This window comes from Aricia agestis, chromosome 2, assembly GCF_905147365.1.
Source record: "Aricia agestis chromosome 2, ilAriAges1.1, whole genome shotgun sequence".
NCBI classification, from domain to species: Eukaryota; Metazoa; Arthropoda; class Insecta; order Lepidoptera; family Lycaenidae; genus Aricia; species Aricia agestis.
In genome coordinates, this window is record NC_056407.1 from 5,456,703 (window position 1) to 5,517,622 (window position 60,920).

The 60,920-nt window shown below is 34.3% G+C and overlaps 1 protein-coding gene and 1 long non-coding RNA gene across 3 annotated transcripts; both read left to right on the plus strand.

Annotated features, from left to right (window-relative positions):
• Positions 1 to 4,985: 4,985 nt before the first annotated feature.
• On the plus strand, positions 4,986 to 22,778 carry LOC121739577. Of its 2 annotated transcripts, none has more exons than XR_006037472.1 (3): positions 4,986 to 5,058; positions 6,874 to 6,876; positions 22,768 to 22,778. It is a non-coding gene; the product is annotated as an uncharacterized LOC121739577 (long non-coding RNA). The 2 variants fall into 2 exon arrangements; XR_006037471.1 differs by lacking the exons at positions 6,874 to 6,876; positions 22,768 to 22,778 and adding exons at positions 15,930 to 15,933; positions 16,528 to 16,540.
• Positions 22,779 to 35,676: 12,898 nt separating this feature from the next.
• On the plus strand, positions 35,677 to 46,918 carry LOC121739875 (segmentation polarity homeobox protein engrailed-like). The gene is made up of 3 exons (XM_042132468.1): positions 35,677 to 36,611; positions 45,820 to 45,911; positions 46,410 to 46,918. The coding sequence occupies exons 1-3, from the start codon at positions 35,876 to 35,878 to the stop codon at positions 46,638 to 46,640; spliced, it is 1,059 nt and encodes a 352-aa protein (XP_041988402.1). The 5' UTR covers positions 35,677 to 35,875; the 3' UTR covers positions 46,641 to 46,918.
• The last annotated feature ends 14,002 nt before the right edge of the window (positions 46,919 to 60,920 follow it).

The following is a 60,920-nucleotide window of genomic DNA, read 5'->3' on the forward strand; positions in this document are numbered from 1 at the left end:
GTTGGCATAGACCATGCGTCTAGTCTGCTAGTCTTAAGTGACAAAATATTCATTTAATTGACTAACAGTAGATAAGATTGTCATAGATAATAATATGTTGTGAGGTTTTAAGCAAGAAATTAATATCTAGATAGTATATAATCATTACACCTGCACTCTGTAGGTAAATCTGTATTTCAAAATGTCGTCGCTTATAAATATTAATGTAACCCCATTTAAATAATAGCTCTAATCATCGTGGTATAAAGTGGCAAATCAAAATGGATGCCTGCTGCATAATAAATACATCAATAATTATACAACATCTTTAAGATTTACTGGCTGTCACGTTTATGAGCTAATCAATGTGTTAAGTGAAATAAAAATCTGCTGTATTATAATTTAATAAAAAGTATCTATATATTAGGCCTACATTTGTTTTGTATTATATACTGTCTTGTTTATTTAATATTAAGCAATATATCCTTATAATACATAGATCTTGTAAGTTTTAACATTGCGTGTACAAGAATAAAATTACGAGATGCGTTGTTTTCTATTTTACAACAACTCAAAACGAGGGATATATTTATATTTTAAGGTCATATTTTTTTTACACGGTTTAGTTAATTCGATTAACGTTATAATAATTATTAAGTCAATTTAACAAATTAAATGAGCTAATCTAAAAAGCATTGTCTTAAAACCATAATTTACCCGATTTCAGTTACGCCATTGTTTTTTTTATATTTTAAAAGCAATAAATCAAAACGTCTCCGCACTTTAACAGTCTCTTTGTCTGATTGTTTACAAATAATTGTATTGTGTTGAAGCCAATCTAAATATAAACAACGTGGCACGCGTAAAACAGTAGTGGGCACTTGAAGCCTTTATTGTACAGAACAATACCACAAACTTGCTATTGAAAAAAAGGACGAGTCAATTTTCAACGGTGTAAACACTGGCATTGTCTATGCCGGATGACGTGTGGGACAATTCTTTTTTTTCTGGGATCTGTCACTGTTAATGTCAATATTTTGGCGTATTAGTGACGCTGTTGGCGGGAGTTAACAGGATAAAGGTGCATTAGCAATGCCTAGAACCTGGAGGGTTCTGTATATTGTTTTTTCCATATTAAAAATTAATCTTATCTAGTAAATCCTTTATGGAGTGTCTGCTTCGGTAAAAACACTTCGAAATGTTTTACACTTTATACTAAGTAAATATTAAATTTAATATAGAAGTCATATTTTTCTCAGTTCTGCTTGAAAGGTGAAACAATTCTTTACAATATTATGTTTTGACCCTTCCCAAAAAACACATATTTATTAACTTTTCCTATTAAACAAAGACCTAACGTAGGCTGACACGAAAAAATGCGTAAGTATATTTTTCGAAGAGTTAACGAGTAAAAAAAGCTTTTTTACTGGTTAACCCTTCGAAGGAATTTTCTGACTTTAAAAACATTTAAATATTCCATTCGAAATTTAAATTGAGCACGGAACTCCGATATTCACCGCGTGGAATACTCAAATACCAATTACGTTACGGTCGCGTCTAATGTATTCCAACAAAATCGTCTTAGATTTTCTTACAAATTTTACAAAATTGTCCGTGCAGATAATGATGTACCAATTCCACCTGTATTTAAGGTTGAAAATCGTAAAGCAACTTGTTAAAAGTATTTATTTTGTAGACTTCGCGGTAAATTGATTATTGCAATGTGGACAACATTGTCACAGGTATGAAATTATATTGTTCCTCATTTTCATTATTCTATGACAATACCTTTTTTGTGTAGTACAAGAATCGTATTTTTGGTCAGAATTACTTTGGACTGAAAGACATATCATTTCGTATTGGGTTTAACGTCGCGAATCATACCACCTTATTAATACCAACAAAAATATTAATATGTAGATATTGATAATTTTCATGTCATAGCCCATACTCATCGATTTTTTTAAGTTCACCATGTAACTAGAAAATGAACGGAAAAGTTTGAGGAAAATGCAATAAACAAAGATGTAGTCAGGACAGTATAGAGTTATAAAACATTGATACAGACAACATAAAAAAAAATTTAAACATGAAGAAAATCTTTAGAGTTGAGAATAAATTTAGCACTTTATGGAACCCATTAACCAATACGTTCAATCCTGAGCCGCTAAACCCGTATTGATTAACAAAAAACAATTATAGAATAAACAAACAACAACCAACATAACCTGATCCTCCTCACCTCTTTCTCACCTAACACTTTAGATTAACAAGGGAAACCTGCGGGCAACTAAAAGCTTTCATGAAACTGGTTGTGCGAGTGAGACCGAGCTTTACCCGTGTTATGGTTCAACGTGCGTGTCAGAAAGAGAACACTATAGTTCTGCCGTAGCGTGTGCTACGGCAAGGTAATGTCATTGGTCGATATCCGCTACGCAGAGGGCGTCACCGTCGGCTTCCCGCCATAAATTGAGTTGTTGGCACATTAATAAGTTGTTTTTTTTTACTTGCAACACCGCGAAATTATAAGCCGTGTGTAATTATTGTTATGCCGGTTTAATGAGCTACGTGTGTGGTCTTACCTTTAATTGGTCGGTCCGGCGAATAGGTATTTATATATTGTTTATATAGACGAAATTTTATTAGCAGCTATATCGTAAAGATTAGAACGTGTTTCTGTTTGTTATTCCTATGTTTTGTATGTTCGATTTATTTTCGTTTATTATACGATTCTAAGAAACATCGAATGCAGGGTAAATAAAAAAAAAACTAAAGATGCATAAGGATAGTAATAATTTTGTACGTATGTATAAAACTTTTGTCTACTATTTGCATATTAAAGTTTTTTGTATAATATTTCTAACCATAGTTATAATATTTTTTTATGAATATTAAAAAAATCTCCAAAATAAGAATGGGACCTATACTTATGCGTAACTCCAATAAAAACTCTGTACTTATTAAAAATGTTGAAGGCAGTCACTTTTGGGTAGGTACTAGCCAATTCTCCTGATCCTGTATTATGGAAAATTTTGGCATTTCATAATATTATTGTATTATAATATTGTATTAGGTAGAGACTAGAGACAGCTGGCAGAGTTCTCTATATTGTATAATACTATTTTGTTTGTATAACTAGACTCAACTTTAGGGTTTCTTATAGTAGAATTCTACGTAATAGAGCCATGCTTCGGCACGAATAGGCCGGCTCGACCGGGGAAATACTACGGGCTCACAGAAAACCGGCGTGAAACAGCGCTTGCGCTGTGTTTCGCCGAGTGAGTGAGTTTACCGGAGGCCCAATTCCCTACCCTTCCCTTCCCTATTCCCTTCCTTATCTCCCCTACCCTGTAATCCTATCTCCTCTCTTAAAAGGCTGGCAACCACCTGCAGCTCTTCTGATGTTGATTGTGTCCATGGGCGACGGAAGTTGCTTTCCATCAGGTGACCCGTTTGCTCGTTTGCCCCCTTATTTCATAAAAAAAGTAGTTTTTTTTGTAACTAGCAACGGTGCTCTTTGTAAGGAACATAGGTTTTAAAATTCCACCTGCATTTTATGGTCATAAACAGAATCCCCGCATGTTATATTCATTGTATATTGGGTATAATAAATGTGACTTGTCTTATATTTTATTGCGGCGTAAAAAATTGATGATGAATAAATAAGAATAAATAAATGTGTTAAAGTATATTGAGAAATTATGACAACTGTAAAATAGCCACGGATAGGTGTCGCGCGTTTTTTGTTTTGCAACATTAACATCTTTAAAGTTCTGCCGTCACCATGAATGTTAAATTGTGATGAATATGTACTTGAAAATGTCTGTAACTGGTGATAAATTACAGGTACCACCTGTATTGAGAAAATGAAAACAGATGAAAAATTTAAACAGTTGAAGTCCATGTCACCCTATAATATATTTGCAGTGACAATAACAGTTTTTTATGCCCGGTGTCTAAGGTTTTTGAAGAGTTTATCTATTCTGCAGCATTCTTTTATTATTTATTTAAGTCATATCAAAGCACTAATGAATTGATAAACTCCTCCAAATACATTAGAAACTGAACATTAAAGTTACCTTCTAAAGTTCCGTACCCAAAGGATAAAAACGAGACCCTGTTACTAAGACTTCGCTGTCCGTCCGTTTTTTTGTCGGCTCCAGGCAGTATCTCAAGACCCACTATAGCTAGATTTCTGAATTTTTTTACAAATTGTGTATTCCTGCTGTCGCTATAATATTAAATACTAAAATACAATTAATATTGAAGAGGGACTCCCAGACAACATACGTGATTTTTTGGCCTTTTTGCTTAATATTGAAATCATGTCATCTGGTACTACACTAGAAATATTCATAATATCCTTAATTATTTATTTATTAAGGAATATATTTAAGGTATATACAGTGTGTAACAAAAATAAGTGATAATACTTTAGGGTGTGTACGTGTTCCTTGTAGAGAGTTCGCTGTGAAAGTAGCAGCTCTGAAAGACGAAATTTTTTTTTCACTTTTGTATGGGCAAGGGCCCGAGCGTCACGAGTTTCCCCATACAAAAGTGAAAAAAAATTTTAGTCTTTCAGCGCTGCTACTTTCACAGTGAACTCTCTACAAGGAACACTTACACACCCTAAAGTATTACCACTTATTTTTGTTACACCCTGTATATTTAAGGTATATTATATCATACAAAAAAATAAGGACCTTTCATGCGCGAGTCCGAATCTGATTTTTAAATTAAAATAAAAACTTAGAAAAACATACATGAAATATTAAATTGGTCAAATAAAGGGTAAAAAATATATTGTGAAAAACCACACAATTTGTTAATTTTAGTGCAAAAACTCCGAACAAATCTATTATTATAATACCGACTTAACTTTCTACCTACTGTATATACGTTATTTCGGTTGTGAGAAATAGATGTTACCTGTTTCTTAGACGTACCTAACAAGTACACAAAATTTCCACACAATCGTTCCAGCCGTTTCGGAGGAATAACCCATCAATCCCCAAGCGACAGCCGGCTGCCGCATAACAATTGAAAATCTATTGTATCTGCGATACCCATGATGGAGTTGTTAAATCAACAAATTCCGCGACACGGGAATTATTTATATTAAGAATAATACCTGTTTTTACAGTGGTAGGCTGTGGTAGGCCTACCTGCTATCCGAGGCTGATATAAAAATCTCAATTACTGTTACCATAATAATTAATATGCGTGTCTGGTACGATGATAGAGATCTATACTAACACTCGTGGAAAATGCACTAAGTACTTACCTTTATAAATAAAGTTATTATCGCATTAGATATGTATCTTCTTAGATCTAGATAGCAGACGCTTTACTTAGTACTTTTTCATAAACCTTGCATTCTCTGATCGGACAGGCATTTGAAAATCAAGACAGGCTATAACAACAATATTTAACGGAACATTGTATTATTTATTCGCAATTCTGTAATATTATGTATTATAGAAATATTGACGGAGAATTTTAAGTCGATCTACGCCAGTTTTAACCTCAACTGTAAAATTGGCCTATTAAAACAATATAGGTCTTTTACGTGTCATGCTTTTGCCCCGTTATGCCCGGCATATAAAGGACTGGCACCGGATGAATGCTAAGGCCTCACAAAAATCCGGCCTTACTTATATCGTGACTTAGTTAGCTAGGTTAACAAAGTATTGAGGCACTTGTACCTCGCTCGGCAGGAATATTACTTATCTGGGGACAGATAAGCAATAAGCGTTCGACAGCAAATATAGCAGAATATCTGTTATCTTCTAGAAACTTGGAATCCGAAATTTTTGACGTAGGTACCACAGACATTGTGCAATATTTGCTGTGTAATGCTAATTGCTTACGTAATTATCCTGCAGGGTTAATGGTGTCCAACTGCTCGCTTCTTAATTCCTGCTCAATCTCATAAAAACCTGGAATCCTGTAGACGAACGAAGAATTTAACTTTTCAATGGAGGTAATGAAAAAACCGTCATATAAATAACCATTGATTGGGGCACGTCGTAAAGCTGGCCCCATGAAGTATCAATTCGTTGAAACTTAAACAGGATAAGGTAAAATTTATAATTAAAGAAAAAGAATAACGAAGAGGCATTCAATTAATACGGCTGTGTCAGTTACGCGGAGACGATGTCATTACTGTTAGGGCGGACGCAGACGTGGCTACAAAATTTAACTTTATTTATTTATATTTATTATACCAACAACACATTGCGGCAACATTCATAATTGAAATCTACTACAGTTATGATAAGATCTAACGCAATAGTCTATTACAGTCATATACAGCTACTTTACTATTATCTATTCTGTGATACAGCTGAAACTTTGAATACTTTGCTGTAAAACAAAAAAAATATTTGTGTGGTTGGCCTGACTTCCTGCATAGACATCGCCGATTTAGAAAGAAAGAAAGGAAGTTATTTGGTAAAATAAATGTACATTAAAACAAGAAATAAAACATTGTAAAACCAACATAAAATATTTTTTTAAATCTTACACGTTTGGGTGGGCTATGCTTTATATTGGGTAATTAAAATATATCTTATCTTGACATAGACAGCAAGCTTGCCATTCATAATAATAATAATAATATCTATGGACGCTTCACACCACGTCAGTTTGGCCACGTACTAAGTACCTGAAGGACTTGTGTTACGGGTACCAGACAACGGAAATATATTTAAATTGTATGATTTAATACTTTTATACTAGATACATATATTTAAGATTATTTTATTATTTGATACACATATTTAATACACATCCATGACTCAGGAACTTTGAAAACTTTTTGTTCCGTCGGCGGGATTCGAACCCGCGACCCCCGGCTTGAGCTACCAACAGCCGACCAACTCAGCCACAGAGGTCGTCAAATTCATAATATTATAATTTATAACACAAATATACTCGTAAAATTACAAAACAATTTTTAAAATGGAGCTCTACGGCGCGGCGCCGCCGCGCCGCTACGAATCGTAGGCCGCAGTCGTAGCCATCTGTAGCGTACTGCGTAAATATTGGCGTTAGAGAAAAGAGTTCAGGGGGGTGAGCCAAAATCTTTTCGTTTTCGCTTCGTTATAGAATCGCCGATGAAAATGTATGGAATTGACATAAGCGCTCGTTAATATGACGTTGACGTTCAACTCGTCTTATGTCAATTCCATACATTTTGATGGGCGATTCTATAACGAAGCGAAAACGAAAAAGTTTCGGCTAAATGGCCAGTTACTTCAATCAAAGTAAATGAACCATTGTAATTTGTAAATAAAGTTTTGTACTTTAAGTAGTATAAGTTACAAGTGTTATATTATAAAGTTACTGTACACATTGATGGCCCTAAACCTAAGGGGATTTTAATTTTAAGTTTTAACTCTCGACCTGCTATAGTTTCTTCTGAGTGTGCTATAGAGATGATGATAATACATATTAATATCTAGCTGTTGGCGATACAAACGTTTTTATGAGTAAAGTTCTTTTCGATTTTAAGAACGCGCATTTAAATAGAACATCAAACTAAAATCGAATTCCGTAGACAATTCCTTACAAGAAAAATTAAAATAGTCGGCCGGGAATGTGCGCTCCGCCTAAACGGTTTTTCGGAATCAATTAAAAAAACAGTTTTAAATCACTCCCCAAAATCCAGTCGGCCCCGTCTAAACCTGTAATTATCACGCCAACAAAAAAAATAACATTCGGTCGGCCATCTTGCCTGGAACGGCTCGGAGGTTTAAAAACTTAATTTTATACGTCGTTTGTTCGAATCATTTTTGTGGGGATATAGTAATCAGGCGCGACTGGTTTCGCCCCCGACTCCGTCCGTAATGGCCGCCCTATTTTGGTAACCTTTTGCCGTCAGAATTCAATTTCAAATTCGAGTTATAATATCAGAGTTCTCAATATACTTACAAAAGATAGAGATGAAGGCATTGTTAGCAAATTGGAATTATTTATACTCATTTGGTAAAAAATAAATATTTTGAAGTAATAAAAGAATAACCTACTGAAATATTTCAGGAATGACTTCCAAAAATATATATAGTATTGTGTTAAGTTAAATAATAAATTAAGTTTTTAATCCTTTTAAATACTTAGTACTTAGTAGCAGTCATCACAACGACGACGCCTCGAAAATTATAAAAATATCTCCCTCTTTGAAAAAGAGTTCTTGGTTTGCTATTTTACGTTATAAACTGGTTTGATTCTCATTATTAAGTAAGTAATTAGTAAAATTAAAAAAAAAATTAAAATGTGTGAAAAATTTTAGTAGGTACCAACCAATTTAAGAAACGAAATAATTATCTCATGAATAAATTAAACAACATTATAAAGGCAAACGTTTGCGAGTCTGTATGTTTGTTACCTCATCATCATCATCAGCTACCGAAAAGAGTTTTATATGGTATGGTAGTCGTTTATAGGCTCTAGAATATAGAATCTAGATTAACATACAGGCATTGAGGTATAAGTACTACGTAGTACTTATACCTCAATGCCTGTATGTTAATCTAGATTCTATATAATAAAGCAAAGTGCTCCCGTAGGATATTGTTAAACTAGATTTACGGAAGAGCCGCGAGGAAAAGCTAGTCATAAATTATAATAATTAGTGTTCCGAATTTTTTTACTTCCATACCCATTTTATTACACGTTATTAGCGCAATTAAATAATATTTTTCCCTAACAATCATTATCTTTATATCGTGTTATATTTTTAATTATTAATTAATTTAATGACAGTGTTTTGTAGAACATAATGAAGTTTTTAATTGTATTTTATTTAAATGTTTTGTAATGTTTTAATGATTATATAATATTAGTAACCATTAAAATAATTAGACGTAGATTAATTTAAATAGAAATCGAACGCCTTTTTCTAGATTAGTTAATTATGATAATGTTATTAATAAATGAAGAACAAAGAACTGCGTGAGTAAAAGTCTTTTAGAAAATTAATAATTAAGAAAATTACACTTGAGGCCAATTTATTTATATAATGAGCTTAGGTATTTCAGTCTAGCACTAGGTAAAAACTGTTAGAAAAATCTGTAGAATTCTTAACGCCAATCAAGCAGCATGCACCATTATATAAATAGGAAAGTTGATGTTTTAGTTCATAGGTTCCCAAACTTATTTTGTCTACCGCCCACTGTAAGAACAAATTATGTTTAAGCGCCCCCATTGTTTCAATTAAACATGAATCCAGATAAAATAAATCATCTCCCAAGCCTCTACACTACGCCCCAATTTTTTTTCTGGGTCCCACACCCCCTTTAGACCATGAGCGCCCACAAGCGGGCGTTATCGCTCACTTTGGGAAAGACTGTTAAACTTTCCAAGCAGAATAATTAATCATCAATGATTTGCTTACAATTATAATATAACTAACTGAATTCTGTTTAATAGTGTTTTTATATTTGAAAAATTATTAAGTATTAAAGTTGTTAGCACTATAAGGGATGAAATTTTACAAACAAAAGCTGTACAAGGTAAAGCTTTGTAGCTCCTATTAAACAGTTTGCTAGCTCATCATACAATTTACTAGCATGTAAATAAGATTAGTTTTATCGTAAAATAATTATATGAATAACTGATGATACTTATCTATCAATTACAGGAATTTCAAAATCTTTGACTTGAATTATGAATATTATGTAGCTTCTCCGGTATCTACTAATCCATATAAAACATTACAGACATTTCAAAATATACTTATTTTGAAATGCCTTGGACCATACTTTCGTGAGATGGTTGTTCGATAGTAAATAGCTAAGATTTTATCATTATTAGTACTTACATAAAAACTTAAAAAGATGTCATCGGGTCCATAGTCATATTTATTTATGTGTTTAAAAAAGAGATTACGACCTCTACGTAGAACGTACAAAAAATAAACGTAAAGCTGACGTCCCTAAAATATAATTTACCTCAACATAATATATTCGACCAGAATTACGACCCGATTAATACATTTATAATGCCTACGTCTCTTTCTATCGCACGAGATTATTTGTCCATCTCTTTCTAATGTCATTTTGAAAATGGAACACTGCGTGAGCGCATGAAATTAGTCCCGCTTTTTCATCTCCAGCCGCGCTCGATTTGAATTTGGAAGCTTTTTATTTTTTTATCGGTGCCGAAGGACGTTGAAAGCGGCCATGTTGGTTGTTTTTTTAATTATCAATGTTTCAAAGGAACATGCTTTAAGCTGCCAGTATTTTTTGGGTAAAATTTATATTTTTCGGTAGAATGTCGTTTGTGTAAATTGCATCTGTTCGGTCAACGATAAGGTACGGAGTGTGCTTTTTAGAAACTAATATTTTTTTTAACCTATTTCAATCTCACTAATGTTGGTAAAGCTGGTTATAGTACATAAACGATAGATTATAAAGCATCTTTCGTATAAATGAAGTTTAAGTAAAAGAACGGTTATAAGTTATAACTTATAAGATAAGCTTAATTTAAAACGACCCAAATGCGAGTTAGATTCGCGCTCAAACAGTTTCGTGAAACAGTTAAAATCTTAAAATACGTTTATTTATAATATAAGTAACGAGCTTTTGCCCGCGGCCTCGCTCGCGTTAAGAAGTATTATTAAGTATATACAAACTTTCATCCCCTATTTTAATCCCTTGGGGTTGGACTTTATCAAAATCCTTTCTTAGCGGATGCCTACGTCATAACATCTACCTGCATGCCAAATTTCAGCCCGATCTGTCCAGTGGTTTGGGCTGTGCGTTGATAGATCACTATGTCAATCAGTCAGTCACCTTTGAGTTTTATATATATAGATTGCCATGTTATAGCGGCAACACAAATAATGGTTATTCTTTAAAAAAAAAATTCTATCACTGTTCACTAGATAATATGTTCATTACAGTACTGCAGTTATGAACTTACATAATATTAAATATTGTGTAAATGTTCAAAAAGACAACAATAAGAGGACTAGCCCCTTGCGTAATTGTCCTTATATTGTAACAGAATATTAGTCATCAACTTCATCCACTTACGTCTTCAATTACGCACTTAAATCTACCATTATCACCAAAAGAACTAATCGCACTCGGTAAAAAGGATATACCTTAATATAATATACTTAAGCCTAAATTTAATACACACGATGTTGCAACAGCCTGTATACCGACCGAGATATATTAAGTCGACCTTTTTCCTAATTTCGTTTAGATTATTACGTTTTGTCTCCACCGCGTCGGCGCAGGTGACTTTTTATGCGACTTTTATTACCTCCCGTTCGAGTTTCTATGAGATTCTCGAACCCCTAAATACGATAGTAATTTGTAAAGTTTTCTTATGTCTTCCGTTGTGACCCCTAATGGAAAAAACAATTTGAACAAGCTCAATTTGTACATCAAAATAATATTCGAGCAAGCTGGTCAATTTGTTCATCAAAATTGTTTATACTTTGTTTCAATTAGTGATGTAAATGTTGACATAGAACAGACTGAACAGTATGATTGGCTATTATGACATATGCTATAACACGCACAAATTAACTAGGTACCTTGTTTTAAAAAAGGTCTACGAAAGCAGGTAGTGAGTTAATTTATGATTATTAAAATAATCATATTTTGTTAATTTAACATAATATGTAAGTAACATATTGTATTAATATTTACATAAAAATAACACATATAAAACATAAAACATCCAGAACAAAATAATAAACATTATCAAGTAGATACAGAATATATTGAATCTAATACATAAGTTCTTCTACAACACAACATAGTATACTTAATATTTAGGTATGTAAGTATCGAATTTCGCCCGTCGGCCGTCGCACAATCTTTCGTATAACGTATTCATAATATTCCAGATTTAAATCAAATGTAGGTACATTAGGTATATTAAACCCAGTTACCCAGTATAATAAAAGGAATCAAACACTGAAAACAACTTGAGGTAACAAAAGAGGCGTTGTCTGAAAACGCCATGTGCTGTCAAGATGCGATTAATCCCCGTTCCCCCTAGATCTGATCTATGGATCTATAGATCTGTAAAGCAATTACTAAATAAACACGGTTTCAGGGCGCGCCGGGGCGGTGCATTAGCGGCCTTTGTGAACACACCTGGCCTATCCCATGCCCTGTGCCCATGGTTTAGAAAAAAATGAGACAATTTTATTAAGTAACTTCCTAAAAAGAAAGTTTTATGTTCGGACGTGGATATTTTTTAGGAAGTATACCTACTTTAGAGATACGGGAAACGCTATATTGTATAATATATTTTCTATCAGCCAACAGGTAATACTTACTTTGGGCACACTACCATATATATTTTTGGAAAAACTCTTTTTATCTAGGCTTCCGTCTGTTAAAAATATTGCGGTCAATTCAGACCGCAACGTGACGAGGCGAGGCGCGACGCGACGCGATCTAAATTTGTATGGATTTGACAGATGTCGTCACCTTGAGACGTCTTGCGAATCTGTCAAATCCATACTAATTTAGAAATGCATCTACGCGTCACGTTGCAGTCTGAATTGACCCTTATTCGCCCGCGCCGCGCGCCGTTTCTTTTCGGGGGCGCGCGGTTCTTAAAGCGTTATTTTTTTTTAAATTCAGAAAAATAAACCATTTCATTTCATTATAATATTAACTGATATTTTTATTGAAACAGGTTTCTTTATATCGCAAAAAATACGATTCATGCGATATAAACCAATTGCTTTATAAAACAGTTTACAATACCACGACAATCATGGTCACCCGAGCCCCATCCCTTAGCGGTGAAATCATATTTTGTGATCCCCAAAACATTTTTCTTTATAAATGCCGTGGGTGTATTTACTTCCCGCGGTTACTTTTGTTCATTCCGAAGGTTGTATTTAATTGACTGTTGAAACAGAAAACCTATTGAGGTAAAAGTCTTTGTTTAAAAATTTGTTTGAAGTTTTTTTTAAATTAATACATAATCATACATTTATATAACTTTTTTAAAGTTAGATATTAGATAAGCGTTTAACGTTTTATCCCACCGTTTGTCGTAGAGCTGTTGTAATAATACATTTATTTTTTAAATAAGCTGTACCGTACCTTTTTGCCGTATTGCTTGGTTAATTGTTTTGCAATTGACAATTTGCAATATTAGTTTCATTGTTACAAGGTAGTAATTAATTAAATAAATAAATAAAAGTAGGCAATAGAACTTGTAGAGTTTTACATAAAATCTTATAATTATAAAATTGGATTGAGACGTTAATTTAACTAATATTTAAATATGACTACTAATTATTTTAAATCACAGCATGTGCGTTAATTAAAGCTAGCCAATGTATATTTTATACATTGGCTAGCTTTAATTATTATCTATTACCTTCCGCCGCGTAGAACGGGAGTGTGGAGAAGTCGCTATGCGAACCTCCTAAGTCTCGTCTAACGGGGCTCCGGGAGAGGATGAGAACCTCCTCGGCTTAGACAGTCCCGGCGCCGAGGGGAACGCTTCAGTTTGCTGAAGCGGTCCCTAACTTTGGTGGAAGTCCCGTCCGGACCGGCTGGTCGTGGAGGGAGTCCTGTGTTTGTTAGATCCGGGACATCCCTCCTTTATACGGCTGAAGGCGAACCGCAGGTGGTTTTAGTGAGTAAGAGTCTCACATACCGCCGGGGTGCTTCAGCTAACTGATGCACATCCCCAACCTCAATTAAGATTTTTAAAACTATATATGTTATAACTATATATATGTATATATGTACCTAATCTAGATTCTCAACGTGAAGGTAAACAACATAGGATAGGTTATTTGAACTTATAATCTTATTAAATTATTTTGTTTTAATCCGAAAATATATTCCCTCGTTTATGGAGCCTTTAGTTAAAGGGTATATATTATATTTCAACATAACTATGTTGTCATTGCTTATTACCTCGAAGTATTATAAAAAATATATACATATTTGATTTGACATAATGGAAGCTGTTAAGCATTTGTGTACTAACCACTGATCTCCATTATACAAGTACGCTGGATCTATGATACTTTTTTTTTTGTGCCATTTGAAGCGGAATCAGCGCCCCTATTATTAGGACCGAGAACTAAATTTGACGTAACCATTGGTAACCATGTATTTATTTTAATTCTCTATGGCTTAATCGTTCGAATTGTTTTCGTGTTTTTAAAGTGTTTTAAAAGGTTTTACGCGATTAAGTAATATATAAATAAGTGGTGGTAGTTCATAGTTAAACTATGAAAGGGTGTATGTTATGTAAAACACGGTACAAAAAGGGATGTGGGGTTACATTTCACAAGTAAGTGATTTTAACAGCTCATTTCTACGATATTAAACCTTTATTGATAATATAGGCACTTAAAAATGTGGCACTAATCTTATTATACCGTATTCACCACATATTTACCTTTGTTTTACCGATTTTTGATAAACAATAAAATTCATTAGTGCCGGAGTTTTCTGTCGATAAAACTTATCGATATCTATAATAATTGTATTGAAATCTCCGATAACCGATTTTTATTATCAAATACATATTATGCTCTTAAAATAATTGACAGGTTTCCGTCTGACGAAGGAAGACTGGAATTATGGTTGAAAAAAATTAAAAAGCCTGGTTGGCGTCCGAAAATTGCTACTACCGCTTGCCGTTACTATTTGAAGTGTACAAACGTTCTCTGTGAAAATACAAGGAGCAAAACTACCATTTGATCGTGATTATGTTTGGAAAATTTATTTCAGCGTCTACTCTTTCTTGACAGACTGTAACTGTGTAACGGTAACTAATAAAATATAATGTTTAAGTATCGCACATATATTTTTATTATTTATAAATACCTTACCTACTCCACCCCAATAAAAAAATGTATTCTAACGTTCAATATTTATTTATGGATCGCATTATCCAATTAGTTAATTTCCCTCGCACTTCTGCAATCAGCGCCAAAATGGCGAAAATCAAATGAGTTAAAGTAAATCGATAAAAATTGGCTTGCTAGATCCATAAATAAATAAGGAACTTTTATATTATTATTAGACTTTCCGCGCGGCTTCTCTCACATAAATATCTAATTTCACAGACAAATTGGTCCACAAAAAATAGCCTATATAATCCTTCACGTTATACATTCCCCCGCTTTTTCCACATTTTCCTCTATTTCTTAGCTCCTATTAGTCTCAGCGTGATAAAATTTATAAAATGGGCTGTCTAACACTGAAATAATTGTTCAAATTGGACCAGCAGTTCCTGAGATTAGAGCGTTCAAACAAACAAACTCTTCCGCTTTATAATATAATGAAATTATTTTATAAAGCGGAAGAGTTTGTTTATAATATAATGAATTCCGCTTTATAATATAGTTAGGGTCTAATCACACAGAACACTTATTCAGCTTTGTTCAGCTTTAATTCGATACACTGTAGCACTACTTTGATAATATTAGAAATGAAATTAGAAAATACAATACAACAAAGTTTTCATTAGAAGCTTATCTTCAGTTTTGTTTTTAGTTTTTCGTAGTGCTAACTGCTAAAAATAAATGGATTATACATAGGTACTGCTACTTCACGTTATCCACGTATGAAATCGTTGTTAATTTATTACGCCTATCTAAATTACGAAGAGGAAGTCATCTTCATCTTTAATACAAATATGTAGCGTCTGTATTATTCAATTTAATATTTTGTCCTAATGGTCGACATTAATCATCTGAATCTGGAAACATTTCATCGATAGTAGAAAAGACAGTTGTACATCACTAGTATTAGTTCCAAATACTCCCACTACTGCTATCAGCGCCAATATGGCGACATGATGGCGACTTTCAAACGTCATTTTTACGTCAAATTTAGTTCCTATCCCTAATAATGGGGAGCTGATTCCGCTTCAAATAGGCACAAAAATAGCTGTCATTTCAAAGGGTATCATCAGTCCAGCGTACTTGTATAATGGAGGTCAGTGTATACCCACAAAAAATACGTATTGAGTTATGCAGAATTCAGTTATGTTCTTCAGATGATTTAGAACAAGACTGCATTCAAAATTAAACATAAAAAAAATGTGGGTTATGCACTATAATGTTTAACAGCGACCAAATAATCTCTTGCTCTCTTGCTATGAAACTAATATTGTTTCCTAACTTAATCGGTGATGGCAGCTTGGCTAAAAATCGCAAGGCTACGAAAGGTTTTGGGGAATAAATGTATATGTATTGTACAAAAGCCCATCGAATTATATATGTAAACGACCGACAACAAAGAAAAGCATTAGGGGCCATTAACGATTTCTATGCGAGCCCGATTATGCCACGAATCTTTTGTGTAGGGTGACTACGTTGACCCTATACTTTGAAACAAAATCAGAACCCTCATAATATTAATTAACTCACTACCGCACTCAGAGATTTTAACTTGAATTTAATTAAGAGTTTGACAGACAATTTGTATTGGGATTTGGAGGATACCAAATCCCAATATAACATTTTGACATTCCTAAATTGTCAAAATCTTCATTTAATTGTAGTAAGTAATTACTAATTAATATTCGTGTCAGACTTAGATAAATAAAAACTTATTATATAAAAATTAAAAATACATTTTCAATTGTGGTAGTAATGCTAAAACTCGAAAACGGCTGAACGGATTGGGCTAATTTTAGTCTTAAAATATTCGTAGAAGTCCAGGGAAAGTTTTAAAGTGACACGAAGTTCACCGGCACAGCTAGTTATAAATAAAAAACGAATCAAACATTTTTTGGAGATTTGGACTTACCTTGACTTTAGTACCGTTACCGCTTTATAAAAGTTGCCCTTGGCAAATCATTATTTTTCTACGGAAATGAAAGATGTTTTGTCTGTACAAGTTGTAAATAGTTTACATTGCTAAAATTTTACAAAATTATTGCTCTTATTTATATATTATCACTGTGTAAATATCACAACATGATTTATTTTGAATTATTGTTCTTGCGGCTTCTGCGGGTTACGAGTGCGACTTGTGTTTCCTCATCAGGGGAAAAAATACTTGCAGTAAAACTAAGCAGTTTTATTATTTTAAGGATTGTTAGAGATTCCTGGGCACCCTACCTAATGTTCACATGACATAGTCCGCCATCATTACTCAATTTTGTAATGGAAGTTCCGATTCCGTAATTCTGAACTTTATAATTACGATAATAGTGATCAATTTTAAATAATCGGAAAATATCTACGTCTAAAATTATACCCACGGAATTATATAGAAATTATGTTTTTAAACATTCAAATATAAATTGCCGGGATAGTACCAATATTTACCTGCAATTAATTCAATTAGATAATAGTTTAATTTTTAGGACCTCACAGTTAACGTTAAAGTTCTTCGGAGACAGTAAGGTTGGGTTGCACCAACTAACTTTAACTATAACTTTAACTATAACTTTAACTACAATGCAAAATGTCAAATCTTTGGTTAAAGTTAAAAATGGACGCCATCAAGATGCCATATTTAACCATAACCATAGAGCTCGACAAGGTTTTAAATGCACGTGGCGAAAAAGGAACTAACGCTGTTAATCATACAAAAACGCCATTTTTGACAGCTTTACTTTACCAGCAGCGCCCCCCGCCCACGGTCATTTATAACCTTGTTGGACCAGCTGTTATTTGTCAATTTCTCCGGTCAAAGTTAAGGTTAAAGTTAAATTTAAATTTAGCCTTAACTATAACCATAACTTTAACCTTAACTTTAACTTTAACCACGCCTCTGGTGTAACCCAACCTAAATATGACTATAATTATTTAATACTTGTTTACGACTTTTTAAACCGAGTTTTTATTTTTTTTTCCTAATTAAAAACTATTAATTAAGTTCAATTTTCATTTTTTCTGTGTCGCAGTCTGTGATTACTTGATCAGTCCGACCTCTTGGTATATGAGGGCCTTTAAACAGTAGGATTACGAATAACAGTAGGATTACGAATAACAGACAAAAATAAATTTTACGAATTTAAGCGATAATATTACACATGTAGACAATATCTAACCGATGATCGTGGAGGTACAAATTCATGTTGTTTACAGAAAACACGGGAACGCCACGCCGCGCCGCCCCGCCCGCGGGAAACTTGACAGCTGTCATAATGGCGGCCATTCCCTCTACACTTGCGTTAACTGAAAAGACTATGATGTTTTCGGCATCTTAAACTATATACCATCAGTGAATAGGTAATATATTACGCGAAGGTCGGGGCGGAGGGTTAGCACAGTAAATAATCCGACCAAAATCCGACATGTTGCATTGCACACGTGACACGTCTGAGTATTGACAAAAACGTTGTCAATCGTCTAACAACATTTTTTGTTTGCTGTCCATACTGGTGCTGCCTCTAGCTATGAGAACATTGCAGTATTTCATAGGCGGATGGCAGACTTCGTTATTCGGCCGGGTTCTATTAACCCATCAAGCCCACTGACCTCTTTATTACACTGGACTGGCTATTCCGTACAAAATGACAGCTATCTTTTGTACCGATTTGAAGCGCCACGGTGAGCGTACTGTGAACTAATTACTTATTACATAGAAAATTACAACCGCCATTTGCAAAATAGTAGTTCCAAGTACACTCACTACCGCTTTCACATAGCAATCAGCGCCAATATGGCGACTGTCAAATAGGAATATTTTATTGATAGCGATCGCCTGTCCAGTGTTTTATAGAGGTCAGTGATCAAGCCCCATAAGCTCACCGGTGAGCGAAACACAATAGAATAACAATAAATTTCCAAAATCCACGATCGAAGGAGTCAATGTTAGTTGTGATCTGTACGTATGGGTTCGAAATAACTCGAGTAAATAAAGTAGGTTCACCATCAGCCATGAATCCATTTTCTCGTACAGAAGAAGACAGAATATTTTTTACCGCGGCCACTTCTACAGTTCTCGCTCGATATACTATATATACACATATTGTAATAACATACCTAGTACCTACATATGACTAACATAACTGTAGAATAAACTAGTTCTTGATATGAAGGTAAAGAGCTCCTACTAGCAGGTAGAACATACAAGCTAAGTACTAGGTAACAGCTAAGTACTAGGTATTGTTTATGGACTGTTACGTCGTAATGCAAGCCCGGTAATAGCATGTAATTAACCTGTGCTTTATCGTTGTTTAACGTTTGAATTAATATAATTTTTACGACGTTTTCAGAACGGCTACTTGAATGTGGTCAACATTCAAGTAGCTGGGTGGGGCTCCTAGAACTTTTGGCTTTTTAAGTAATCTGGGGGGTGAGCCAAGATCTTTTCGTTTTCGCTTCGTTGGCTCACCCACTTTGCTTTTAAATCCATTTTGGGGTTCGTAATCCAAATACAATATTACAATTTGCCTATAAATATTTTGCCATTATAATATGTATAAGATTTTGGAAATAGTTAACATTCGTGCAAAATAAAGGACACAGCAGCACGAATACTTGTTTTCGTGCTGCTGTGTCCTTTATCATGATCATATAATTTTACAACATAGTACATAATTATTATTTTTTTTGCAATCAACTACGCTTTTTGAGTGAAATAATATAAATAAACCCAATAAAGTCAAGATTATATAAAGTACGAGAAAAACATTAATATAATTAATGCTTTCAATTAAACATTGATGCAATTGCTAAACTCTACATTAAGTGCGTAGAAAAAATATTATTTTTAACAAAAATATTAAAACCGACTTCCAAGGTAAAAACAATAGTAATATGAACTAAAAAGTATTAAATAACTCTTACTCTTTAATAGTGCCTTTTTCAGAATTCGTCTAAATCTTAACTATTTCTGTACATACTACAGTCTTCATTACTTTGAAGTCGGTACCAGTCCCAAAAGTTTCAGATAGTCTGACATTACTGAACTCACGATTAAATTAGCTGGTACCGACTTCAAAATAATGAAGACTGTGGTATGTACAGAAATAGTTGAGATTTAGACGAATTCTGAAAAAGGCACTATTAAAGAGTAAGAGTTATTTAATACTTAGTAACTAAATAGTTAATATTTAGACGAATTCTGAAAAAGGCACTATTAAGAGTTATTTAATACGTAGTACTTAGTAACTTAGTAAGAGTTATTTAATACTAAGACAACAGAGGCTCACTCTAGCAATGTATTAAGAAATATAAATAATATACGTGCCCACCACCGGGAAACTACCAAAAATAAAAGAAGTAACTGTAATTTTAATATTAACTTTGTACACCAGAACTTGCAAGGGATGATAGGAAAAGAATTAGATATCAAACTGTTTTTAAATGAATATAACATAGATATTATGTGTATTACAGAGCACTGGCTTAGAAATTGCGAATTAATATTTAACTTTTGTAATCACCAGTTAGCAAGTTCGTTCAGCAGAGAAAATGCCATTAGAGGTGGCTCTCTAATATTAATTCATAAAAAGCTAAAGTTTAAAGAACGAAAAGATATTGTGAAATTCTCTTCTGAACGAATAATCGAAGTAGCCTGTATTGAGCTGAGCCACATTATTATTGTAAGCGTATACAGGCCTCCATCAGGTCTATACGACTCTTTTGAAGAAATAATGGAACAAGTTTTAAATAAAGTATGTGCATCTAAAAAATGATTATTGTATGTGGTGATTTCAATATTAATTTGTTAGACTTAAACTCCACCACAATTAGATTCACATCCTTATTAAAATCATTTAACCTAATTAATTTATTTAATGAACCAACTAGAGTTTGCGAAACAACTGCCACTTGCATTGACAATATTTTCACAAATGTTACTCCCTGTAAAAAAGAAATAATTAATGCTCTGAGTTCTGATCATCGTGGACAGTTAGCTTCTTTTAACATTACATAAACATTAAATGATAGTAATACTGAAGAAAAGATTGAGTTTATTCCTGTAAATACAAAACGTATTGAGAAATTTAGAAGTAAACTTGTTTCAAGTCTTCAGCGCTTAGATATGTCAAATAAACCAGATGAAGATTTTAATACATTGTTTAAAGTAGTAAGAAATGAATTCAAGTCAGTGTTTACTTCTAAAACGGTCAGTTTAAATAATAAAAATAATAATTTCAGAAATTGGGCAACTCCAGGTATTATTGTAAGTAGGCAAAGACTGTATGAGTTATATTATGAAAAAACAATGAATACTAGTGAATCCTTTAAAATATACGTGAAGAAATATTCAAAAATTTTTAGAAAAGTCTGTCAAGCTGCGAAGGCCCTCCACATAAAAGAAAAAATAAAGAACTCTAAAAATAAAGTGAAAACCACCTGGAATGTTATTGCAGATGAGACTGGAAGAGTCAACTGTCGTAACTCTAAACTTGAACTTTATATTGATGATAAAAAGGTCAACTCTGACCTTGAGGTTGCAACAGTTTTTGAGAAGTTTTTTGCTGACATTCCGATCTCAACTACAAAAGACTTAAATTCCTCACCTGAAGTTGCGGAAAGGTTACTTAAAGAAAATGTCAAGGAATGTGATGTCAATTTTATTTTTAAAGAAATCGACTCCAGGGATATTATTAAGACTTTCAAATAGCTAAATGTTAAAAGTACAACTGATCTCTGGGGTATGTCCACAAGAGTTATTAAATATATAATTGACATCATTGCCCCGCACTTAGCTCTAGTCTTTAATAATTGTATTAAAAATGGTGTGTTCCCTGACCTAATGAAGCATAGCAAGGTGATGCCTCTCTTCAAAGCTGGGACTAAGTCTGACCCAGCTAACTACAGACCAATATCTATTTTGCCAACTTTTAGTAAAGTATTTGAAAAAAAAAATCTAAATCAATTACTAGTTCACTTTAACTGTAATAATTTGTTACATAACAATCAATTTGGCTTTACTAAAGATAGGTCCACTACAGATGCAGGCATCAGTCTTCTATGTAGTATATTTGAAGCTTGGGAGGGGTCGCAGGATGCACTTGGTATCTTCTGCGACCTATCCAAAGCATTTGATTGCTTTGAACATGCTACATTAATCAGAAAATTGTATCATTATGGTATAAGGGACACAGCCCTAAAACTGTTAAGTTCTTACCTTGCAAATAGAACGCAAAGAGTTTAAGTTAATTCTAAAAGGTCTAATGGTAGTAAAATAAAGCTAGGTGTTCCACAAGGATCTATTTTAGGTCCCTTTCTTTTTCTCATTTACATAAATGACCTACCTTATCTAGTTAAAGATAAGCATGAGATAGTACTTTTTGCTGATGACAATTCACTAATTTTTAATGTGAAGCGACAACAATACAATTACGACGAGGTAAATAGTGCTCTCTCAAAAATAGTACAATGGTTTAATGCTAATAATTTACTATTAAATTCTAACAAAACGAAATGTTTAAAGTTCAGTTTGCCAAATGTTAGACAAGTACAAACCAATGTACTATTAAATGATAAGAAAATGAAATTAGTGGACACCACTCTTTTCCTAGGTATAACTTTAGACAGTAAATTACAGTGGGGTCCGCATATTGCAAATCTGGCGGATAGGCTCAGTTCTGCAGCATATGCTGTTAAAAAAATCAGAGAAATAACTGATGTAGAAACAGCGCGACTTGTTTATTTTAGTTACTTCCACAGCATTATGTCCTATGGAATCCTTCTATGGGGAAATGCAGGACATTAATTCAATATTCGTGCTGCAGAAGCAAGCCATACGTTCTATTTATAAGATGTCATCGTGTGAATCCTTAAGAGAAAAGTTTAAGGAAATAAATATTCTGACCGTCGCATCTTAATATGTCTTGGATAACGTACTGTATGTAAGAAAGAACTTAAATAATTTCAAAAAGAAAAGCGACAATCATTGTTTTAACACTAGGAATAAGAACAAATTAGAAATACCAGTGATCAGACTTAGCAAAGTCAGCAAAACTTTTAAAGGCCAGTGTATACGCCTGTACAATAGAAACCCAGAAAACGTTCAAAATCTCTCTATCAATAAATTTAAAAATGTAGTAAAAGAACGTTTGTGTACTAAAGCTTATTATAAAATCAATGATTTCATCGACGACAACACACCTTGGGAATAGGGTGGTTCTTACAGGCTACTAGAATATTTTTTATAATTCCTATTGTAAATAGCTCTTAGTGATAATATTGTTATATAACACAAGTCAAATTAACTAGACGCATGGTGATGACGTCATTACGAAGCTTGCATATACATTCCAGTGGTGCGTCAGGTTAATGTGACCGTGTTGTACTGTATATGTTTTAAATTGTAATTTTCCATCTTTTTAGTAAAAGATGGCCCCGTGCGAGTTTCTTACGCCGGTTCTTCTCGCCGGGTTAGTTCCCGAACCGGTGGTAGGCACCGTAGTATCGACGTTCGGTAAAGTTTTTGTAAAAAAAATACTCCGAATAAAAATATTTTTGATTTTGATTCGACTTTTTAGTTCATATTCCTATTGTTTTTACCTTGGAAGCCGGTTTTAATTTTTTTGTTAAAAATAATAATTTCACTCTTTTTAGTTTTCTACAAAATAAGGCTTTATGAGTAAATAACCAATACGAATGTTAACTATTCACATTATGTTACTGTAAGCAAAATTGTGGTAAATGCTTGCAGTTATCTAAGCGATGCTGCAATTTCCAAACTTTTATCTTTAAAGGTCCAGGAGTTCTGTTCAGTGCCTTTGGACCAAGGGACACCTTCGTATGAAATTTCTGTTATTCGTAACATATGTCTAACTTACTAGAAACAACATTTTAACCAATATGAGTGTTTTGATAAATTTCAAGGATTTCCCTCGATTGCTCATAGATCCCATCATCAGCTCACTACTTTCGTAATTTTTATACAAAATTAAGATTATATCCTATACAACAACATGAGAATTTTGAAAATCGGTCCACAAACAGCGAAATCATCATCAAAAACATCTGCTTCGATGCAAAATAACATGAAAAGTACTAATAATTGTGTCATAATGTGATGATGCATCATCACATTATGACACAATTATTAGTTGGCATAATTATGGTTGTGATGATGATGATCAATCAAACCGATGTGTTGGCTTATGTTTTCAGTTGTTTAAACAACGCCGAAATCCCCGAGCCTGTACCTATAAGCATTCAAAAGTTCTGTTCGGTACCTTCGGATCCAGGGTATAACCCGGTGCGAAGTATTACTTTTTGGTAGCATTTACCTCAAATGCTTCAGATAAAATCAAAATCACTATATGTTTCCATACAAATTTCAAATTTCTCGTTTCCTCAAGGATCCCATCATCAGATCACCACTTTTGTGAATATGGTACCAAATTCGAGTTAAACCCTATACAACACAAAAATAATTTTGAAAATCGGACCACAAACGGCTGAGTAATCGTTGAACATACAAAAAAAAGATACATACAGCCGAACGTATTACCTCCTCCTTTTTGGAAGTCGGTCAAATAGTTTTTTTAATTACAAATTACAGTACGTAAATTTAATGAAAACCAACTTTGCTCAGTGCTATTAGCAGTTTCCTGTAAAGATCGTAATATTTTTCATAACCAAACGGACTTTTCTGAAAATTCGATGACCGACTTTGATTTGTGAGCCAGCTACTGTACTTGCCTACGTCCTTACATTCATACATTTTACGCTACACTTCGAACACTGAAAAATAATCTCTATATATTAGAACATAGAATTTCATTTCCATCGCCAGTATCCTAGTGCTCGTCTATTTCCATAGCCACGTGTGTGGTCCAGCTTCCGTATAAACAAAGTGTAGCCCGCGACTTTGTTTTCAAACCTTTTACCGGATGTTAATAATTATCCTCAGTAATTTTATTTGTTGCTGTAAACCACGAATATGAAAGATCAATTGCTCAAAATGTCTGGTGAACCACGTTCCGACCGTAATAAAATAAGAAATTTAGTAAATATTTTTGCTTATGATTATTACTTGCTGAGAAACATACCTAGTACTATTGGACTTAATATGACCGTATTACATTATTTCAATCCAGTGCTGGAATACTATTGGAGTTACATTTTATGATTTCCATAAACGACCACTGGAATGCAAATTTGCAAAAAAAGCGCTGGTTTGAATCACTAGATTGGAGTAATGTAAGCCTGCCAGAAAAGTACCCAGCGATTCCAACTACAGCTGAAAGATACTGAAAAGTGAAAATATTTAATAGTTCAAGGTTTGGCAAAAGATTAAACAAACAAGACAATGTCATAACAAAAAGTTTTGATCTAAAGAACTCAATCGATATACCTATTATAGTCAATAGAATAAATCAATGATAGAATATTATTTAATTTTATAAGCTACACAATTATATAGACCGGGAGATGGTGACACAAAATCCTAGGTCATTTGTACCAGTATGGCGGTTCTTCAGGGGTCTAATTACGTAAAGGCAAAAAGGAAAATGATTTTCATAGAGCTCGCACCGGCGACGGCCCAATCGCGTGGGCGTTAAGCGAACGCGTTGGATAAATAACGAGTGTCGAACGATTTGTTCCACAAAAGTGCTTGTATTTTCAGATAATCGAAAAAAAAGAAGTAGGCGGTAGCGTAATGCCATACTGCTCGGGTGTGACTTACGGCCCGCCATACCGACGCGAATACATTAATTTAAATAAAACAATTCAACCATTTGTACCAGGCTAATTTTTGCATAGATAATCATCGTCGAGTAACCGTTCACGAAAATAACCTTGCCATACTTTTCCGACAGTTCGCAATGGCCGGTGCTAACGCTATGACCATCATTTTGCTTTTTGCCTTTAAGTAATTAGACCCCTGAAGAACCGCCATACTGGTACAAATGACCTAGTATTTTGTGTCACCATCTCCCGGTCTAATAGGAGATATTGCGATGAGTAAGGAGGTAATGTCATAAAGTGTTATAAATTAAATGTTGAATTTAGCGTTACCAACAAAACTGTCATTGGTACACAGACACACAGCATTTAAGTAGGTATCATTACATACATTTTATCATTAGATAGTAAAAAATTAAATTAAGAAATTTAAAAAAAAACAACTTTAAAAAGTAATGAAATAATATAATATTTTACTGACTTTAAGTTTAAATAATTCATGTGACATAATTGTTGTCACGATGTGTCGGGGGACCGCCAACAGTGTCTTTTGCATGTTGTATCGCCATGTCACTGATTGTCTCGATACTATAATGTTTTGTGAAATCAAACATCTACATTAGCGGTCCCCCGACACACCTTGACAACAATTATGGACTAAAATATAACTTTAAACTTAGGAATTATTTGAACTTAAAGTCAGTAAAATATTATATTATTTCATTACTTTTTAAAGTTGTTTGGCGGGGTTTTTTTTTAATTTCTTAATTTAATTTTATTTCATGCTTTTTAAACTTCTGTTGGTTATAGTGCAAAATAATTCCTATCAACAGGATCATATTATATCCCAATGAATACCATCTAGGAATGTCCCTTTGGATGAGGCCGTCACGCGTCAATATGAGTCCAAACATAAAACATCCACTTTGGGTTCATATGGAGCTCGGCTCCTATAGAACCCAGGTGATGCTGCAGCAGCAGCATGCAAAAATTTATTGGTTATCTACGTCTTGCTAGTTGTCGCAATTAAAATGAACCCAAACACGAAACCATTGCTCTAAGTTGGTGAGGAGTTGGGTATCCTATTGATTACCAGGTGATGCTGCAGCACCAGGTCAACTTTCCATTAATGTGTAAATAATTGAATATTCATGAATGTCACGACCTAGAATGCAATAAAGCCCACCAAACGACTGCAAGTTGCTAATCGGCCCTTCACGAACCAGATGAACTGCGATTTTTCAGCACGGAGCAGGCTGATGATGATGAACTATAGCTAAGAACACTCTCAATTAAGTCAGCTTTCAAACAAAAAAAAACTAGATCAAAATTGGTCCACCCGTTTGGATGCTACGATGCCACAGACAGACAGACAGACAGACCGACAGACAGACACATCAAACTTATAACACCCCTCTTTTTTGTCGGGGGTTAAAAATAATAGAGATAGTAGAATAGTCGTTAAAATGTTTACCTACTAATCGGATTCCTAATTAAATTACCTACCTATAAAATTTATTTAATTTAAAAATAAATTACAGTTTCATATTTCTTTTGATATTTAAAAGTGTACGTGTAATTAATGGCTTCTTTAAACTTTAATGATTACGAACATTTATAATTTATGAAAGACGTGGGTCCACCTGTTATAATAAAAACACTTTTTCATTAGCATACGTTCTAATTATTTTCAGCTGTCTTTTCATTTCAAAATATACACGGTCTTGCTATGGTTATCGTTTAGATGTATATATTTAAATAATACAAGTAGATAGATACTGTTAAGTGTTAACATAATTAGCACTAGCTATATACGTCATATTTACATGAAAATGTCCTTTTTAATCAAATACATAGGTATTTTGTGGCGTCCTAACTCCTAAGTCTTGGGAAGGGAAGTACAATCCTTGTCGACATCGTATGCTTAAAATTACAAATGCGAGAGTATTTCTGTCTGTCTGTTACCTCTTAACGCCCAAAACGATGAACCGATTTTTCTGAAATTTGGTAATGATATACTTAGATTAAAAGGACATAGAATACTTTTCATTCCAGAAAAATGTACGGTTTCCGAGCGATAAACAAATTTTTATGCAACGGAGTCATCTAGTCCTAAATACTTTACAGACTGTTTCTTGGCAAATATTAATTTTGTGACCAAATGTATTTTGTAACCAAATGTAGCGGGCCCCTTGACGAACAATTTTATTGCGCAATATCACACACAATATTTTATTGAACAACTTATTTGACAATAAGATTGAAAGGCGGGTGCGTTCAATTTTAACCCTGGACGGTCAATAATATTGCACAATACGTAATACTGCACAATAAAATTGATCGTCTAGACCAGGGGTCACCATTTAGTTTCGCTCGAGGTCCGTTTTAAGAATTAAAATGACCTTCGCGGTCCACATATTTAAATAAATATTTAAGCTTAGAACAAACGCGTCAGTGACGGAACGTCAAGTTGCGTCAAGTTGTCAAATGTGTTTTTTTATACAAAACACACATTTGACAACTTGACGCTTCGCTTCGCAGTCGCCTTGTCGCGTAGATTTGGCCTAAGCTTTATTAAACAAATGTAATTACGGAAATTACAAAGGTGTTTATTTGTATGAATGAGAAGAGTATCAATTTTTGTTGCTACAAGTTCATCAGTATGTCGAGAAAGAAATTAATTTTTAAAGAAGAACATGCTTGGTCCGCACACAATGGGTCAGCGATCCGGATGCGGACCGCGGTCCGCCATTTGGTGACCCCTGGTCTAGACTCTAGGAGTCCAGGGGCACGCTTAGTGTTTACCTAGAACTAATCTACTTAGTGATGAAGTTTACAATTAAAACCACCTATACCGTTCGTCTGTCAACACACAAGTGTTAACACAAACACACTTGCTCATAAAAATTAGAAACTGATATGACTAAACAATTACGTTAAGGAACACAAACACAATGGCTCGCGGATTGACACTTGACAGCTATTTAGGCGGGAAGACTGAGTGACAGCGCCGGCTCGTTAGCGACTCCATGTTTGCTTTCTTTTTTTACATTGTCTACAATGACGCGGTACATTCGGTACTCGGCCAGTAATAGTTACTGGGGCAGAAAATACTCTGTTACTAACTAGGAATTGTGTATTTTATCAGAACGGCTAGCTACAGAATTGGACGTTTACATTCTACGTGCAGGTAACAGCTAACATACCAAAAAGGATTCAACATAATATTATATATTAAGTACTTTATTAATTTAATAATGTCACATATTAATTTACAGTTTTTTGTGTCTAGAGACAGGTTAAAAAATATTATGTTAGTACCATAAGTATACACACAGAACTAAATCAAGATAGAAAGGCGACGCGCGTCCGTTGCAAAGGAATCGCTCGTGTCAATTTTTGCTTTGCTTTTAGTTTTAAAAACAAATAACTTACCCGGGGCAAGAAATACCTCTTTTGACCGATTCACTTTCGTACTTCTGTTTTCACAATAATAATTAGACGTGCACGCTGACTGAATGAACGTTCAATGAATCTTGCACGACAGAGCAAGATTGAAACACGCGTACTCCACCCACTTAGCCGTTCTATCTTGATTTCTGTGACAATACTATATTATTATAGTATATACTCACTCAAATATTTGAAATTTAGAAAAAAAATTAATAACTTTAGTAAAACATCATAAGAAACGCTCTACTAAAATGTAAATATAAAAACTAGTCTATTTTAAAAATAATACCTAATTAATAATTAATAATATTTTGAGAACCCAAATATGAGATACGCATAGAGTATAATTATAACTGTCCATTATATCTATTAATATTTATTACATACTGAAGTGAACAACATTTAAAAAATATCCACAGCCGAATATAATATAACCTCCTCCTTTTTGGAAGTCGGTTAAAAAACTGAAAAGATGTGCATATTAAACATACTTAATAATAATTAATATTGTTGCGTTAAGTGCAGTGAATATTATGTTTAAAATAAGCGTTAACTTAATTAGAACGAACACTTTATGACAATTTAAATTTAGTTGCAGCTGTATATTTCAGTAACAAAATATTAAGTAGGTTTATTTGGTCTCTTTCTAATTTCTATAATAAGATCTACAGAATAAATACAGCAGTGGTTTTCAATTTTTTAATAACCTAGTCCGGGAGCCCAATTGGGAGGAGGAAATTTTGTTTTGATTACTATCAAGCTAATTTTTTTTGTAAGTAGCTTCATTTTGATAAGACGAACGACATTTTTATTTGCGAAAAATCTTGAAAGTGGTAGCTAACAGAGATAGAAAGGATTTCATACTTTGATTTGATGGTCCTAAAATATAGATTGTTCTATTTGTAGGACACAAGACTTCGTTGTGTGTCCGTCTGTCTGTCTGTCTCCAGGCTGTAACTCAAAACCGCTATAGCTACACCTCTGAAATTTTCACAGATTGTGTATTTCTGTTGCTGCTATAACAACAAATACTAAAAACAAAATAAAATTAATATTTAAGGGGGGCTCTCATAATTACAACAAACGTGATTTTTTTGCATTTTTTTTTCTCGATATCAATTATTATGGTTTTATTTTTTTTAAGGTTTTATTGTTTTTCCATACATTTTCTAAAAATATCAAAACAATATACTAAAATGTAACACTTTCCTCAAGTTTGACATAATATACGATTGCTTTCCAGAAATGATTCCTTACTATCAAGACTATAAATTGAATATTGATGCAATAATACAGGGTGTTTTTTTGTGATTTTTTCTTACCTTCTACCCTCGTTAACTTTTTTCTCCCAAGCTTTAGAGATTTTATGTCATACAATAAAATGTACAGCTTTTCAAGCCCTTTCATTTGATATAATATTATGTCTGGATGTGCTACAGCTTGGGTACGGGTTCCATACAAAAATGTTTTGTTCTTTTATTTTTATCAAAACCAATATTGATTGAAATTAAATATGCAATGCGCCTTCTTCTGTGTTTCTTATACATATTACACAACGTAGTCGCAACATAATATATTTTATTATATTAATATGCATCTTAATTCTCACTTATTGGATTCTCAATATTTCCGAACACCTAACTTAGCGGGATAAATGAAGATAGTGTGTATGAATATTTCAAACTTGTATCGTAATTATTTCTTGAGGTCCTAAGATAATACTATGTTAATATTATAATCCACATGATCATACATTGACGACCTCCGTGGCTCAGTTGGTGGGCTGTTGGTAGCTCAAGCTGGGGGTCGCGGGTTCGAATCCCGCCGACGGAACAACAAGTTTTTCAAAAAGTTCCTGGGTCTTGGATGTGTATTAAATATGTGTATGATATAATAAAAATCTTAAATATATGTATAGTATAAAAGTATTAAATATATTTCTGTTGTCTGGTACCCGTAAGCGTAACACAAGTCCTTCAGGTACTTAGCACGGGGCCAGACTGACGTGGTGTGAACTGTGAAGCGTCCATAGATGCAGAGAATCGCCTCATTACTATGACACGACCAACACTTTACGTTGCCTTAATTTTGTGTACATGCATAATATAATATAAATATCTATGATGATTAAAAATAATAGAATTGGCTAAGTGTGTGCCGGACCTGTGAACGTAGGGTAACGTAGGGGGTCTGTGAACGTAGAATAAAGATAGGCAAAACATTATGTATTTTGTATGGAAGAATATAACATTTTATAATTTTATTATGGGTAAATTATAACCGCTGCATACAGCATAGCTTGCTTTATTTGATCTGCCTTAGAGATCTGTAACAATTTTACTAAAATCGTCTGGTTGACGAGATGATAGTAAGTTAGAGGAGACTTCTAAGTAGAAACTATATTTCAGAGACTAGTGGCAACTGGCTGGTTAATTCAGAGACTATTAGTTTCTGAATAAACCAGACGATTTTGATAGTGTAATCTAACAGACAAAAATTCAGACAGTAAAATTGTAAGTGGGCCATAGCTCTACAAATCACATTCTACAGAACAAAATGTAGTTTTAATCAGATACCTATATAGGTATATCATAGACTAAGGATTAAATTTCACTCTTAAATCCAGGAACCATACATGAACAATTATTAAATTAGGTAGAAAATTTCGACTAAAATAGGCATACTCCATAACAAATTTAATAAATGATTATATTTTAGAACTCTTCATTTTCTAAAATAGCTTACAAGTAACAGTATTATACAGTAGGCACATCGTACAATACGGCATACAATTTATATTGCCCTAGGGAACTCTATTATGGCGATTGATATTTGTGGTATTAGGGAATGTTATTATTCCACAAATTTACTATTCGAATTATTCGAATATTTTACAAAAGTTTTTGAATAATTCGAATATTATTCGAATAATTCAAAAATTTTGAAAAATGCTGAAAACTCCTTCGAAAAGTAACAAGAAGCTTCCTACAACCATGTACAACCTATTTTGTTAATAATATGAAGTGAGCAATTCTTATTTTTACTTTTATCAACATAAATCTGTGTAAAAAACTTACATAGTTAGTTTTTATTGTTAAACACTTTAAAAATGTATATTTTAAGGTTACAGCTGGGCAATAAAAGAAAGGCTGTAAAGTGTAAACCGTTTTGGATCGTAGCACTTTTTACTTTTCTCATGTGATTATGCTTAGCCTTAACTCTTAACTCTTAAGCAGTTGAGATTTAATAATAATATTATATTCGACGTTATGATATCTATTCCTTAATACTAAGCCAGCTCACCCGTCTCTTTTTATATTTTCGATCTACGTTCACCTAGTTGGCTTCATTTGTGTCAACGTGGTTCGAAATTATAAAAAAGGGCCGCTAGAAAACAAACACCACAACCAAGAAAAAAATTGCAACGAAGCCCTGGGGGAGGGTGAAACAATCCTAAAGCTTTAGTAACTTGAAGTTTGGTAACACCAATAACATGATAATATTAGAGTGATTCTTCAAAAATGATTCTCCGCGTCACTTTCGTGGGAATTTTTTATTTTCGAGTTATCTTTAAATAAATGCAAATACCTTTAAGGTGCTCTAAAGGTAATAAATACGATCTTAAAGGCATGTAAATCGGTCCATAAACTATTGAGATAATCAAATTTGAAATTTCGGTCCCCACGAAAGTTGCGACAAACTCCACGAAAGTTACGATTGAATTTTCTAGGAACAAAATATGGATTGAAATCTTTTTTTCCTTAAAAAATAAAATATATTATTATTTATTTAATCAGTTTTTATTAAGATCGACGATACTAAAGAGCATGGAGCTTCAATTTGTTGCTTAATCTGTCAAGTAACCGGTCCTGAAATGCTGTGATTTTTTCGAGGTTCAGGTGATTTTATTTGAAGTTCGTGAAGTTTAAGTGATTCAGGAGGTCATTTAAGGGGGTTTTCAACTAAATATGGAGATTTAGGACTCAAGATCATAATATTTTCTTCGATTCAGTTTGTGGGATAAATACGAGGGCTCGCTTCGCTCGCCCTCGTCTGAGTATCGTATCGCATTGCATTCGGATTGAGGATGTAATATCAGTTGGTCATGTAAAATACTGATATTCAGGTAAATCCACTAGATTAGAAGCAGATTCGATATTTGGGGAAAAGATCAGAAGGTAGATTGATGTATAAAGCCACATATGTTTTGTTTTTCAAAAAAAGCTTGTAGAGTGAAAAATTCGTTCTGGGTACCAAAACCATAGCTGGAAATACTATACTATAGCCAATTCACATAGGTAAATGGTGTACAAAACAGCCTACGTAGCTTTCGTAGGTCACTAGGTAACTTTCATTGGTGAAAATCCACGAAAATTGTGCCATGATTAAAGTAATAGGTAAATAAACAAACAAAGTACTAGGAAATAATCTCGATCATATACTTTATTCCTTAATTTGATATGAGTGTCATAATTATAAATTATTATTATTCAAAACATGCTCGCAAAAGTTACGTGACTACAGCGACCACATAATTTTTAAGGAATATCTTATCTTATATTTTCTTTGTTTTGAAGCAACGAGGGTTTGAGTCCCCTGTACTGATGCTGGAAAGACACTGAACGTTGGTGCAGCTAAAACGTGTAACCACAAATCGTCGCGTTTGGAACGTCGGAACGGCGTCGCGCTCGTGAAACTAGCAAAATCGTGTGACACAGACGTTATGCCTATTAACTTTTTTAACTTAAGGTATAACATTATTTTATTTTAGGAATTAGGTAGCCCAGTTAATCTACATTATTTTGATGTATCATACTCTATGCTAATGAATATAATACAAAAGTTATTAAAGCTTTCCGTAAGCGCAAACAGAGTCTGACACGCGGAGTACACCGATTTTGCCCCCGATTTCGATATTGAATTAACCATTAAACAAAAACTATAAATAATTATAGATGTTTTTTATTGAAATCAGATACTTAAATAAATGAGGAATAACGTGTGTTTGGTCCTAAGGCTTGTCTATTAGGGTAGTAGTAAAGAGCGTGTGACCACATTTTGAGGAGCCTCGGAGAATTACTCATTAAGGAGCCATCGACATTTTTTGATACTGTACTAACTGTTTCAATTATCAGTCGAGGACTGCTGCGGTAAAGCTATTGAAAAGCAAATTTTTATCAACTTGTCGAATCATAGATCACATATCGTGAGCTTTAAGCCAGAAGTTTTTATTTAACTACATATTTTAAAACTCTCAACATTGCAATGCACTTACATCTATTACCTTCTTATAAAACGAGTTTGTTTTATATACACCCTTATGGCGTAATACTGAATGATATTATGACTGAAGGGAGTTTATATCAATCTTCATTTGCATGTCTTTAGGTAAAATAACGTCTAAACATGGTCAACGGCGATGATGAATGGTCGTATACTCATTTGTTAGACTAAAAACAGATTTGTATATATCATTAAAGATGTAGAATATTCATAAATAATATTATTTTTCTAAAATAAACTTAACTATGTTCTTATTCCATATAAATTTTATGTTTAATAGCATTTTAAACAAAAATAAAAAATATTTTTAGTATTCGAATTATTCGAAAAATAATTTGGCGAATATTCGAATAATAAAATCAACGAATATTCGAATAAAATGAATATTCGAATATTCGAATAACATACCCTATATGGTATGAACTATTTATGCATACCTAAGTACTGTATATCCATATCCATACTAACATTATAAATGCGAAAATGCAAATGTCTTTTTAACTAAAAAAAGTACGGTTTCCGAGAGGAGTTGCAGGCGTCATCTAAAATAAAATAAAATAAGTTCTTAATCTTCTCATCAATTATGTTTATACTTGCCTACTATTCCTGAGGTGGTAGAGTATATTGACTAAAATACTGAAAAAGTAAATGCCAAAGCAACTAAAATTAAACAAGTTTATTATCTGCCTAGCCATGCGAAACGTAATTTAATAAATCATATTTCAATGTCACAACTCACAATCATTTAAGCCTTTTCTGAAAACAATAAACAATTTAATAAGTGCTCTACATAAAATAAAAGCAGTAGAAATTACTAAAGTAATTTACAACTTGCATAAATTTTTACGAGAGAAAACATAAAAATAATGAAATAAGGTGTAACAATTAATCACAAACTACATTTTAATGTTAAAATAGCCATTGTTCGAAAACACCTCTAAGCGTTATTAAATCGCTCGCAACAGACAGCTTAATTACATGCTACATAGTTAAAAAAATATCAAAATATTATTCAATTATTCAAAATGGCGGACATATCAAAATATATCTGTCAAATCGAAATTGAAATTCTATTGTGCGTTCAAAAACGTCCGCGGTATTATTGATACATTACGAGCGCGCGAAAGAGCCATAGTAATTTACAACTGAATTACAAATCTCTACCAAGCCTACTAAATACACAATCAGGTTAAATCAATTGTTCTCGACCACTCTCCTCTAACGTAGGCGAAACGACGTCGGGGGAAAGAGATGGAAGACGCTCGATGGCGTAGTAGAGCAATGAAAAGCGGTTTACGCCTACAACAGCTGGGGAAGGGAAGGGACCTTATTTGTTCTTGGGCGTGTCTCGCGGAGCTCGCGTGGGGCGCAGTCGCTCACCCGCCGTCGCCGTGAGCGCAGTCCCGCGCCGCTGTCAAACTCGATTTGACGTTTCAATCTGACAGCGGCTGTCTATCACGCGCTCGAATTTCGAATTAAGAAATCATGCCCTATCAATATTAATGCTACACTCGTATCTGATACTTCGACTCGAGGGATACGCATAATCGTGTGGACTCCTACGTCTGTGTCGTGTGAACATTCGAGATGGCCTTCGAGGACAGATGCAGCCCGAACCAGGCAACCAGCCCCGGGCCGGTGGCGGGGCGGGTGCCGGCGCCGCACCAGAGCACCACTGGCATCAGCTACTGCCCTAGCCAGTACACCTGCACCACCATCGAGCCGAGGTACGACAGGTCCCCCAACATGACCATAGTCAAGGTCCAACCGAACTCCCCCCCGCCTAGTCCCGCCCAGGAGATGGACTACCAGAGCTACTACCGACCGGAGACGCCAGACATCAAGCCGGTCATCCAATTCGAGCCGGACAAGAGAAACCGGCAGCAGCCGTCCGCGCCCATAGCGTTCTCGATCAGCAACATCCTCCATCCCGAGTTCGGCTTGAACGCGATACGGAAGACGAGCAAAATAGAAGGACCGAAGCCCGTCGGCCCGAGCCACAGCATTCTGTACAAACCGTACGACCTATCTAAAGATTATTCCAAATACAACTTCGATTACATAAAATCGAAGGAGCCTACCGATCCCCTGCCGCCGCTCGGAGGGTTGAGGCAGACGATCTCCAACATCGGCGAGCAGATTCAACAGAAGGAACCAAAGATTGTGGAGCCGCAGAAGAGGCCGGACTCGGCGAGCTCCATGGTGTCGTCCACGTCGAGCGGGGCGGTGTCCACCTGCGGCAGCACGGACACCAACACCGGAAACTCCACGCTGTGGCCGGCCTGGGTCTACTGCACCAGATATAGCGACAGGCCTAGTTCAGGTTAGTGGTTATTCAGTTTGTAATGTTTGTTCTCTAGTTAGTATTCATACGTTGAAAGGTTTTGAATTTGTTTATTATGGTATGGTTTACATTTATTCAAATTCATAACCCACTTCCAAAAATGAGGTATTTCTTTATTCTGTTCTTACTTATTACATTAATACATTTTTTAACTCAACAGTTCCGTACAATATTATTATGAATGCATGAATGTAGAGACTTGATACGTAATTGATTGCTGTATTTTTAAATTTTATAGAATTAACAATCAACACCATTCTGTTATTGTTATTGTTAATATAAGCTATTCTAACATATTAATAGAGCAAGAAGACAACAAGTGCAGAGTCTAATATACAAAGGCATATAAAATATGTAGAGTGTGAATTGTAGAGTCGAGCGGCGCGGCGCCCGTCGGAACACTTGAATGGAACAGGTCGGTCGACAATAGTAATTACATACAAGACCCGCTAAAATATACAAATTATACACGACGCCACTCATAATATATGTGTTACGAAATATACAATGACTCTATCTTACCATAGAATTCGTATTGTATGTATTGAGTACTCAAAGAAGGATAGTGTTATTAAGTAACAATTAAAATGTTACTTTAGGCTTATTAGACAAAACTTATCAACATTATAATATCAAGTTTATAATCATCATCATCACATTAATATTCATTTGTCTTTTTTGGCTTAAGAATATCTAAATTTGCAATAATTTATATATTGCTTAATATAAATTTTATATCGCCTGAGACGATAAAAAATATAACACTCAATTTTTATAGTGTTAAATAAGTTAAACTGATGAAGAAAGTTAAATAATTGTTTTAAAAGTTTTCAAAAGTGAAATTAGGGGAAAAGACCGAGTGGTCTTTTGTGGTCTTATATGAAAGTGAGTACTTTCATATAAGACCAGACAATTAAAATTTTCATTTCAAAGAAACCAGGGGCTGTAGGCTGTAGCCAAAGTCCCTTTCGTTAAAAACGATGACGAAATTCGTTATCAAAATGTATGGGATTTGACTTTAGGCTTCGAAAGCGAAATGTCATTTATCGATGACTTATGTCAAACCGCATACATTTTGATAACGAATTTCGTTTTGTCTAAGGGTGCAGATATACTTTTACATTACTGGTTGACTTTTTTATTGAAATTTTATTGAAATGAAAAACCTACTTTTCTTGTTCATAGCCAAATTAGAATAGGTAATTTTTCTTATTGGAATAATAATAGACAAAACTCTTTGAAAAACTAAAACCCCCAACATACAAAATCGTGGAATGCAGGCGTTACTTGATACCAATTACAATATTGTCTCGCTAATAGTATGAAATAAATGCTATTGCAATTTTTACTTAGGTAGATTTGAGCTAGTGCAAACAACCCCTTAGCTTTAGGCATCGACCACAGTCCACACGACATGCAGCTGCATCGAAAAAATGTAGCTTGTAACTAAGCAATAATAATATTGTTAGTTATGCCTAGAAAATTACTTAAATTTTATGTCTGGCATTGAAATATGCCTATAATAATAAAAGAGTGGGGCGTAGTTTGCGAGCTGTCAAGTGTCAACTGTCAACGCACACGGCGTTTCGCGCCTCCATTGACAGCTGTCATTGCGTGACAAGTAAAAAAACCCACAGACAGCAATCAGCATGACCATCGACAGAGCTTTGTTTGCTAAGCTCATGTTACAGTCACACCAATTACAAGCTTTTTTGTTTTTACCTATTCAATCTAATATTAACACATTTTTTTACTTTTTCTTAAAAATCCCATAGTATGAAAATGACATTAAGTCGACAAGAAAAAGATAATACTGTACTGTGAAACATGGCGGTAGCGGTCATTAACTCCCTGTCAAAAACTTGTCATTTTCTATATAAACCGCGATTGACAATGAAGTATCAGATGTTCTTATGGCCATTCCCAATATTTGATCTATCTCTGGTTTTGCCCTACTAGAGATAGGAATAGCTCACAATTGACATAAAATATATGTCTCTAATGTCTAATGTGAGCTATTCCTATCTCTAGTAGGGCAAAACCAGAGATAGATCAAATATTGGGAACGGCCGTTAGTCTATTGACAATCGCGGTTTATATAGAAAATGACAAGTTTTTGACAGGGAGTCAATGAGCGCTACCGCCATGTTTCGCCGAGTAAAATATAGAAAATAAAATGCTAAATTCGCCATACTCACGATTAGGCCAAGTCTACTGATTGCAAACAAATTGGATAATAATTGTGCTAAAGAAATATTATACATACAATATTTATAATATACAAGATGTAACGTTATATGCCACAAGCCCCAAGCGGTCACCGGCGACCGCGATAACAATAGATAAGCTGATAAGCTATTGTGTCTGGTTTTTCCACGATCGAGTTATTAGTACTTTAGGGTGTGTATGGGAACCCTATATTAAGTTCGCTGTGAAAGTAGTAGCACTGAAAGAGTAACGTTTCTTTACTTTTGTAAGGGAACATTCATGACGCTCAGGCGCTGCTACTTTCACAGCGAACTCTATATAAGGGACACATACACACCCTAAAGTATTTTCACTTGGTTTTGTTACATCCTGTTACGTCCTGTTATCACCAGTTCTTCACCTTCCTAGCGCAGTCATGTAATTACTAACTTATAGGACTCTATTCACTATTGTATACGTCAGTGTTTTTATATAAACTATAGCAGCGGCTAATGTTTATGTTTTACTTGTAATGACGAGAATTATCTAGTTAGTAGGTACTACCATTACAGCAGTAATTACTTAATTCAATAAGGCATTATCAGCGGTCATAATTGCGTTGTTTGTGTGCCCGTTATTATAAAACTCGTATTTTTTTCCGCGCGATAACTATTATGGAGGGGAATATTAATTATTTACATCAATATACTAGTCATATTGATTTGTCTGTGGTTTTGTTATTGGACCATATTAAATAAAAATAGGGCAAATTAAAATATTGTTTGTTTCAGCGAAAAAACTTCCTCCGAGAATCACCTTCCTTTTTAGGGTTCCGTACCCAAAGGGTAAAAACAGGACCCTATTACTGAGACTTCGATGTCTGTCCGTCTGTCTGTCTGTCTCCAGGCTGTAACTCTTTTTAAACTTTTCACAGATTATGTATTTCTGGTGCTATATTTTTAATATTTACGAGGGGCTCCCATACAACAAACGTTATTTTTTTGGTCTTTTTGGCTCGTAATCCATAATGGCAACATATGGACACTTGAAATTTTCACAAAATCCTCAATTATATGTGCACTTTAATATTAAATATTAAAATAAAATAAATAATTAAGGGGGACTGCCATACAAAAAACACATTTTTTCCTTATTTTCGCTCTATAACGGTGCGGAACCCTTCGTGCGCGAGTCCGACTCGCACTTGGACGATTTAATTTTAAATGCGTTTATAAAAAAATCCATTCCTGATAACTCGACATAAACTTAATCGCTATTCGTATGCAATATGCATTAATACTAGAACGGCTACACGAATTCAACACTTAATTACACGTTATTAAGATATAAAAATGATTGAAGCTTGTTTTATACGAAATAGAATGGCATCTAAACGACAGGTAATGAAATAATTTAGTTGCAATTATTTCGTGCAGTTTTTGCACTAGTCGGCCATCTTGTATAATGGCGGCACTCCTTTTACCATGTCCGCGAGTTGAACGACTTCTCTATTGCTTTATTATCATCAATACTGTTTTAACGGCGTGTACCTTCTACATAATTAATCAATAACTGAATGGAAATTTTACTGTCAGCTGTGTTCAAACGTCTATTGTCTTTAAAATATTTTCAACAACTATTTAGTAGTTAATGCCTGCAACATTGTTGCTCTAAAATTGTTTGATTATGGTACAGAGGTGAAGTGTGAAAAGGTGGCAGACAGACAGACGTGTTTTTGCATTAGTAATTATAGTAGCGTGGTAAATGGTAATTGGTAATCCTGCTGCCTGAAAAAATCTTTTTAGTTTAGTTAACTTTAGTTAACTAGATATTATTGGAATCTACGTATATTTTTTACCAAGTTCTAAATTGAATTGTAGTTTTTTTCTTTTTTTTGCTTAAACTAGGTACTTTACATCACACTCATATTATCAAATAACTCTTTATTTGATAATATGAGTGTGACTTTAGTCTCTAACAGCTAATTCGTCCCATTAACGATAAATCGATTTGTGCGATTGAGATCTTGTAGTGGGTCGATAACGTCCTGATTTAGGACCAGGTGTTCCGCTCATTACGTTCAACGTGGTCACCATCATCTTAGATCAGGACTGGTCCTTTAATTACATTAACATTATTGCTTTTATTAGTCAATAAACCTTTGTCACTAGTTACCAATATAACTCGTAAATACATTTTATTAAGTATTAAATTATATTAGACAACCTAAAGTTCCGTTACCTTATCACGCATAAAATATCTTATTACTAAATCAGCTAAATCCATTTTAATAAAAAAATTTGGATCCGAGATATTTTAAGTCTCGCGAAGATAGCTTTTATACCAAAAAATGTACGGTTCCTGGACAATAAACGATTTCGGTGCAACGAACATGGCAACATTGTATTAAAAATCTATAAAGCCTTCAAATCCAATAAAATATGTTATCAGTTATCACCATAATGTAGGTAATCTAAAGAACATTTCCTCGATAATCTCAAATGTTGGTCACCCACGATTAGGCCGGTAAAACATGTCAACTTAAACGAAAGTAGCCTTTTGGTTACGCGTAAACTTGAACGAGCGACAACTGTTCTTGTCTCACCTGACACAGGGTGAGGGAGAGAGAAGCAAAACTAGTAGGTATTGGGGTGAATAATTAGGGAGATATGATTCACAAAATGTACGTGTGTGGTCTAGGCCTAGTAGTAATTTTAGTCTACTTCATTCAGATCCTATTTTATCTTTCTTTTTAACAAAAATAAAACTCCATAATAACAATTTACTAAGTGTTTAATAAAGATAAGCAATGACGGAGTGTTAAGCCCCCTTATAGTCCGTCAAGAAAGTGAAGAAATTAAAAAGTGACAACATCGTTGTGTCATCCCTTTTTTTCTTGGATTGATTTGAAAGGATGACACTACGATGTTGCCACTTTTTAATTTCTTCACTTTCTTGACAGACTATACGAGAAGGCCGATCGAATCCAGCCGGACTAATCGCAGGCCGAACTGACCTGACAAGTGTATTTTTCCCGCATGTGTGCTGCAGTGTCAGCCAAATCTGCCTGCCATCACTTTGACCGCATTCGATCTGCAGTCCCGAGGAAGCCTTTATGATTTTTGCATATTTGTATGAAATTAATATGCAAAAATCATAAAGGCTTCCTGCTTAATGTTCTAAATTAATATTTGCATAGTAACTATTTACTAATCTGTGATATTACTACCTGTGACAGAAGTGGTAAAGAACCCGTGAATAAAAGCTAGAGTCAAGAGTTAGACTTTTCTCGTTAGTACAGGCCGATTCGTTTTGTAATGAGTGCACTAATTGTTAGTGCACTCATTTCTCGCTACTGCCAATTCAGAGTGTAAAGAAATTTAGTGATGTGCTTCGATTACATTGAAAACGTATCGATAATATTTTAAGTTCCTAAATCAATATTCAATATAGCAGGCGATCGATGATAGACATAATAATTTATTTTATTTTATAAATCGTGTAGATTATTGTTTAATACTTTTGAATATTATGACAAGATGGAACTTTTCAAATAAGACCTCAATCATCCTATAAAAACATTAGTACGTTGAATACAATGTTCTGTAACTTAATAGATGTAATTAAATAATTATGCTAAAATATCTGTTTCCTTCGTCGGCCCGTTATGGTTGCGGTGATTTGAATAGAATTCGAATAATACATTCCTTGTCGATAATTAACTAGAAACATAACGCGAAACTCGAATAGTTTGCTGACTAATTTATAACTGGATTTTTTATTCACGTATGCGCCGAGTATTTTACCGTGCACTTATAATGGTCGAATGTTATTTATAATACTTTCGATTTCATACTGATTACATTCCCGTTTGTAGGTCAAGAATATATTTATATTAAAATTTTTTACTACTTAATATACTCCGCCGATGTCTTATTTGAATAGCGTGTATTACTCAATCTTACACATTTTAAAGAGTTTCTAATAGTCGTGTATTGGCTATAACCTATATACGGTAACATGCGATATAATATGACTAAGTTCCATAGACTGTGATATGACTATTGTTTATCTTGCATATACATAATTTACAACAATAATGAGACAAAAACATGTTATTAGTAACGACTAACGCTCGAGGAATCTAATCCTCCGGACGTTAGAAAACGTTTAAATTATCGTTAATTCTCATGGCGAAATGTTACAGTTGACAATGTTAATTCACAGTTGTATGACGTCACAGTGGCAACAGAATCAAAGTTTATTGAATCAAATGTACCTACACCTAATACATCAAATTCATCGTATTAAAGACATTATCTTCGTCATTTATCGATATAGTTCATCGATACAACATTATCGATATAGCACAGCCCTATCTACCGAGAATCGGCCACCAAGCTAAAGGCCGTTTTTGCCACATGGAATCCGCTAATAACTTGATTTCAACAGTTTAGGTGTTTTTTGCGGGCTGATTTATTATTTACCGCTAAAGGTTTCATAAATTCGATGTTATTGCGCCGCATAGCTGTGGGTGCGGATTTTTTGTGGCAAAATTACTGCTACCGATATGTAGTCGCTTCTAGATAGATCCCTTGTATAATTACAAGGGAAGGGAAGTGCGCAGGATACCACTTTTTAACTCAACCTAGCATGGATAACATGAGTGTACGATTTTCATATAATAATTATTATAGTATTATTAATAATCATTTTAAATATTTTGTTCAGAAACTGATTTACTTTATTTCTCAAAATATATGTAAATAAATAAAAGTCATATTATAATAAAATGTAAAAAAAAATCATTAAAATGAAATAGACCTATTACTTACGAGGTGCCATAAAACCTAGTCGGTTAACACCCTAATGTCTATTAATTCTTCAAATGTAATTAGAAAAAACCCACCCCTGAATTAAATGAAGTTAATTTGCTAAAACAAATGTCTATCCCCCTATCCCCCTTCACCCCGGCAGGGGACGGCGGTATGCTAACGCGGTAACTTTAACTGTTTGTCACCGATTAAGCCTCTAACGTCTCTGTTAATTTGTTAACTTTAACTATTAAGGACACACATCCATATTATGAGATGTCCTTAAAAGTACAGACGAGAAAAACGAATGATTTTATAATATGCAATTAAGAATTAATACATACCTAATTCGAGCCACGTTTGTCGTCCACTCGAAAGTCTGGGTAAAGTAAAAAGGGAGACTGGTGCCAAAACGGCAGCACTATTATAATGGAAGACAAAAGAGGTTTATTAATGTTTTGGCGGTGAAATTGGTCTGTTTGATATAATGCACAGTATTCACTCCAGAGTACCTACATACCTATCTGCCACCTTCGGGTGCAGTTAAATCTTATTTACGACAAAATTGCTTCGGCCGGGGCCAGCGGTCTGCACAAAAAGAAGTACACGTTAAAAGTTTAAAAAGCGAGGCAATATTTTTCGAATACGTTCAGAAACCTGAAACATTACGCCTCGTTACGGAAAATCCTCTATTTCAGCTGGAGTTTGTTTAATTAAAAACCCGAATAAAAAAGTAACTGGCTGTTTTTATCGGGTGATAAACGACTTTGAAATTGTGCGCTGCGGTCGAACGAAAACGAACCCTACCCCGGTGAATTAAAATCGTTTTCAGCTCGCTCCGAGCGAGCGTTCGCTCCATTTTTCAAACTCAAAAAGATTTGTGCATACGCCATTTCCTGTTCTATTCTTAAGGCAATAAAACTTAGTATTCTCTAAAGATGGGTCCGTAACAATTTTGAATGCTATCCAACAAATTGAACTACGCTATAAAGCTGCGAAAACTCTGCAATAGCCAATAGCAATATAAAAGACAGCTATACATTTTTGCAGTACACTTTTTGCCTATATTCAAATGAACTGGCTTTAGACACATGTTTTAAAGAAGTAGTTAGCGACCAAAATTATACAGCAGTTAAACAGAACTGCGTGTTTCCTACAATAATAGCACCTTACAGGTTTTTCTCTATCTATTCAAGCATATACTTTTCTAGCATTCATTATATCGGTAACGGGTACAGGAAGGTGGTAAAGTGTTTACGGCCGGCGTTTTTGCGCTGATAGGGGTTTCCTGGGTAGATTTATGGCGTACAGTCGCACGCTAAACTGCAGATCTCGCCGCGCAGATACACGAATTTACGTTCACATACACCATTTATATTAACACATTCGCGAGGTGATAAGAAACGGCTATTTGTTACTACTATTAAAATATGACTACGAAGGTGGTAGGTGGGAACATGAAATATTGAGCAGGCAACTTATAAATATAAGTCGGAGCTGCACAAAAACGTAATTTGTTTTGCTTTTTTACGCGCCGTGACTAGCTCTAACTACAATTATTACAAATAGCTAGTGATCGGTCATTTTAACAGCTCCTTCTCAGGTGTTATAACACTACGGTATTCTAATTTAAAACTAAATAATTGTTACGGAAGTTTCATCAAAAACGACCTTTTACTGCGCAGATGGAGGTAGCATTCCTTTCTTAAAATTGTCACTATAAATTAAAAAGATAGTCCCCCTTTTGACCCAAAAAGGGGTCCTCATGAATGTATAATTAAGTGGGGCCATAGGGTGTTATTAATTAACTTTAATTGATGTTTAAAAATTAATTACTTGGAATAATTCAATTCTGTTGTCGAATAAGGAGGTACTCGGTTTTATTACGAAAGCTAACAAATAAATTAACGTAATTCGTCCTGTCATTTACGATGATTTTTATATTTATATAAATTTTATATTATTTTATATAACTACTGTAATTACGAGTTTTATATCATTCATTTTATGAATCTACTAAGTTTGGCATGCGATTTTTAATTAAGACTGCCATGATAAGCTAAATAGGTATTTCATTGTAAAGTTTTACTTTTTTAATTAATACTTTTTTACTTGCGAATTCATTCTTAACGGCGGGTGGGCTATTTTTTGCAATTAAATCTAAATTCATTTTCATTTGTCCATAGGTCCAAGAAGCAGGAGAATGAAAAAGAAAACGAGCACAGAAGAGAAGAGACCGAGAACGGCTTTCAGCGCCGCCCAGCTCGCCAGACTAAAGGTAATTGTTGATCATTTACACCACTTACATCATTTTCACTTACACCATTTACCACCACTTACACGGCAATCGACGTAAACGAATGGGCAGTTGTAACGGGAGTGGATAAGGTGGTTAGCAGATATTTATTACTGTCGGGGAGTCTTACTTCAATTACTATTGTAAAATTCAATATCTGTACTTAGTTATTGCTACAGTTCAATCTATTAAATCAATTTTAACGTTAAAACATTGTACCTATCTAAAATGTACTCTGTGCGCCTTGTACTTTGTACACTTAAAAAAGAAAAATTTCATGCGGCTCTACCTTGACCAATACTCCAATTCAATTAGACCGTGTAGAAGGCATATTATTAGTTTATGATGACTTGTTGGGAAAAAGGGGCTCTATGTAAAGCCGTCGTGGCCTGAATGAAAGAACTGTAATTTTGTCAGAAAAAGTAGACTGTAGTTACCTCATCAAAGGTCTCAATACTAACGAGTACTCTTTATTCGCAGCACGAGTTCGCTGAGAACCGGTACCTGACGGAGCGGCGGCGGCAGGCGCTGGCGGCGGAGCTGGGCCTGGCCGAGGCCCAGATCAAGATCTGGTTCCAGAACAAACGCGCCAAGATCAAGAAGGCCACAGGCCAGAGGAATCCCCTGGCCTTGCAGCTAATGGCCCAGGGCCTCTACAATCACAGCACAATAACGGAGAGCGACGACGAAGAGGAAATTAGCGTCACGTAAAAACGTTACAAAAATTACTTATAAGATGCCTGACTCTGAAGTCTGGAGTCTGGTATCAATTCGTATTTTTCTTGCAAAAAGTGAATAGATACGTCAATTTTTAGTCAAGCTATTTCATAAAGTGCACAATACAAGCTTTTCAATCTTACAATTTCTAAAAAGGGCGATTTTGAGGCCATGTAGAACTCTGCTTTAACAATTTAACGTAAGTTTACCAAATTAGGCCTTATACGAGGCCACTGCATTTTGTAGACCCCTAACGGGATAAATAGAGTAAACAGATTTAGGTGTAGATCTTCGTATTAATTAATTTTAGTAAAGATGGTTCCTGTTTTGTAAATATATAGATAGAGTAATATTTATTTTTTATAGATGATATCATTTTGTATTTTGTCGTATGTTGCTATTCGACATTTTCTGTTACGATGCGATGTATTAACCAATTCAAAGTATTTTGTAGATACTGTAGTGGCAATGTTTTCATTATCTTACGAGAGCAAGTAGAATGTGATAGAAAAGCCTAATAAGACTTTCGGAGGCTTTATTTTTTGTTTGTTACAAAAGTTACTTTAATTTTATTTTAAATTGAAACGAAATTCGTCAAAAGGGCTCGTCCCAAAATTGTAAATACGATTTTGTAATTATTTGAGTATTTTTATTTCATCACGTATCTTCCATTTAATTATTTGTTGTAAATAAACAATAGACTGTGTTAGACTAGTTTTAATGTATAAAATATATTTATGGTTTTTGAAATTTAATTTTCGTTTTATTTTTATTGAAGAAAATAACATTGGGAAACTTTAACTTTTGTGTATCAAAAATTTCAGTGCTGCGTACATACTACATAACCGGAAAAGTAGCTTGGTTACAATTCTCGTTCACTGCAGCTGCATCAGAATCAAATTATAACATTAAAATACTTAACTAAAATTGCTCCATAAATGCTTTCAGTATTTAATACTGAATAGCATAAACCTCAGAACAGGAAAATATCTAAAATCTGTGGCATAAACGGAGCAATTGTAAATGTCAAAGTGTTTACGTGCCCAAAAGCTATGTCCACACTATGCAATTTCATCTTCAATTTTTGTCATCTTCTTTTTATTCAACTTTCGTTTGCCATATTCAATAATTGAATGCATCAAAATCCACCCGCGTTGAAAGAAAAGTGTCATAGTGAGCGCTACGATTTCAACGCGCGTCACGGGCATGCCTCACGTTCGCTGTTGACTGCGCTATAACGCATGCCCTTGATGAACAAAAAAAGGCCCAGTGTGGACAAAGCTAAAGAAAGTGCTGCGTAGGTGTCACTAATTAAAGAAGTTTTTTAGCACATGTAGTATAATTCCTGCACGTTTCCTATTGGCTTAATAGATAAATAAAAAAATTGCAATATTGAGGAAAATACAAATATTCTATAAGAGGGTGTGTTTTTGTTGAACTTTTAAAGACTTCATTAAAGTCGGCAGGCCTTGACTGTTATACTTATCCAGTTCATATTATAATTACGAAAGTCTGTCTGTAACCTCTACACGCCCAAAACGCTGAACCGATTTTGATGAAATTTGGTATGGAGGTAGGTACTTTGCGTACCGGGAAAGGACATAAGATACTTTTTATCCCGGAAAAATGTGCGGTTCCTGCGCGATAAACAAGTTTTGGTGCAATAAAGTTGCGGGCGTCATCTAGTTTAAGGGTGAAGCCAAACGGACGGACGGACGGACGGATGGAACGGCACGGCGGTCTTAGTAATAGGGTCCCGTTTTTACCCTTTGGGTATGGAACCCTAAAAATGATGAAGGTCTGGCTGTCGCTAACTCTTGGGCTCTATTGGGGCAAAATTTAAATTTTAGTAATCGTGTGTACAACGATAATTTCTGTCACAGAAAATCATTTTAGAAACTTCTTCTAATTATCAATTGCTCTTATCTAATAAGAGCAATTTAATAAGAGAATTTTCTGTAATGAATATAAGAGCCTCTTATATTATAATTTGTTCTTATATTTTAGGGTGAAGCCAAACGAGCGTAATTTTGTAAGTCGTGAGTCGCAGAATTTCTGCCGCGTAAATATCTTTTCATACACATCATGACTCACAAAATTACGCTCGTGTGAATCAAACAGGACTTTTGTATGAAACTGAATGCAGCAGACTTTCTGTCAGCCGAAATTCTGCGACTCACAATTTACAAATTACGCTCGTTTGGCTTCCCCCTAAACTGGCACATAATATTTGCACATAGAAAGTCTGCGATCTGATTTTCTGTACCAAAAACTTAGCAAGTCGTATGAGTGTAGTTGAGTTGGCACATGCAGGATGTGGGTAACCACACGTGGGCTTAAGTGTTGGACTTGATAACTGTGGTTACATCTTACAGTTCTTAAAGCCAGTGAGCTTACGTGGGAATGGACTGAGAAAATTGTATGAGCATCCATCAGAATCACAACTAATTTCACCAATAGGGTATATTACTGCAATGTTTTCACGCTAGAGACACTATCGGCAACGCACTTGTTGCTTTTCAGTAGCCCTAGCATGGCCATCAGTAGAAATGCGAAAGTATAGACAAACTGTAGAAATAAACTTAAGACCGTTCCGATCTTTTTTCGTTCCGAAAAATGCCACTTTATGACAAACTATAGTCCTAAAAATTCAAATAATACCTATCCTACATTATGACATATACATAGCCTGTCATAAAGTGGCATTTTTATAGAATTTTTGTCGGTCGGCACCTTAAGTTTATGTCCACAGTTTGTCTATACTTTCGCATTTCTACTGGTGGCCATGCTAGGGCTACTGATGTTGCTATATCTCACACGTGACCCGTTTGCGCGTCAAACAAAAAGACAGTAAACAAAAAATTATGTTCCTCGTTTGAGAACGTTTCTGTCAATATTCTGATGCAACATGTCAGATTATTTACTGCATGTGATAGTAGCGTCCTCTGCTCCGACGTTTGCGTCATAATTATTCCCTAATCTCTATTGTCTATTACCACGAAGCCGAAAAAATCAATGCAGGCATACGCTGTAACATTTTTAAATGTTTCCGGCGACTAAGGCGCGCAAAGTTACTCAACAGTTTTTAAAAAGATTAAGGGCCTGTTTCGTCACTTTCTGATAAAGTTCCGGATAGGCTATCCAGAACTCTCACTAATTCATCTTTCAGACAAGTTATGGATAGCCTATCCGGCACTTATCAGTAAGTGGTGAAATAGGCCCTAAAAGTCGTGAGAGAAAATGTCAGCTACCTACTCAAATAAATGAATTTTAAAAACATTAATCAATATTATTTTCTCAATGATTTAATCACGCTCATACAATAACTACACATTTCTCAAATATTTTCTACCTACAACAATTATTTATAATGCACTAAAGTCGTAATTATTATTCTAAATTAACGAATATTTATGAAATAATTAAAAAGTGTTGACGTTATATTATTCACATTAAATATATTATGCTAATTAGGTATGAAATATAAAGAATTTTACATTTTATTATTGGGTGGGTGAAGCGAAAAATGTTTATATATTATTATAGCTATAACTTATATGAACAAAGGAACTAAGAACATAGCGGCTTTTGTAAGGAAATGACTTGTTACACCTATTAGTCAGGGAGCCCTAGAACAATTTTTTTTTATTACTATCAAGCTAATTCTTTGTAGCTAACGTTTTTAAAAGCATTTAACGTCATATTGACGTAAATTCCATACGTTTTGATCGGCGCTTCTATAGAAAAGCGATAAAGTAAAGGTCTTGGCTAAGGGGTCTGACATCTCTAATGTTCTCTCGACTCCAACGAGAAGAAATATTTCCAAATATTCTACAAGAGAAAATATGCTAAAAATATTTAATGCAGCCCATTGCAGTTATTTTTACAATTACAAGGAATGTAGAGACAAAATGGACCGGGGAAAAACAAAATAATCGGCTTTGAAATCAAAGTGGTTGATGTATGTGTGTGATCTACGGCCGATTGTCTGTCTGTCTGTCCTCTAATTTACTATCTGCTATTTATAATTAACTGTAATAAACAGTTCATAAAACGACGACCTAATCGTTGATGAATTGTTAAGGAGATTGCGGGCTGACACCTACTGTTTGTATGTTTGTCGCCATCCATACTAATATTATAAATGCGAAAGTGTGTCTGTCTGTCTGTTAAGTGTTACCTCTTCATGCTTAAACCGCTGAACCTAAGTTAGCTAAGTTTTGATGAAATTTTGTATGTGGGTACTTTAAGTGTCGGGAAGCGACAGACAAGGATAGTTATTATCCCGAAAAAATGTACGGTTCCCGCGTGATACGAATTTTGGCGCAACGGAGTTTCGGGCTTTATCTAAAATATATTTGAACCCGTAACTAAATGATGAAATAAGAAAATGTGTCCAAAACTATTTTCACTGCTACGAAATACTGCTACGAGGGCAGTTCTACACAGCAAAGTTTAGTCAGTTTAGATTAAATATTCGATAACTTATCTCATACGTTCTCGCCTGTTCACGGAAATACTAAAATACAAATAACTAGACTTTTGTAAAAACTATTTCCGGTGCTAAAAATATACGCCTACTTCTACAATGAAATGCATTTGAAATTTTTAGCCGTGAATTCACACGAAAGTTATGCAAACCACAGATTGGCTGCATTCAAACTTGAGATTCTCGCCTGTTCACGCAGATTTATGGCACTAATGGTAACTTAAAAAATATTTTATTTCAAACTTGAAAAAAAATATTTTGTATGTGGAAAATAAAAATAAATTAATATGTTGTTATGTGGAAAAATTTGAAATTTCCAGTTTTTCCACATAGCTTTAAAATTAATGATATAAGTATGTAACTCGTTACATAACCAGTTAATAAAAAAATTAAAATCACTCGTAAGTTTATTCATTAACGATGAATATGTATAAGAAAAACTTATACATATTCATCGTTAAAAAATATTATTATTAAGTACCTACAAACAATGCCATGAAATTTTCAGTAACTGGCTAATGTTCCTGTTCATAAATAATCATAATTAACCATTAGGAATATAAAATTATTATATAAAAATTTAATTTGTAATTATGTTGCTAATTTTATAAATTATTCATGAAATATAATAATTGCAAATTTATTTCTATTTACCCAACTTCTACCTACTTATATAATATTTTAAATACATTTTCAAACAATAATTATATTTTAATTGTATTCCTTCGATTTAAGGCTCTACAAGTCTACACACTCCCTGAATGACGTGCGAATTTCGTTCAAGGTAAAATCCAGATAATCTCTATTTATTTTAAGTATGCTCGCTGCACATTAAATTGCAACCAGCAGGCACTTTATTTAAACTTTGAATTACAGTAAATTTAGGCGTTAATTACAAGCAATTATTCGTGATAAACAGTATGACAAAGGGCGCACCCTGTATAGTGGTGCCAAAAGATGTCCCCGTCGCGTCGCCTCTACGTTTCTCTTAAATAGATTTATATTCGTGTACAGGATGATGCCACATTTATAGATTGTCACTGAAGTCTGTGAAGCGAGACAGAAAATAGAAGACTGAACAATAACTTGAATATATTATCCATACTAATATTATAAATGCGAAAGTGTGTCTGTCCATCTGTCTGTTACCTCTTCACGCTCAAACCGATGAACCGATTTTGCTGAAATTTAGCATGAATATACTTGAGAAGAGAGTCCCGGGAAAGGACAAATGATAGTTTCTTTCTCGGAAAAATGTACGGTTCCTGCGCGATAAGCTAATTTAGGCGCAACGGAGTCGCGGGCTCTAGTCGGTACTGTTATAATTATCATCATCAGCATATCATCGTCCACTGCTGAACTTCGGTGTTCTCGAACGAGTCCCATTTTGGGCATCCCTCATTCATCAGCTGCCTGCCCTGCAGTTGTCACTAGCCCCCTTCTTCAAATTGTCAATCAATCGAGTTACATTTTACAATATTATAATTTATACATCATGTAGGTAGGTTTGATTAGAAATATTTGGTGTTCCTCAAAGCCTACCCAACTCTTAAGTGAAATAAACTTCGATAAAAATTTCATAAAGTACAATTAGACACTTTACTACTTAAAGATGCCTTCAAAGTATGATCTCTTACTTAAAAGTTCTCTAATATGAGGTTTAAAAAATCTCAATTTTTAGCATATTTTCACACAAATAATATTGTAATTTCCTATCTTCATACCAGCATTTTCGCCGAAAATTCAAGAGATATGCCCCTACCAAGGCACACCCTGTATTTGGCAATATCTCATACGCGTGGCAGTCGCAAGTGGGCAGCAATTACCGGCTGCCGGCCATACATCACCACTAACCACTAACCACTAATATACGCTAATTAGTCTCATTAGCGTTTTTACCAACTATTTCTAGGCTGGCGCGTTCCAACGTTCATCGCTGAAGGCAGAAAGAAGCTTGCACCCTGATTTGTATTTATGAGGCTGGAAGAATAAATATAATTTACCGTAGGAAATTCAATTAGACAAGTAAATTCGAGTAAGCACAACAGAAATGTATAAGGTGTAAAGGAATCTACTACAGATAATTTATTTGTATAATAGTGGGGTGACGTTAGACGTAGTGGGTTCCGTACGTGAGCGAGCTCTCGAAACTAATCGAAGAGTTACATTATTTAGGGGATGATTTTGTTTTTCTTTTAGTACGACAATTTTTCTTCCTCTTAAGAGGATACACCAGGGGCTAGAGAAAAAAAAAAGTACGTGTAATATCTATAGCTGTCTCTCTTACCTCAAGCCTATACCGCAGAACGCGATAGAGACAACTGCAGAAAATCAACGATTCGTTGTCCCCTGATTCCTTCTCCAAAACTTAACCGATTTAAGTACTTTTTTCATAAAAGATTAAAGAAAGGCCTGAGCTGTGTTTTAATTTATGTTTTAATTTTTTTGTATAATCTAGCCAAATCTGTTTTCTGGATGTTTGAACACAGAGAAAAATCTGGCCATTTTTTTGGGTTTTTGAACGTTCGAATATCTTATTTAATAATTAAATTATGAAAAAAAGAAAATATAGGGACATTGTACTAGTGGCCATAGATATTCAGGAAAAAAATTATAACTCTACTAGCATTATCCAGGAGGAAACAGGGGACAACGTTTGTATGGGAAAAAGGGCGGTGTGTAAACTCCTCTTAATATCGTTATATGTAAGCCAGCAGATCATTAAAAAATATACACAAAATATCTGTAGTTGATTTTTACATCATAAGATGTACGGACTACGGTGTACCTAAATAAGTATAGTAGCGTAACCCAGCTAGGACATAGCTCAATCCGAAATCAAATCATCACTGTATCTATGTAAAGCGCTCATTTTAATGCATTGTTTTACCTGGTTTTACTCTCATAAGTCATAAGCTTTTTGGAAACTTGTGTGCTCTGAATGTGACAATCTAGATCAGCTTTAGTCAACCTGCGGCCCACCGGGACTTTATCAGTGGCCCGCGTGAAGTAAAACCGTTTTGAAATTTACGCCCATCGCTAATAAAATGCAAAGTTGTCTAGAAATTCGTAAAAAAAATCAATAATCAAAATTTAACCCTAAAAAAATTTGGTTGCGGCCCGCGACACCAAGAACAAAATGTATTTGTGGTCCGTATAAAAAAAGGTTGAGTACCACTGATCTAGATGCTAGTTTACTGTACATACATTTACCTTAGTCCAGCAATTTCTATCATCTAGTATTTCCTAGTTATAGGATATTCACACCTGTGTGTGTATCCGACATCGACGTCACGCCGACACCATGACGGCTCGTTAGCCGGGCTCTCTGACCCACGACCACCGCGGGATCAAGGTTTAACTCCTATAATAATAATAATATCTATGGACGCTTCACACCACGTCGCCCCGTGGGCCGTGCTAAGTACCTGAAGGACTTGTGTTTCAGGTACCAGACAACGGAAATATATTTAATACTTTTATACTGTACAATATACATATGTATATTTAAGATTTTTATTATATCATACACATAATTATTTAATACACATCCAGAAAGTTTTCAATGTTCCCGACATTGAAAACTTTTTGTTCCGTCGGCTGGATTCGAATCCGCGACCCGCGGCATGAGCTACCACATACTCAACCAATTGAGCCACAGAGATCGTCGCCTAATGCCTATGTTTCTATGGGAAATGACCCAACATCGTGAATTAGCCTATACAAAAAAGTTACTTTTGCAGCGGTGTTATTTCCACACAGAACTCTATATAAGGGACACATACACGCCCTTTTCAATCAAATTATGTATTTCAATTACATTTTTTAAAGTGAAATAAAACTTATTTAGGAGCACTTTGCATGTGTTTTGGGATGGTAAAACTTTTTAAGCTACTTTTCTGAGATGACAGAAATGCGCTATTAGAAACTTAGTTAATTGCTACTCTCGACATCTAAATCTATAAAGAGATTCCACGAATCACTCAATTGCACCCTGAAAAGTATTAACCAGTCAACTAAAAACAGGTTTAAAACTTTCGAGCCCCATTTTATTTTAATAAAGTTTTGAAACGAGTCAATAATTGTTCGTGTTGAGAGCTGTTTGTATAAACTCTCGCGACGTGAGCTGTCGATACGCGATTTAAAACCGCGTAAAAATAGACGCTGGCCTTTCACAAGTGTTTAAATATTGCTGAGTGCTCCAGAATTAGTGCAACCCTTATTATTTAACCAATAGTATATTAATGCATCGTTCGATTTTACTTTAAACCCATATTAGTTTATCGCGCGGTTGTCGTTTTCTTACAAAAACTGAAAAGAAAACTACAAAAATTGAACAGACAGACAAATACACTTTTATATTTAACGAAGCATTCAATCGACTTGATTTTTGGCATAGACCTAGTTGAAAGGAAAGAGGATGGAGAGTAACGTAGGCTAATTTTGGTCTTGGAAAAATATCATGTTTCTAAAGGAGGTTTACAAGAATATTCGTATTTTACGCGATTTTCTAATTCCACGCGAGCAAAGCCGCGTTATGGGATTACAAAGTTATTTACGAAGTTAGTCTATCTAGAAAACTGGACAGAAATTGAAAAATGTTTAGGTTTTATTCTAAATTTGAAGGTTCTATGTCTGCTAGAAGTGCCTTAGACTTTTGGTGATCCGTCAGTCAGTCAGTGACAAAATTAAGAAAGTTAAACTACTTAAGTCACAATTCTTAAACTATTGGTTCAAATTGAATGAAAATTTAAATACACCGTGTTTATACAATGCTTGCTTAGCAACTGAAAATTCAGGCTTGTTGTTTTATCTACAACGAAGTTATAGGGGGGTCAAAAAGAGCCTGAATTGGTTCAAGAAAAGGATGCTACGGCCGTGCCCCTTTCTTGCTCGACTAGGCGGAGACACTGCCATGCCCCCAGATAGTGCCATGGCCCTAAAGAAAACCGTTGTGAAATATATCACTAATGACCGAGAGATTAGGTTCTTATTCTAATAAGTTATAATACTTACCTACTTGGTAAAATTAAAAAGAAAAGTATGTTTAATTTAATCTTAACTATTCTTATATCTTATCTTTATCTTACCATTAAACAAATATTTTAATTGATCTGTAAAGAAAACATCATCCTTTGGCAGTCGGATAAAACGGTTGTAAAGCAATTTATATGGCAGGTAATAGTTGCAATAATATGAATAGTCCGATATAAACCGTACATTGTTTATACGCCGGTATAAAAGTACACACTAAAACAAACAGTCACGGCTTAAAAAAGGTCGTAGAATCGATTCGATAAGCTGGACATAGAGGCTCTGACTCGCGTGGGATAACTTTTGATACTTGAGTTTAATTCTTAATAAATTATTCCTAAATTAATGTTTATCCATATTATTTCATATTGATGTTGTTAGTGCGATAGTGTGTATGTCTGTTGTCTCTTAACGCCTAAATCGGTAAACATTTTTTATGGAATTTGTATTATACAAGTAAGTAGTTTTTAGTGACAATAAATGGTTCGATAACTATTCGATAAACTGATTTTAAAGGAAGCTTCGGGAAACACTAGTAGTTTGTCACTTAGCTTCAATTATATTAATTTTTGTTAGATAAACTTTACTTTTCTATTCCACATCTAAATCCTAGATGAAAATCAAGAAAACCAAAGCTAAAATTTTTTTAGCATTGAACAAGAATCGTATGGATTTTCTGGTAGCAGAGGCGTGTCCACAGTACGCCAGCGCGCGTCGTGTGTGGTCCGCCTTCACTACCATCTCATATACACGTAAAATATAGCGGCTAATATCGGAATTTCTTCAGCCTAGGTAGGCGATCAATTAATTAGCCAACAATTATTAGTGTGATTGAGGTAATTTTAAGTTTTTGAAGCCATTTGAAATTTTTATTCAGGTGCAAATTGAAACTCGAAAGTAGGATTTGACAGGAAATAAATAATCGGCCAAGTGCGAGTAGAAGCACGAAGGGTTCCGGATCGTTATAGAGAAAAATGCCAAAAATTGTGTTTTTGTATGGGATTTAATTTTATATTTTTATTTAATTTTTTTAATTTTATCAATAATTATTAAAGTAGATACATTATTGAGGAGTCTGTGAAAATTTCAAGTGTCTACCTGTTGTCAGTATTGATATAGAGCAAAAAAAGTCACGTTTGCTGTATAGGAGCCCCCCTTAAATATTAATTTTATATAGTTTTCAGTATTTGTTGTTAAAGCGGCAACAGATATACACTGAATCTGTGAAAATTTCAGAAGTCTAGCTATAGCGGTTCTTGACATACAGTCTGGAGACAGACAGACGGACAGACAGACGGACAGACAACGAAGTCTTAGTAATAGGGTCTCCGGTCCCGTTTTTACCCTTTGGGTACGGAACCCTAAAAATGTAGAAATTTTAATCTCGGCTAGATTCGAATTTAAATTAAGGTCTTCCTGGTTATTATTAAATAATTGTAGACAGCGAAGATAGAAGTCAAAATTGTACGAAAAACAGTGTCTATAGCGCCATGTTTAAAATCATACATTTTCCGGAACGAAAACTAACCTAGGTCCTATCCGGAGACTCAAAGTATCTCTTTACTAATTTTCATTAAAATCGGTTAATTGGTTTGAGCGTGAAGAGGTAACAGAGAGACAGGCACACTTTCGCATTTATGATAATATTAGTATGTATAATGTATATTCAGAACTTCTAAGAATTGATCAGAAATCCTATAGACACAGGTTAGTGTCTTCTGACTCGAATGAAACCATTAGATTTTACGACTGAGAACAAAATGGATAAAGGACCATAAAATGACACTCAATTCATATAAAATTTGATACCTCGTAAATATTAGACATCTATTCTTTAATATCTTTAGTTTGTTAACGCAAGCCTGTATCATGGTAAAGAGTAATATGTGACAGATCATAAAATTTACTAATTAATCTCTATACGTGAGATGATTCTTAAAAACCTTCAAAGAGTGGGTATAGATAATCTGCTTAGGTTTCCGATTAAATACAAGTGCGTTGCTTCACCTCGGTCTTCTGAGAGGCCGTAGCATCAGTAGGCAGACATAACTTATTTAAATTAAGGACATACTAGGTAAGTTAAATGTGTTTTTTCTTTCTATTAAACGTAACTTCTTTAAAAACGTAACCCGCTTTAAGATTGTTGAAAGAGTTGCTGAAATAGAAGAGGTGTAGGAGGGTATGTTGCTTCGCTTCGTCTCTTTAAAGAATTCTTTATTGGTGCTAGAGGGTTTCTGTTGTTCACAGTAGTTTTTATTTTTAATATTTATTTTATCATCATATTTTGTGTTGGATATTTTAATAACATTTTCTTTGGCCATAATTTTGAAGCCTTATAAACTTTTTAATGTAGAATTTAAACCTTTCTTTCTCTACCTTGAAAAATGTCGTCGGTGCCTAATTAACGTATATATATTTAGCATGTATAATATTTAGTATGTATATTAGTTAGCATGTATATTACAGTATGCGGGCGTTTTACATAGCCGCGAGCCGCGCGGCCGCCCGCCGCCTGTGACGAATCAATTTCACCCTTCATTAGACGGAATATTTATTCATAATCATGATATTATCATAACTAGTCACTTCTACACCATTCTGGCTCATTATATATTTGTATGATAACTATAATCTTAGTCTTTGATAGTGGTTGCTTTCACACAACAGAGCCTTGAGTCGAATTTTATCGCAGAATTTCGTTTGTGAAGGTACACATCCATAATGTATACATATTATATCTACGTCAAATTATCTCACACAATTTGGATATCTTATTTCGCTATAGAGATTATCGAATTCATAATATTGTTTTCTACCTAAGTGCCTTGGCTCTTGTTACGTGTTTGTCAACACCATGGGCTATTTTTGATTGGTCTGGAACGCAAATTCCTGAAAAACATTTGTGATGGTAATTGCCGATATTTCTCACACTATTTCAACAGCGTTTTTATTGGTTAATGTTTTACCGTTAGCCTTTGATTGGCTAATGTCAAATCTCTAGCCAATCAGCAACGCTATTGAAACCATAACATCCTGTCAAAAACCCTAAGAAATCGGCCATTAAAAACGTATCCACGTCATGATGCCAGCTTTCATGTAACAAACAGTTACGTTGTAAAACTCATTACACACCACTTTCCAGTTAATGCGATTCACAAATAGTTACAGTTTCGTAGTTAGCGCCAGCTTCCGACGTCGGTCGAAGTTTGCCGAGCCCTGCCGATGTTTGCCGAGCCCCGCCGATGTTTGCCGACAGAAGCTGTTTACCGATCATGATACGTACAAATGAAATTCCAATATTTAATGTTTTTTATGCTTTCCTTCAAGCATAAGGATTGTTTTCATCGAATGCTATGCATATTAATATAATAATAATAATAATATCTATGGACGCGACACACTACGTCAGTCTGGCCCCGTGCTAAGTACACGAAGGACTTGTGTTACACGTATTGCTAGTACAGGATCTACTATAAGTAGGTAACCAAATTCTGTTAATTTAATTCTACATTGATATTCTAATTTCTAATCTCAATGCAGTCCCGGTACTACAAATCTGCAAAACGGTATTCACAAAATCTCAAACCCACATCAAACGCGTTTTGATTTAAAAACAGTTAAAGCATCAATTAAATGAGTCGTTCGGCGTATGTTTAAATTTTATCTTATAATTTTATTGTTAGGGTCTGGACCGAAACTATATTATTATTGCATTAAAATGGCAGAATCCAGGTTCTGATGGTGGCAATACCTGTGGGTGTAAAATTAATACGATGATGTTAACGAGAGCTAATAGTGTTAAAGCAACAAAACGAGAGGACTGAGCAGCAAATAACTATTTATTAGGAACATAATATGATGGAGGTTTGATAAATAGTTTTATCACCAATAAACGGCCAGGCAATAATCTTTAGCTCACAATAATTCATTATCGTTATTGCCTATTACCTGTTATAATGCACTATGAAACCAGCTATGGACCAAAGTTTTCTCTTGACGCGCAAGTTAAAAGTTTTGTGTTTGTGTGTGTCCGTTTAATTAGGTATTATTGCCTGTCACAAAATATTTTAATTTGTAAAAAAAAAAAAAATTGAATTGTAAAATATATATTCTATGTAATAATAAGCAGACATTCAAATTAAAAAGTAAGCAATTTGAAATGGTTTTCTACTATAAAGAGTTAGAATTACTCCGTCGATTCCTCATTAAGGTGACGCGGATGCCTTGATAATTTGGCTGCAGCGATATCGATTTTTCTCAACAATCACTAAGGCTAAGTAATTTAAGTTCATTGTCAGCATTTATCATGTCTTTTTCTTTGAATTACCCATAACATAACACGATTGGTCAAGTTCCCGAACCGGTGGTAGGCAACGTAGTTTCTTCGTTCGACTTTCAAAAAGTGTATCATGATACCCATTTTGAACAAAAAGATATTTTATTTTATTTTTTATTTATTTATAACACAGAATAATTAATCAAAAATACCTCTATAAAAACAGAGATTCTAATTTTGCCAACAGAGCTGAGGAGAGTGATTTTGAAAGCTTCCAAAATTTGTACATAGATTAGTTCTGAATCTCATCATCTGAGCTCTCGGTGGCAGGTATTACACGCATCAATATTATCACGATTCCGTGATAATATAATTGATGGTGTAATAGGACGGATCGCAGTATCACAGTACGTCAGTACACGTGTGAATCTCGTGATACTAGAATCATGATAATATTGATGCGTGTAATACACGC

Coding starts and splice junctions, on each gene's coding strand:
- LOC121739875 (XM_042132468.1), top strand. CDS start 35,876: ATGGCCTTCGAGGACAGATGCAGCCCGAACCAGGCAACCAGCCCCGGG. Junction 36,612..45,819: donor TAGCGACAGGCCTAGTTCAG/GTTAGTGGTTAT, acceptor ATTTGTCCATAG/GTCCAAGAAGCAGGAGAATG. Junction 45,912..46,409: donor CCCAGCTCGCCAGACTAAAG/GTAATTGTTGAT, acceptor CTTTATTCGCAG/CACGAGTTCGCTGAGAACCG.